The sequence below is a fragment of the Gobio gobio genome, assembly GCF_949357685.1.
Source record: "Gobio gobio genome assembly, chromosome: 6".
Lineage (NCBI taxonomy): Eukaryota > Metazoa > Chordata > Actinopteri > Cypriniformes > Gobionidae > Gobio > Gobio gobio.
The window spans coordinates 55,411,323-55,483,411 of record NC_137102.1 but is presented as its reverse complement, the minus strand read 5'-3'; the positions used below and the strand labels follow the sequence as shown (position 1 = coordinate 55,483,411).

The 72,089-nt window shown below is 38.4% G+C and overlaps 4 protein-coding genes across 4 annotated transcripts; 1 reads left to right on the top strand and 3 right to left on the bottom strand.

Moving 5' to 3' along the window:
* Nucleotides 1-15,101: 15,101 nt before the first annotated feature.
* On the bottom strand, nt 15,102-37,711 carry LOC307128595 (aurora kinase A-like; the record flags this gene model as incomplete). The annotated part of the gene is made up of 12 exons (XM_079820509.1): nt 15,102-15,193; nt 15,278-15,451; nt 15,568-15,940; nt 16,021-16,071; nt 16,167-16,249; nt 16,857-17,135; nt 18,677-18,724; nt 35,371-35,523; nt 35,749-35,940; nt 36,543-36,659; nt 36,934-37,051; nt 37,658-37,711. The coding sequence occupies 12 exons, from the start codon at nt 37,709-37,711 to the stop codon at nt 15,102-15,104; spliced, it is 1,734 nt and encodes a 577-aa protein (XP_079676635.1).
* On the bottom strand, nt 37,401-41,146 carry LOC307128594 (uncharacterized protein; the record flags this gene model as incomplete). Its single annotated transcript, XM_079820508.1, has 9 exons — nt 37,401-37,444; nt 37,658-37,992; nt 38,152-38,245; nt 38,333-38,511; nt 38,601-38,833; nt 39,198-39,296; nt 39,392-39,451; nt 40,228-40,297; nt 41,045-41,146. The coding sequence occupies 8 exons, from the start codon at nt 41,144-41,146 to the stop codon at nt 37,717-37,719; spliced, it is 1,113 nt and encodes a 370-aa protein (XP_079676634.1). The 3' UTR covers nt 37,401-37,444; nt 37,658-37,716.
* Nucleotides 41,147-44,088: 2,942 nt separating this feature from the next.
* Nucleotides 44,089-47,270, top strand: LOC307128593 (serine/threonine-protein kinase pim-3-like; the record flags this gene model as incomplete). Its single annotated transcript, XM_079820507.1, has 7 exons — nt 44,089-44,119; nt 45,239-45,517; nt 46,123-46,205; nt 46,301-46,351; nt 46,432-46,804; nt 46,921-47,094; nt 47,179-47,270. The coding sequence occupies 7 exons, from the start codon at nt 44,089-44,091 to the stop codon at nt 47,268-47,270; spliced, it is 1,083 nt and encodes a 360-aa protein (XP_079676633.1).
* A 12,545-nt stretch (nt 47,271-59,815) lies between these two features.
* On the bottom strand, nt 59,816-67,121 carry LOC307128592 (uncharacterized protein; the record flags this gene model as incomplete). Its single annotated transcript, XM_079820506.1, has 9 exons — nt 66,987-67,121; nt 66,806-66,899; nt 66,312-66,646; nt 66,060-66,098; nt 65,981-66,009; nt 65,813-65,904; nt 65,588-65,705; nt 65,197-65,313; nt 59,816-59,892 (listed from the first exon to the last, which is right to left on the bottom strand). Exons 3-9 carry the CDS (start codon nt 66,338-66,340, stop codon nt 59,816-59,818), a joined length of 501 nt encoding a protein of 166 aa, XP_079676632.1. The 5' UTR covers nt 66,341-66,646; nt 66,806-66,899; nt 66,987-67,121.
* Nucleotides 67,122-72,089: the final 4,968 nt, after the last annotated feature.

Below are 72,089 nucleotides of genomic sequence, written 5' to 3'. Positions count from 1 at the left end.
CAATGGCTTTGTAGAAGATGTGAAACTATGGATGACTGAAACCGGGAAATCACTTTCTGATATTCAGGAACCCAGGATTGTGGAAGTGGATGCAACAACTCAAGGGATTCGTCCATCTGGTATTTCCCCCTCTGTTGAAGTTGTGTCTACAACACATGATACTCAGCTCTCTAATGCACATCTACATGTTGGAATGGATTCTGGGGATGAAATTCAACCAATGGATAGTGTTTCAAATATAAGCAGCAAAAGATCTACTAGAGTGACATCTCATGGATCTCGATTCAGTCGATCTTCCATTTCTTCCACTCGTCTGAAGGCTGAGGCAGATGTGGCTGCTTTATTGGCCTCTCAACAAATGCTGCAAAAGAAACACGAATTAGAGGAACAGGAGGAACAATTGAGGCGGAAGAGGGAAAAACTCAACTTGGAAACCAAATTAGCAGAATCAATGGCCAGGGTAAAGGTGTATCAAGATGTTCATTCAGAATCTCATATCTCTGTTAATAGAATTGTATCTAAGCATCTTCGCTCTGATGTGGAACCATTTGTTCCTTCGGCTAGTGTGCCAGTGGCATCAGATTTCTTGCCTGCAACTTGTACATCACAAATCGATAACGCACAAGGGATTTCAAGTTATTCTCAACCCCAGTCAGTACAACAACAACCATCAACAAGATCCAAAATGAAACCTCTACAGTCTGCATTGCCATCATTTGATAATCAGAATGGATATGCTCCTGGATCAAGTTTTCAAAATGATGTGAGCCACCCAAGCATGCTTCAGCTCATTGGTAAGCAAAATGATATTGCTACTTTATTGGTTAAGCAGCATAAATTGTCTTCACTTCCACCCAGAGAAATTTCGCACTTTGATGGAGATCCATTGCGCTTTCATGAGTTCATGCGCTCATTTGAGGAGGTGGTGGAAAAGAAAGCAGACAGCCCAGGGGATTGTCTGCACTTCCTGGAGCAATATACACGAGGACAGCCGAAAGAGCTTGTTAGAAGTTGCCAGCACATGAACCCTTCACAAGGTTACCCAAGGGCTAAGGCTTTGCTTAAGGAGAACTTTGGCAATGAGGTAAAAATATCTGCTTCATATATGGAAAAGGCTCTTTCTTGGAAAGTTATAAAATCTGAAGATGCTAAGGCTTTACAAGAGTATGGTCTTTTCCTAAGGAGCTGTTGTAACGCTATGCAAAACATTCACTATATGCATGAGCTGAACCTCACTACTAACATGCAAGTTATCCTCTCAAAGCTTCCTTATAAACTTAAAGACAAATGGAGAGTCGTTGCATATGAGTTAAAAGAACGACGCCATAATCAGTCCACCTTTCCTGATATTGTGGACTTCATTGAGAGACAAGTAAAAATTCTCTCCGATCCTGTGTTTGGAAATATTCAGGATGCATCACCTGTTGGAGGTAGGAAGATGAATACCAGAATAATTCCGCCAAAAGCCAGAAGCAGCTTTGCTACTACTATCACTGCTATGCCGGAAATAAAAGAACACATTAAGATATCAACCAACCGAATCTGCCTCTTCTGTGGTGGTGAGCACCAGCTGGATGTTTGTAATCAACTTACCAGAAAAAGTCATAGAGAAAAGATGAATTTCTTGATGACGAGAGGAATTTGCTTTGGTTGCCTGCATACAGGACACATCAGCAGGGACTGTAAAAGGAGAAGTATATGTAGCATATGTGGTCTTAAACACCCAAGTCTTCTTCACATTTATCTTCATGAGAAGGAAGACACTTCAAACAAGAAGAAAGTCGAATTCAAGCCAGCCGTAGACAGTGCCATGGTCTCTCTGCAGACCAGTGGTCTTACTGGGGCTGGTACAGACACCTGTGCTTTATCTATCGTTCCAGTGTGCGTCAAATCGAAGAATGGAAACAGTGTGGTGATGACGTACGCTTTTCTTGATTCAGGAAGTTCTGCTTCTTTCTGTACGGAAAGTTTGATGAACAAACTCAACCTCCCTGGGAAGCGAGTTAATATTCTTCTCAGAACGATGAGTCAAGACAAATCCGTTGCTAGTTACGTTCTGAAAGACCTGGAGGTTTCTGGGTTGAATCAAGAATATTACTGTGCGTTGCCGGAAGTTTACACACAAAAGACCATGCCTGTGACCACAGCAAACATTGCCTCACAGAAAGATCTTGAATGTTGGCCTCATTTGAGTCATATCTGCTTACCTGCGATTAATGCAGGTATTGAGCTTTTGATTGGAGCTAATGTTCCAGTAGCATTGGAGCCTTGGGAGATTATACGTAGTCAGGGTAACGGCCCGTTTGCTATAAGAACTATGTTTGGATGGACCGTTAATGGACCACTGAAAGGTGTGGGCTTGAATAGAGAGGATGCTGCTGCCCAACTTCCTGTGACTGTAAATAGGATTACAGTAATGAAGTTGGAAGAGTTGTGGAAGCAGCAGTTTAAGGCTGATTTTCCGGAGACTGTTCACGAAGAGTTGACAGGAATGTCGAAGGAGGATACGCAGTTTCTGGATTTTGTGTCCCATTCAGCAAGACTGAAAAATGGTCATTATTACATCGGTCTACCATTCAGAAATGCTGAAGTGGTCATGCCAATGAACAGGAGAATTGCAGAACAACGAGCTTTAACTCTTCAAAAAAGGTTTAAAGCAAATTCTTCCTTTCACGCAGATTACACCACCTTTATGGAGGACGTCATCCATAAGGGTTATGCAGAAAAGGTACCTGTGGCCGAACTGAAGAGATGTGATGGACGTTTGTGGTATATACCCCATCATGGTGTATACCATGCCAAAAAACACAGGATCAGGGTTGTGTTCGATTGTGGAGCCTCTTATCAGGGTACATCACTGAATAGTAAGCTTCTGCAAGGTCCCGACTTAACCAGTGCATTGGTGAGCGTGCTTGTACGATTTAGACTGGAATCTGTTGCCCTGATGGCTGACATTGAATCCATGTTCCATCAAATACGAGTTCACCCAGAAGACTGCGATCTCTTGAGATTCCTGTGGTGGCCTGAAGGTAATGTGAATGGTAATCCAGAGGAATATAGAATGGTGGTTCATTTATTTGGAGCTACATCATCACCGAGTTGCTCAAGTTTTGCATTGAGGAAATGTGCAATGGATCAAAAGGATCTATTTGACTCCAAGACACTGGATGTTGTTTTTAATAACTTCTATGTGGATGACTGCCTTGTATCCGTACCTTCTGAATTAGATGCTGTGAAATTGTACAAGGATCTCACTATTATGTGTGCCAAAGGAGGATTTCATCTAACAAAATGGATGAGTAATAGCCGTGCTGTATTGGGCGCTATACCGGAAAAGGACAGAGAGAAGAAGGTAAAGGATCTGGACTTGGATTATGACACTTTGCCACTTGAAAGGGCATTGGGAGTGCAATGGTGTGCTGAATCAGACGCCTTTAATTTCAAAGTGGTTGTCAAAGATAGACCTCTTACCAGGAGAGGAATTCTCTCAGTGGTCAGCTCCATCTACGACCCTCTGGGGTTCTTATCACCTGTAATTTTGTCGGCCAAGAGGATACTGCAAGATCTGTGCAGAGAGGGAATAGGATGGGACAATGTTATTCCTCCAGTGTATGTTCAACGTTGGATGAACTGGCTGGATGATCTGCATCGCTTGGAGAGTTTTAAGGTCAGAAGATGTTTGAAGCCCGATGGATTTGGAGAAGTTACATCTGCTGAAATGCACCACTTTTCAGATGCAAGCGAGCAAGGATATGGTGTGGTATCCTATCTGCTGCTTCGTAATGACCAACAACTATCCTATTCTACTCTTCTGGTAAGTAAGGCAAGAGTTACACCCTTAAGACCCATTACAATCCCTCGCCTGGAACTTACAGCTGCCACGCTTGCTAGTCGTATCGACCAGATATGGACAAAGGAACTCAAGATGCCCTTTCAGGATTCTGTTTTTTGGACGGATAGCACTTCAGTACTCAAATATCTTCGGAATAAGACCTCAAGATTCAAGTGCTTTGTGGCTAATAGAGTATCCGAAATTTTGAAGGTTTCTGATGTAGCACAGTGGAGATACGTTAATTCGTCAAGCAATCCAGCAGATCTGGCGTCAAGAGGAGCAAAAGTGGATTCTTTCTTGAAGAGCGAGATGTGGATTTCTGGTCCCCCATTTCTCGTTCGACCAAAAGAAGAGTGGCCAATGGATCCCACCGATAGGGATGTAATACCATCTCATGATCCTGAGATCAAAAGGAGTGCTTTGGTAAACACGGTAGAAGTCAAAGAAGAATCTGACTCCATATCATGCCTCCTCAATTACTTCTCCTCTTGGATTCGACTAAAGAAAGCCGTAGCATGGATCCTTCGTCTAAGAAAAATCTTGATGGACCTTAGCAAAGAAAGGAAACGACTACAGACTGCTCTTGTTTTCTTTAGTGCAGATCCATATCAACAAGGGACGACTATTATTAAGGAAATGCAGAAGTTCAAATCTACTGTGTGTAAGGACTTGCTTTCTTTGGGAGAACTAGAAAATGCTGAAATGGAAATCATCCAACTTTCACAAAGGAAGAGATTTCCTGAGGAACTGATCAGTCTACGAAAGGATGGAGTAGTCAAGCGAAACAGTCCTCTCTATAGTCTTAATCCAATACTTCAGTCTGATATCATCAGGGTTGGAGGACGCCTTGATAAAGCATTGATTCCTGAAGACTCTAAGCACCCAATCATATTGGCTAAAGACTTGCACATCTCTAGTTTGATTCTGCGTCAAATTCATGAAGAAGTGGGACATGGTGGGCGGAACTACATGTTGGCTACCCTTCGACAGCGATATTGGATCCCTGGAGCGAGCGTGGCCATAAGAAGAGTTTTGTCAAAATGTGTCGTTTGCAGAAGGTTCAATGGAATTGCAGGTCATCAACAGATGGCCGATCTGCCTCTAGATCGAGTTTCACCGGACAAACCACCCTTTACTCATGTCGGAGTGGATTGTTTCGGCCCTTTTGAGGTAAAACGAGGAAGAACCATCTTAAAGCGCTACGGAGTCATCTTCACCTGCTTGGCCATTAGAGCTGTTCATATTGAAATGATTGCATCCCTGGACACAGACTCATTCATTCATGCACTGAGACGTTTTATCGCTCGACGAGGACAAGTGGCCGAAATTCGTTCAGATAACGGAACGAACTTTGTCGGGGCTGAGCGTGAGTTACAAGAGGCGATCCAAAATTGGAACCACAGTCAGATCAATACTGTTCTTCTTCAAAAGAATATAAAATGGACTTTCAATCCTCCTACCGGCTCACACCATGGAGGAATTTGGGAAAGGCTCATCAGATCAATAAAGAAGATACTGAATTCTATTCTTCGAGGGCAAAGTTTGGATGAAGAAGGTCTTCATACATTTTTGTGTGAAGCAGAATCCATACTTAACAACCGACCCATAACCAGATCATCATTTGATCCTAATGATTTGGAGGCGTTAACACCGAATCATCTTCTCCTTCTGAAAACAAAGCTTACCTTACCACCTGGATTGTTTGAGAAGGAAGATTTGTTTGCCTGTCGACGATGGCGTCAAATTCAATATCTGGCTAACTTATTTTGGAAAAGATGGATTGGTGAATATCTACCCCTACTACAGGAACGCCAAAAGTGGATGGTAAAGACACGCAATCTTCAGCTGGGAGATGTCGTACTGGTAGTGGACGATAACGCACCTAGAAGTTCCTGGATCATGGGCAAGATTATTCACACTATAAAGGACAAAAAGGGATTCACACGGCAAGTGAAAATCAAGACCATGAGTACCTGCTTGACCAGACCAATTACTAAATTATGTCGTATTCTTGAAGCCGAGGAATCTAAAGACTAACTATGACTGACATTTGAGAGCTCTCAACTGACCCTTTGACTTGACTTTTGACTTTTACTTGATTGTATTATTGACAATTGACTTTACCGACTTAGACTAGACTTGAACATTAACTTTTACTCCGCTACAAGAATGAACTAAAGGAACGTTTGAGTTTTTTGGACATTCTCACACACACACACATTTTTTTTATTTTTTAAGTGTTTTGTAAAAAAAAAAAAAGGAAAAAAAAAATAACAAGGGTAACAATAATGAATTATGTAATGTGCAAGTTTATATTATCTGTATTTTGACTGTGTTGGTGATTATTACCGTGTTTTTGTGTGTAATAATCAGGGGCTGGAATGTAAGTGCAGAAAATGTTTGTCTTTTATTTTGTATTTTGAGTAGGTGTTTCCGGGTAGTTGGTCACGTGTGTAGGTGGGTATTTACCTGAGAGTGTTTGATGCATTTGATTCAGACCGTGTAGAGAGGGGGTGGGCAGGGAGGAATGCTCACTTTTGTTGACCGTTTGTAACGTTTACTATTAACTGCCTCATGCCAATAAAACGTTCCTGTTACATGTTTTAAAAGGCATGTAAACGCGTCACGAATCTTTCCTGCTGCTTAGCCTCTCAGCGGCTGTAGGTGGCCGCTTCAAATAGAACAGCTCTAAGTGTAACCTTTCATTAGAGCCCAAAAGTATGTCTGTACATAAAAGCATTCAAGAATAGCAGCATTGTATGTGTCAATGGTTACAAAGGGTCATTTGGAGTCTCCAAGTTGCTTTTTTTGGAAAGCGCCTAGACATGAACTTAGATAAGCATGTGCAAAACACTTATTTTCTAAAGGTATAGTTATCAAATAAGAAGTTGGACTTGGTAAGGCTTCATGCTGTGATCCCATTGTGTTTTCCAGCTAATAGCTCCCAGCTATAGTCATATGCAGGCATCTTTTTACAACATTTTTTTTTAGCGGAATTACATATTTTCTTTTTTCAGTGTTTTAAAAGTTCTATTACTCAATACCAGTATGACTTGCAGTGATTCTGACTGTTTAGGAACAAACCTTAGATTGTCACCTTTTAAAAGAGACCAAAAATATGCATATACTCCAAATGTTTCAAGAACAGCATGCAATTTACTTTGGGTATGGTTTTTTTAGGCGTTTTTGGTAAATTTTGCAGGAATGATAAGAGGTAAAATAATAGCATAAATACTGCTCGGTTTCTCACAGAAACTGATCGTTTCGCTAGATAAGACCCTTATTCATCGTCTGGTATCGTTTAAAGCCCTTTGAAGCTGCACTGAAACTGTCATTTGGACCTTGAACCGTTTGTAGCCCATTGAAGTCCATTATACTGTATGGAGAAAAACCCTGGACTGTTTTCATCCAAAACCTTAATTTCTTTTCGACTGCAGAAAGAAAGACATGGACATCTTGGATGTCATGGGGGTGAGTAAATTATCAGCAAAAGTTTATTTAAAAGTGAACTAATCCTTTAAGTATTTTGATGATGAGGGTTTAAGACGTGCTTTTTTGGGGCGGTAAATAGGCCTAATGGCGCAAACATGTAGATCACAAGCTGATTGACGAGCGCAAACCTTAGTAAATTTAACTTTGCGTGATTCATTGAAATACTCTCCTCCACTAAATTTTGTGTCTGAAAGGGAAACTCCTACAAAAGCATATGCAATAAGGTCAGTCGCAACAATAACTGTGTCCACGCTTTTTCAACACTAATTTTTCACTGCATGTCTTTAGTAAATCCTGAAAGTGGGTTTGCGCTGGCGCAAGCTGTTAGTAAATCTGGCCCTAGAATGTTTCAGAAAAAAAGTTTCATGAAGGATGTATAAATAACATTTTGAGGATGTTCTCAATGTTCTATTAACATCACTGGAGAACTTGCCAGAACGTTCTGAGAACATTCCCTGTTCACTGCCCTTATATGGACAAGCACAAGCAGAACATTTTTTATTTCTCCTTTTGTGGCCCAAAAAAAGAAAGAAAGGCATGTGGCATTAGAACAAAACCAGGGTAAATAGTAAATAATCACTGAATTTTCATTTTGGGATGAACTATGCCTTTAAATCATTTCTTCTACTGCATAATTTAAACACCATGTTAACGTTTTTACGTTATGAAACATATGTTTGTTCTGTTTTGATGGAGGGATGAGTTTGGAAACAGAGGGTGCTCCACACCTGGTCTGGGCTCCCCCGTCTGCCTCTCCTCCTCCTCGGCCTGCAGGACATCGGTCACCAGGTCAGAGACTGAGGTGTAGCGTGAGCCGGTGAGCAGGTAGCGCGACTGCACCAGGCTCTCCACTAGTGAGCGCTGGAAGCCCATCTGCAGCACCGCCTGCACCACAGGAGACAACATGGCTGCCGCCACTGAGCTCTGCCCACCCAACACCTCTGCCAGCAGGAACACAAAAATGCCAAAGGTGTCTTTAAGGGTGTAGTAATTTGTCTAATGTAAAATGTAATTTTCTTGGTCCTCACAAGTAGAACTTAGTATAAGCAGAGCTTGGGTGTACAATAAATTATTAGGGGCTTTCGCACGCGAGGAACCTTTTCATAGTTCCTACAGAACTATTGGCGGAAGTACTAGGAATGATTTTAGGTCTAGGAACACCTTTTGGGGGAACTAAATTAGCTCCTGCTTTAGAGTAGAGTCTAACCCAACACAATAGTGGTGCAGGTATGACTTCACTTTGTAGGCCAAAACGTGGAAACGGGTTAGCATTTTAGCACTTCCAGTTCCCTCGTCCCGAAGTCAGTGTTTTTTTTTAATGGGATTTTGGTAAAATGACTGAAATAAGGACTGTGGTGAACATGAGCTCAAGACACTTTCATGTTTTATTCTATGACATCAAATACATAAGTATTACTCCACTCAGGGTTTTTTGAAGCTGTTACGTGTCTTGTAAAAGGCGGTTGCTAACATATAGCTAAATGGGACTACAGAGGCTGTCTGGGACCTTTTTGCGATAATCCAAAAGCCTATGGGAAAATCCTATTGGGTTTTTCACGAGGGAACCAGTGTGATGCTAACTGCCAGCTGGCCTACAAAGTGACGTCATACCTGCACCACTCTATAGGAACTACCCGCCATTTTTAAAAAGCTGTGGAAACACAGATTATAGCCTATTACTCCACGAACTAACTCTACTAACATGGAAAACAGTGATAGATGGAAGATGCTCAACCTTTACGCTAAAGAGAAAATCCAACGCAATTTGAGCGGACCAAGAAAAACATGATTAGGTATTTCTGCTCAGCTGGCGACATTGGACATCAACCACACGGCAAACGCTAATACTTTCTTTGTATAATAGTTCAATGTAATAATGTATTAGACAGGACTGTTAAACAGATCGTAAACCAATGAAGACTGAGGAAGCAAGATCTGTGTGCTCAGGCTCTGGCGTTCTCAACGCCATCAAAATAAAAGTCACAACAACAAGAACGGCTTACGTCACTTCAGAGTTCCTCCTGGCGGCGCGAATGCAACCAGGAAAATGTTCCTAGAACCACCTGATGGCTAGTTCCTATAACTGAGTTCCTACCCGGTACGAAAGCCCCTATTCACACTCTTAGAAGAAAAGGAAGATTTAGGCAAAGAATCAGTTCAGGTATGTTTGTTTGCCAGCAGCGTACAGTGATTTAAAGCTTCAAAAATCACAAAATACTAAACGTTAGAGTAACACTAATCATCATCATCATTGTTAGTTGAATAAAAGGAACAGTTGGTGAGGACAGAGAAGAAGAGAAGGGCATTTGCCTGGGTGAAAAGAAAATTGTGAGAGCTGGAACAATAACAGCAACTCCTGAGGAACAAAAAATGTATAGCAGCATAAAACACAACCTGATATTATCCTGCTTATTACACGGCTCTTTGCCCCAAAAATAAATACAGAAAATGTTGATTTGAGTTGAAGTTATTTTACTCCAGAGAGACAGAGCATGAGCACAGCTATGTAGGAAACATGGATTTCCAGGACAAGCAGTAAGTTATACTGTGTCATGGACAATGGTTATTATTCAGAAATATCTGACTGCTGAATGTTGTGAGTGACCAATCAGAACCAAGTATTCCAGAAAGCCGTGTAATAAACACACATAAGAGTCTGTTTATCCATAGAACACAAGCACAACTCACAGCAATGGAGACATTTTACAGGACATTAGGATTGCAGAGAATCCATAAAGGCAGGGGTTTTCAAACCGGGACCTGTTGAGACCCAAGCGGCCGCAGGGGGAGCTAAGGCTCATTGGAAAATTTAAAGTCCCCATGAAATAAAATGTTTTTTGTTTAAAAGTTTTTTGGCTTTTAGTATATGTTAGTCCTACTTTTATCTATATGATAGTCTGCTCCAAAACAATGACAAAATTCACATTTGAAAGATAAGCATTTCAATTCAGCTTTTCTGCCCAATCAAATGCTCTCTCTATGTATTTTAACAGAAATAAGAAATAAAAAACAAATATGTTGTAGCATGAGGTTTCGGTTTGACCTGTGTACACGACAACAATGTAAAAATGGAAGCGTTTTTCCTATGCACTTTCCGCGTACAGACAACAACGTTGTCAAAACAATCCTTTTTCACACAGATCTGCGAAAACTATTAAAACCGCTGTATTATTAGGGATGGCAGACGCGAAACAGACGTTTCGGGGCTTTGCCGAGATCCCGAAGCGCAGATGTTTCGAAACACTGCTCCGAACTGTGATTCGAAACACCCATGTCACGTGACTATGGGTAAATGAAGCTTCAAAGTGTTTCATCAGGGGCACGTTCAAAGCTCAAACCGGTGCGCAACGTTTTGCTACGGTTTCCGGTTGAACGTCATGTTTCCTGGAAACGGTGTGCAACGGTGTGCAACGGGTTTGAGATGCGTTTGATCTCGTTTGGTGGGTGTGTCAAAAATGTCAGCCCAATCAGCGGCAAAATGTATATAAACCACGCAGTTTTAAAGAGACAGCTCACACAATGGAAGTAAAGTTGTTTAATGTGTCCGCTGGTATTAGAAGACATGATTGTCGTAAGAGTTTAATATATATATATATATATATATATATATATATATATATATATATATATATATATATATATATATATATATATATATATATATATATATATATATATCATGATGATGTATTTATTTATATCTTTAGCTTAATTGCAAGGCAAGTTTATTTATATACCAAATTTCATATATGGCAATTGCTTGACATAAAGTGAGAAAGAAAATACAAGCTATTAAAAAATTAAGAACTAGAAATAAAATGATTTAAGTTAGAATTGATTACCAGGAGATGAAAAAGGTTCATTAAATGGGATTGGGATGTTGTCTTTTATTCTGGACGGCAAGGGCAGTGATTGCATGTATTTTGCAGTATTAAACACGTATTTATATCGATTTCATCAGGCTCCGAAAATTCCACAAAAAGAACACAAAGAATGGCCTTCTCGGCTGCCATAGTTACAACTCTTGCGTCAACAGAACAGGGTGTTCAACGCAGCACCGTTACCGTTTAAAAAACGTTTTGCAACGTTTTGTCGGGGCTGAACGCAGCCCAGGTGGCGCCTTCCGAAACTGCGTTGATTAAAGGGGGCGGGAACAAGCCACACAGTCACACATCTGTAAACCTAATTTACCACAGTTTAAAAGTGAAGTAAATACATCTTCACCTCGTGGGTTTTTTTTGAGAGGAGAGTGATTTTGTGATAGCAGTGAGATTTATAGTGCGCTTTGGTTAGTTATATTTAGGCTAGATTTAAATTAGATATATTGACTGATAGGTATAGACAGTGACATATAGTATATATATAGTGACACATTCATATAGGCTAAGTTAGATAGTGACAAATAGATAGCACAGCATAAGTTAGATATATAGAATTATATAGATATAGATTCATAGGTGATATATAGATAGATATATTAATAGAATATATAAAAATGGAGGCTGCACGCAAGAGATGCCGTACATCTGTGGTGTGGGAGCATTTCCATTTGGAAGCACCAAATAAAGTGAGATGTGTGTATTGTGATAGGCAGCTAGCCTTCTGCAACAATACATCATCCATGTATTTACATCCAAAAATATTTGTGCATGCCAGCAACAAGTGTCCCTTGTGAGAGGATTTTTTCAAAGGCTGGAGAAATTATATGTAAAAAAGAAGTCAGCTGAGTCCTTCAACAGCAGAGCAATTCATATTTTTGAATAAAAATGTTTTGTGACAAATGTGACACATTGTGGCTTTATTTATTTTATTAATGTTCATTTTGTATAACAAACAAAATATATATAGTTCTTTACAATGACGAGGCTACAGGTTACAAAACCAAGATCATGTAATTGTCAGACAGATATTAAAAACAATTTTTTTTACATGGATCATTGTCAAGGTATTTCAGATCAACACATGGAAATGACCACTAGATGGCGCCGTAGAGACGGGTGTCAGATTGATTCGAAGCTTCGAAACAATATGACACATTTGCTTCAATGCTTCACGAAGCCTCGGTCTGCCCATCACTATGTATTATTCATGTCAGTCGATGTCACTTCGCAAAGAAACACTACGCGCATATAGACACACACATACAAAGCTTAATGCTACATCACTGAAGTGACCCTTTAAATACACAAGGACTAATGACTAAACAAGACACACCTGTGAACAATCAAGACAATGAACCAATGACAACATGACACAAGAGAAGCACATGATAAGATCACATGAGGGCAAGAGGATCACATGACTAACAGGAACCATGACTGTGATCAACTTCAGAATAAAAGACATGAAACATGAACAGGAAACAAAACCAAACACACGTGACACATTCTGCTACATTAAATATGCCTTTTATTGACTGTAAGGTATAAAATACAAAATTTGTATATTTATGAGAGCAGTTAATGTAAAGGGACTGTTGTAATGGTAATATAAAAATAAGATTAATAGAATGAATATATTTAGATCAGTAAATGTGTGTGTGTTTAGTCCGTGCTTTTGTTTTTCTGTGTTACGGTGGGCAAGTTTTTGAAAGTGTTTATATTTGAACCGTTTTGCATTTAATGTTCAGCACTGACTATAGACACACTCACTATATGTGTTAGGCTTTTATTTACACATTGTTTTAATCCTTGTCATGGTTTTTATAAATAATTTAAAAAATACAATAGATATATAAATATAAATATTAATTAGTTGATCCTGGGTCTCTTGTTTTGCAGGAAGGGTTTAATTCAACTTAAGCTCTGGGTTTAATTTCTTGTATTTTCTATTTCTTAATTTTATTTCTGTTCCTTGTCCTTGTAATAATAAATAAACCTTATTATGCTAGTTTACACTCTGCAGTTCAATGACTTTCACACACACCCTCTACCTCATCGTACAATATGTTAGTTATTGTTCTGAGCATAATAAATGTATTTAGTTTATAGATGCTTCTGTGTGTCTGTCTCCGCCTACTGGACTGTTTGTATTTTTACTGTCCTAGTTTCAAAAAGAGAAAAACAAGCACATTATGCTAGTTAACACTGCCTCAGACTGTTCTGGGCTGGATTTCTCGTCGTTCTTAAGTTATACCTTAAGGTGCACCTTAACGTTAATACGTGTTTCCTGAAACGATCTTAGTTAAGGATACCTTCTGTAAGTCCTACTTTCGTAAGGTTGGTCTGAATCACTCTTAGCTATACCTTATCATTATTGACAGTTCATTCCACTGGTGGCCACCACTGTGCAAAAAGCTTCTTTACATGTCAGTCCATATGAATATAATTCTGAAGTTGTAATATACTGTACACCCAGTGTTCAATTAGGCTAATTTAATTGTTTGTTTTTATGCAAGGATTAAAATTGTCATTACACTAATGGTTGTTAGCTTTTTAATTATATTATCCAAAGGTTCATCAGCTGGCAAACCATTATGGAGTCTATTTAAAGGGAATGATTGTGGAGGGGAGTTTGGTCAAACTATGGCAGCGATACAGCGAATATTTGTGCTAAATCAAAGACGGCGCCGTCCGCGGAGCCATTTCTATGTGCACTATTTCATCCGTGAAAACTTTAGTCCCCTGGCTACCCTGTCCAAAGCTGCAATTCAAAATTAATTTTGCCTGCCACGACAGCAAATTCAGCAGCTTTTAGATCTTGTTGGTCCGACTTTTTCAAGACAAACTCAACGGAGCAGCCCCGAAATTCAGCTGCCGCCACTCTTCTCTTTCTTTCTTTTTTCTCCGCTATAGCTGTTGATTATGTTTTGCGTGTTGCGCCTTTATTGAGTAGGTCATCCAATAACCGAAATTAGTGATTTACACCAATAATGTTATGCGGGCAATCAACTCTGCTTGTGATGAAGACTATGGTAAAATATATTATGATAATATAAATGGCATACTGCCCGTTAGTGGGTTGATGCATGATACCTTTGGGCATAAGAGGTTGCAGGTTCGCACAATCATTTCAAAATTATATAAATTATCCACGGTTTTGAATTTAGTTTGCAATTTGGATTATATTTATAAGATCTCACGAGTCCTGATAAATGCAATTTCAACAATTTCTGAAGTGCTTCTATTATAAAGAACACCGCTGTCTCACATAACGCAGTTAAACAGCCCCTGCATAGAGTGATTCATCTATTTTTGAGTCATTGATAAACTAATTCAGCACCTGCTGACGCCGCACTTAAGAAGGTAAACCTTAAGCAACCTCCTAAGATATAGTTCGGGGCACGCCTAGAAATGGGATACCTTTAGTTAAGTTATACCTTTAGAGTCTTCGTAGCGCGCTAAGAGACAACGTTATCGGGAAATGCAGCCCTGCGCTCTGTCCCAGTGTTTTTTCCCCTTTGGTCTATTGAGGTACAAACTACGTGTTTTGCTACTCTGGAATAGCAGATCTCTGGCCCATTGGGCTCTGGTTTCAGCTGGCGCTGCGTGTTCAGCTCCTCCAGCGTCTACACAGCTTCACAGAGCGCAGCAGACACTGATCTATATTTATGACAAATACAGTGTGTCTATATTTGTGTAGATCAGTGGGAGCAGAGGATGTAAACTGTAGTTGATGGTCCACTTCTGTAGGTGATCAGGAAGCTCTCTGCAGTTCCGGTGTCACTCCTGCTCACCCTAAACACATAATCAAAACCGTTTATCTACACTATCCTAACAATACAATCCAAGCCATGAATGCTGTGATTCAGATAAGTGTAATGTCACTGGTCACCTGTTCACTGCAACCAGGGATGGACCTCAATGTCGTCTAAAGTGGGACGGTCTGCCGCCGCGTACCTGAGACACCAGCTGATCAACTGATGGCACTCTGTTACACACAACACAGTCTTCAGAAACACAAACCAACAAACTCATCCTGGGTTTCTACCTCTGAATGTTTGCTATCTCTTGCCTGTAGACAGCTCTCTAGGGAAGATCAGTCTGCTTCTAAAGGAGATTCTGTCTGCGGCTATGAAGGGGAAGCACAGGATGTTATAGAGCGTCACCCCCACAGACCAAACAGTAGCCGGTCCTGCATGATAGCGGCGCTGATTAAACCACTCAGGAGGGGCGTATTCGAGAGTACCTGAGAGACACAAGAAGACCAGAAACATCCACTGAATAAACTCCGGTCCAAACTAATTCTCTCACCAAAAGTTCACAAACATCCACAGAGCGTTTCCTCCTGTAACACAAACCCACCTGCAAAAGACGTGTAGGCCGAGTCCTTCATCAGCGCTCCACAACCGAAGTCCAGCAGCTTGATGTGGTGTGAAGCTGTGGAGATGAGCAGGTTCTCTGGCTTGACGTCCCGGTGCAGGACTCCGCGGCTCTCGCAGTGCTTCAGAGCGGAGATCAGCTGCACCAGCACTTTCTTGGCCAAGCTCTCATCCAGACAGCCGTTCTCCTCGCAGAAACTCTGCAGATCTTGGCAGGGAACTGGCCGTTCCAGGATCAGGCTGTAGCGGGTGTCACGCTCAAACCACTCCACGAGCTGCAGGACGTTGGGGCAGGCGGGAGCCGAATTGACCCGGGCCATCAATGCCACCTCCAGAGGCAGCAGACCCTGACCTTCCTGCAGGGACAAATGCTCCATTATATCCAGCGCTGAGCGAAACGGAGGAAACAGAACAACAGATTCACGCTGGAACTTACATCTTTCAGCATCTTTAGGGCCCTGTCCTTAGAGACGTACTTGATGGCCACCTGTAGACGATAAGCCACAGTAAATCACACCTGAATTTACTGATATCAACATTTATAAAGGCTGTCTGAACAAATGAGGGAAGAAAATGTCTTACTGGCAGTCCGTCAGACCTGCGTATCCCAGCATACACGGCGCCGAATCCGCCCTTTCCCAGCAAACGGCCCTTCGCATATGCTTCTGCAAAACATACGATCAAAGAAACGTCTTAAGAGAAAACATGTTGCAGTCTCTAAAGCTGTACAAAGACATAACTTTAATGCAGTCCTTACATCAAACAGCTGAGGAATATTTTTTAATGACAAATCATTTAATAATTGAGCCATAACTTTTTAATATAAGTCTATTCTGACCTTTGCGAGAACGTTTCGCAGGTGTTTTAAATGAAGTGGATGGACTTCCATCATCTGGTTCCTCCCGGCTCCCGCTCTGCCCCTTCCTCTTCCTGTCAGCCGGACCTGTGGACACAGACACAGCCAAATCAGAAGGCAGGGGGGCAAAATATCCTGGTAGTTCCTGGCCCAGTGTCGGGGTGGGGTCTGGCAGCGGCTCGTGATCGTGGTCTTCCGAACTGATGATCCAAACCTCCTGACTGGAAGCAGCTCTGCTGGATCTGCAGCGGCCTGGAGCTGGAATATTTAAAGTATTAGAAACTGTGTTTTAATATTATGAATAATTAATGTCAGTGGTTACAACAAATTGTTACTTTATTTTTTCAACTTTCTATGTTAATGACAAATAATTGATTAACTGAGCCATACATTTTTTAATATAAGTCTATTCTGACCTTTGCGAGAGCGTTTCGCAGGTGTTTTAAATGAAGTGGATGGACTTCCATCGTCTGGTTCCTCCCGGCTCCCGCTCTGCCACTTCCTCTTCCTGTCAGCCGGACCTGTGGACACAGACACAGCCAAATCAGAAGGCAGGGGGGCAAAATATCCTACTAGTTCCTGGCTCAGTGTCGGGTGTAGCAGCGGATCCTCGTGGTCATCCGAACTGAGGATCCAAACCTCCTGACCAGCCGACTGACTGGAAGCAGCTCTGCTGGATCTGCAGCGGCCTGGAGCTGGAATATTTCACATCAAATAATTAGTCATATTTTAATAATAATCAATTACAAATTGTTCTTTGAGTAACTCAAGTTTATTTCATATGCAAGGAATCAAATACATGTGATCACTTAGCCCGGGAAATTTAGGGATCACATGTGGTTACCTCGCACAAGTTTCTTCACATTAATTTAGTCAATTATTGTACAACATCACACCAAAGAGTACAGAAGCCCAAGAGGCGAAACTCAATAGAACGCTCCATAGCAACCGTTGCCCCATGACGGCCGCCATTATGGACTGAAAACTGAAGGAAAACGCCGAAAAATAATGGAAGTCAATGGCACTGAACCAACTTAACATAACAAAAACTTAACATAACATAATTTTTTCTGGCCGTCATATCTAAATATGAAAACAATTTCAAATACATTAATGAGGATGACCGACGTTAAATGACAGAAAATGTTACGTCTATGTGCTGGTTATGAATGGCCTAATTATCCTTAGGAAAATAGTATTTTGGGACAAAATATTACTATAGTACTATAAGACTACTATAGAAATACTATAGCGGCTCTAGGATATTAGAGGCATTACAGAACATTACATACTTCTGTGATGTTCTGTAATACCTCTATAATAATTTAAAGCTGCTATAGAAGTACTTCTATAGTATGTCCCAAATTACTACAGTATTCCTATAAGATTACTATAATATTTTGTCCCAAAATACTATAAGATTCCTGTAGTACTTTTTCGTAAGGGTATGCCCCACCGATTCGGCTTCATTAGCCTACCACTTACGGTTTGCAAAGATACAATTATAAAATTACTGCAAACCTTTTATCTATCAATATTTATGTTCTATTATGCATTTTCCTTGTTTTATGAATAACAGAAATTCATGAAATCATATATAGGCAGACACACAGTAATAAGATATTTATTCAAATGTTGATTTTGATAATAGTGAACATCACCATATATATGATTTGGAAAAATAAATTAAGTCATAAAATAATAAATGAACATTTCTAAAGAAATTTCTTTTCCATAGAATATCCCAAAAATATTAACAACTTGTTTTTCAACATCTTCAGTGAAAGTGCACACAGTGAACGTTTCAATGGCAAGAACAAAAACAAAATCAATCTGTGAATGTCCTATTACAGGCGGAAAGGTACAAAAAAGATGTGCAATCTAGCAAGTGCACACATGAACTATAAACAAGACTAAAATGGAAGTGGTGTCATAAGATCTCAGTAATTAATTAGAGACCACCATCTATTGTGTGTGCATTTGTGTATAATTTTTGCAATTTATTGCAGAACACTGCTTGCGTTTTGACAAAACTTATATTCATCTTCACAGTTGTGACTGGCGCGCTAACGATTTCAGCAGCTTTCAGTCAATAATGGCGGCCGCGCCTCAGCAGCGCCATCTACAGACTGTTACCCATAACACAACAGAGTTTCGCCTCTTGGGCTTCTCTACTCTTCGATTATACCATAACCCAAACCAATCAACAAATACAGAAACAAAAATAAACACTCACCTCTTCTTTCACCCATGAGAGCCATCGACATCGACATCGTCCTCCAACCTGTAATAGAAACAATACAAAATACAATACAAAAAAAGAGAATATAATACAACCTTCTTCAGAAATACCCCTCCCCCCCAAAAATAATCAAATCAAATAAAAAAACGAAATAAAACTCCAAACTCCGTCGAAAATTACAATAAAATAAAATTGTAATCAGAAATAATATGAACTCTTTCAAAAAATAAAAGTCGATGGAAAGAAAATATCTTCCGATCTCCTTCTAGAATAAAAGCCTCCTCAAAACTCTTTCAAACAGCCTCAAAATCTCGAGATTTGCACAGGAAACAATCTGCAACCGTGTCGGTGTCTCGCCTCCGCTCAACCAACAAACAGCGACGGATTCTACTGTTTATATTTAAAGTTCATATTCACAGGATGCGTCGCTATAGCAACTCATATGAGCACGCTCATATGCACGCACGCAAAAACACAAATAACGTCGCGTGCGTGAGTGCAGTTACGCTCTCGGTTTTGTACTTGTTTTATAATTCCTGGAATTTATCATTTTCAAAGCCTTAATTGTTCATCATAAGAAAACCGAGTACAATTAATGAATTCACAGTTGCAAATGACACCCCTTCAATTCAAAATATAGACATTTGATTTAAATGTAGCCTATTTCTTTGATTGGGACTCTATTTAATTTACCTAAAATTTAGAAATGTATGTAGGCTATTTAAAATAGCGGGGCAAACTACATACTTGTTTGCCGTCCATTGAAGTCAAACTTTGAAGTTTTATTTTATTCATAAAGTTTAGGCCTATTTTATTTCGATGTATGATTTTGTTTTATTACCATACATTATTCCTAACCGTAATATTTAAGTCCGAATCGTCACATGACATCGCAGATACATTTAACTCTTAATAAACTTAAATGATATGTGTTCATAAACACTGAGAGATGGTGCTTATGATCATTATACATCATGAACGTCATCACCCGTTCCTTCATTAGTAAAATCATATAATGGGCTTTTTCGTTTTGTTTTGGGCTCGTTTATTAATTTTAATTTCTTCACCCCTCGACCAAAATGTCACTGATGTGTGAGAGCAATTCCAAAATAAATGTAAATCTAGAGTTTATAATAAGATGATGTCCGATTTATTCTCCCTTGAGCATTTTTGGACGCATTTTGGACAGAAGCAGTGACTATGGGTTAGACTGGAAGTGCCTTGCGAGGTTTTGCTCCATTAACGTTTATGAGCTATAATGATGAAGATTTTGGACACGAAGCATTCACGGATTATAATAATAATATTTACGTTAACTGTTGTGTGCATACATATTGTAACTGTTCAATAAATGTGTTGACATTGGATGTGCACTCGCTCACGCGACCTCATGTGTGTTTTTGCATATCAGTGACTTTAATCTGATAACCAACAAAATGAGATAAATTACTGTTAAATTAATTCATAGGTTTTATCCAGATAAGTGCTCTCTCAAAAGACTTAAAATGACATTAATACCCTCAGTTCTTTCTGTTTAGAGAAACTTTAATCTACTTTACATTTATTTTGGAATTGCTCTCACACATCAGTGACATTTTGGTTTGATATTTGTGATTTTATCAAAGATTGATCCTAATATTAATTAATTCATAAAAATGTAATTTTTGGTTTTGATTAAGGTGAAAAATTATATTTATTTTGTCAATCTTATTTTCCTGTTAGCCAAATACCACATTAATAAATGTAATTTTTTTTTAAAGATTTAAACTTGAGATGTATTTTGTATCCATTGAGTTTTCTAAAAGCGTAAAAGCTACGAGAACAGTGTCTGTGTTTAAGGACTTGGAACTTAATCTTGACTGAAAGACTGAAGGACATTTGTGTATTATTCCTTTAGCGTGGTATGACAATGATGAAAATTGATGTTATTATTCACGGCAGTTCGTGACATAGTCACGAAATTTAATCTATTGATTCGTGTTCATTGACACGAATTTCCCCATTTTTTCGTGTCACTCAGCACGACTTTCAATCTAATGTATTTCAACGGGACGTATTTTTCGTGCCTGCACCATGTCTTTCTTCCGAGAGCACACTATTTTTTTTTTTACAATTGTTATTCATTTTGTAAACTTTAAGGGCTACATTACTCAACATTTAATCAGGAGATTTTAATCCTTGTTGTATTGCTTTATATTCGGTAGGCTACTCAACACGAATTGGTTCGTGTCCTCTAGCACGAATTTTCTTCTTTTTTTCGTGTCACTCAGCACGACTTTCAATCTAATGTATTTCAAAGGGACGTATTTTCCGTGCCTGCACGTCTTTCTTTGCAACACGGTCTCACCCCTATTCGTCACTTGACAACGGAGAGGGTCGTCCGATAGATTTGAGTGCAAATCCCTCATCTTTGAATTTTGAACTTTGATTATTTTTCTAACACTAACTCTTTTTCCTCTCTTTTTTATTTAATTTTATACATTAAAATTACATAATTTCAGGACGGTATATTTTCTATATGCTTAAAACATTCATCATTATATTTGATAATTTTCGATCACATATTGTGGTAATTTCCCCCTCACGTCCATAAGCCGACGTTGAGGGTAGCTAGCTGAAACCCTTTTCTCATTCGGTAATATCACGATTTTTCCTCTCTTTTTAATATAATTTCGGAATACATTAAAACGACATAATTGCAGGACTGCACATCTGCTGTAGGCTTAAAACATGCCTTAATTTATTGTGGGATATTTTATAATTGTCGATGGTATTTCAATTTGCAATAGTGAGCCTACTTTGTTGTTTTTTTGCGCCAAAAAACGAAAAGAAATAAATAATAGCCTACTTTTATATAACTTTCATCTCAATACTGATTATGAAGTTGTAATAAATTAATTATATAGCCTACTGAAAAAATGTTTATTACTTTATATGGACATATCCTTTGGCAAAGAGATGGATGCATTCTGGGAAGTGATATGTGTTTAAATGTAACGGCTACATACTCGTTTTTCCTTCACTTGGACATTTATGCTGACCCCTTTAAAATTGAGCACGGATATAAAATATTAAGACTGTACTTTTTAATTATGATTGATATTTTGGCGCAATTTTGTGCAACACGTCACTGTGTGCGACCATCGCAGAAACCATTGCCCAGCGCGATTCCACCACGGTAAGTCGCTTACAACAGTCTAATAAGCAAGATGAATTCATGAGCATTATTTACACGTCCAAAATTAATACAATTACGAGTTTATAAAAAAACATGTTCTAGGCCTAGATATAGGTTCTAGATATATATGTAGGCCTATATATATTAATACAAATTAATTAAAAAAAATGTTACGTGACTTTTAACAGTAGCACAGGAAATAAGAACGTGATCTGTATTTATTTATCCTAAGCATTTATAAGAAAATGGGAATCACTCACTATTAGGGTACACTTTAAATCTTATATCAACATAACACTACATAATTAATTTAATTTATTAATTTGATTCTCCCTGCAGATCCTGTCAAACATCTGTCAAACATATCTGAAACTGCTTTTTAAAACCCAAAGGCACTTTTAAGAGCCATCTCTTCATTATTTTCTATATCTTACATCCTCTCTGTTCTCACTATCTATATTTCTGTCCATCTCTTCAATCTTTATCTATCTCACGGTCTTTATCTATTGCTCTTTCTTTCCTCCCTGTCTGTCTTTTGTCTACTTGTCTGTCTTACCCATCTTTTGTCAGCCTGTCTGTCTGTATCTGACTGTCTGTCTGTCTGTCTGTCTGTCTTTTGTTATAATGCCAGGGGGGTCTACAAAAAAGATCTGCCCCTTTTGTCAGGGGATAATATTTTGCGCTCAAAAAATCTGCTCGCATTGTAAAAAGGAGCAGCCTCTGAAGCAGCGCCTCAAGAAGAAGCTTCAGAGGTTTGATGAGAAGCGAGAGGAATGGGTGGCTGGTCGTAAGAAAAACACAACACTGCATCCATCAAGGATGAAGCCAATATCATGGTACGTACAATTTCATACATGACAGTAAACTGTCCAGATCATCTAGGAAGTACATTCAGTGGTACCATTTGTTATTGAGCATGCCAGTCGCAAGGTCAGAAAAGCATTATTTTTTGCCAATATAGATACATTTGAATTTTTTTTTTTCCAATGATATTTTGTCCTCCCTGTGTCATCAGAATCTATTTAAAAGTATAATTTAACTATCAACTTTGAAGGCACACGTAATTGTGATTTGTAGTTTTTATTTTAGTGGTGGTAATACAACCATAAAGTTATCACATCTTCACCGTAATACATCACACACCTAAATTATCTACCAGAGCAAAATTTGAACACACAGCAAATATAATTGAAACTCAGGAATTCTTAAGTTCATAACAAATACAGGCATGCATTATGACGGAATTACAGATGCAATTTAATAATCAAACTTTCTTATCGAGTGGATGAGAAATAACACATGAACTGCATTCATATTGTACTACTCAAAGCACTTTAAAATGTGAATGCGTCAACTGTAAATATGTGCAGCATTCACCCATTTGGTCAAGTAATCACTAAGGTTCTGCCTTTATTTTTAATAAATCTTTAGATTGTCATTGTCCAGTTGCACAATGGTTACATAATCTTATCAATGTAGATGCCAAACCCGAGCTACTAATGTTACGAAAATAAATATTTATATAAAGTTATATAAAGGGTACCCTCATGGTGTCAGGTTCATCTTTTTACTGTTTTTCTATATAGAGTTGTTTTTTGCTTCTATTGTATGAGCCTTTCCTGTTTGCACATAAAGCTAAACTCACCATTAGGTTCAAAATCCTGAATGGCAGTAACCTGGATGCTGTCATTAATAATGTTATATATTTTTTAATTAATTAATATTCTTAGTTATTTTTTATGTTGTTTTTCTATTACTTTAAACAGCAAACACACAATTTTGTCATTGCAGCTTGAGAAACTCCATGCCATTGGCTACAAACCTGTTCTGCTACTAGGAAAGGAGAACAAAAATATGCGAAATATTAACGCCTCGCTGTACACTATCCACCTTTGCCCAGGACTACCTACAGAAGATAGGTTCATTTTATGAATACCTTTGTGAAGGTGAGATGCATGCACTGTATCTTAAAGTCACAGTTCACAACTTGTGTTGAGAATGCAAAATATTTTATTAATGTTTAAATCTTAAAGGAATGGCTCACCTCTAAAACTTAAATTCAGTCATTCTTTTTTTCTGCTGCTGAATGCTTGTATGATCATAGTCTACTCTATGTGACGTCTCTACCAACACATTTAATGTAGACGCAAATGGGTAGAAAAACAAAAATTCACACTTGGTAATTGATTATGGGAATTGAAGTAAACTGTTTTAAAACAACTGCAACTGCAGATGTAGACATGTAGATTCTAAGTGTATTGAGCCCTGTTTGTATTAATAGCATGCAGCACACTGGTCTACAATGGGATTTGGCACCCAGAGTTAAGTGCATTCAAGCATATGTGTGGTATGTTTTTGTAGGAGCCATATTTCATTTCTGTTTTCAGCCCACATACAATAATATTTTTAATGTTTAGGCACACTGAGTGACCACAGCATTTTTTGTAGTGACATACTAATTGAACACATTACATTTGCAAAGACCCGTTTTGGTCACTGGGTCAATGAATCAAATGATGATGAATCTATATATACTCATTGAAACAATATCGAGGACAGTGCTAAAATGTAGATCATTAACGGAAATTACACAGAGAAAAAGAAAACCATCAAATTTTTGCTGGATACACCACAAACTTACACTGCTACTAACTTTGAGGCATAAAGCCCAAAGTTTTTTAGCACACACAGTCTAGTCTTAACTGAATAGTTTGACCCAGACTGTAAACAAACATTATACTTGTCATTTTTTCAAATGATATTATGAGCACTCTGGGTTTTATTTTCCTGACTTAAAGATATATTGTATTGGTTATCGTCATAGAAAATCAATCAAATATATTACAGATATCTAATACATCCAGTAGACTCTCAATAGTTCTCCTGCAATCAAAAGTGCCTTCAAATCTGGTTGGGGAGAATTTGGTATATATTATTCAAACACATTTACCTAACAGTTAAAACAGGTACAGATCAAGCTTATGGTTAACCTCTATGTTTTAAATAAGCAAAACACAACACTTGTTAACTTGCACAGGATGGACCCAGGATTCCAGTGGCAATGAGGATCATCTGATTACTCTGCAGCTCACACCCTGCGAGGCGAGCCCCACAGAGGGGCAAGTGGAGCAGCCAGAATCCACGGAGGGGCAAGTGGAGCAGCCAGAATCCACGGAGGGGCAAGTGGAGCAGGCGGAATCCACGGAGGGGCAAGTGGAGCAGCCAGAATCCACAGAGGGGCAAGTGGAGCAGGCGGAATCCACGGAGGGGCAAGTGGAGCAGGCGGAATCCACGGAGGGGCAAGTGGAGCAGGCGGAATCCACGGAGGGGCAAGTGGAGCAGGCGGAATCCACGGAGGGGCAAGTGGAGCAGGCGGAATCCACGGAGGGGCAAGTGGAGCAGGCGGAATCCACGGAGGGGCAAGTGGAGCAGGCGGAATCCACGGAGGGGCAAGTGGAGCAGGCGGAATCCACGGAGGGGCAAGTGGAGCAGGCGGAATCCACGGAGGGGCAAGTGGAGCAGGCGGAATCCACGGAGGGGCAAGTGGAGCAGGCGGAATCCACGGAGGGGCAAGGTAATAAGAACAAATTTAAAGAGTTACAGTTTATATTTGTAAAGGCCAAAAGTGTTTGACCCATGGGTTACCTTAACTTTACTTGACTTCCAGTGTTTTTCCCCCATAGAGCTTGATGCAGGTTAGGGCTCTTTTCAATTAAATGAACTCAAACACACCATGCTATAACTTTTTTGCTGCTAGATAAAGTAAAACTCACTAGGTGATGATACACAGGGCAACTTTTTGAGCAATTTTGCTGGGCAATCTTGCTGAGCGATTGTTCCATGGGCACTTTCACATTGAAAATGGGCAACACATTTCTATCTGGATAATTTAGATGGGTTGTGGGCCCTGTGTCTCATCTGGTTGCCCGTTGACGGCAACATTGCTCAAAAAGTTGCCCTGTGTATCATCACCTACAGGGTTCTCATTTTCAATGGATAATCAACAAAGTTGATCTGATATTACATAATTAGATAGATGATAGGTCTATCTGATTCTGTGCTAGGGCTGTTGGAAGAAATTTTGTGAGTCTAATATAAATCTAAAAGTAAAATAAGTACTACTAATCAAATGCTGAAATTACTAGGCCAAATTTTATTATTAAAGATATTAGGATTATTCAAATATTCCAAATAATTGGCAATGTCAGTCTCCCATGAACACTTAACTTAACCATTCTCCCACCCCTTGCGTTCCCTGAACAAGTCAGCGCAGGATCGGCGCTTGTTGAAACAAATTAGGATAATCACAAACAGGATGGACATAAATGAGAAAATGAAACACGTAGAGTTAATGGAGCAACCTTAATTCAATCGCAATAAGAATGCATGTACTTTACACCTATTAATACATGTACTGCCACACTTGAGCGATGTTGTGATCTTCAAGAATTTTAAATAATAAGTTAAAGATTTATTTGGTATATGAGTAATTTTCTTTCTCCAAACCCGCAGCTGTCTTCACAGGGTCAGCAAGGGGCACAGTCGCAAGTCGGAAAAAAAAGAAGTCAGGTATGTAAATAATGTTTGTCCGTCCTTCGGATGAGATGTTAAATTGAGGTCCCGACTCTCTGTGGTCATTAAAAATCCCAGGGTGTCCTTCGAAAAAGTAGGGTGCGGTGGGGTGTAGGGGTGTAACCCCAGCATCCTGGCCAAATTTGCCCATTGGCCCCTGTCCATCATGGCCTCCTAATCACCCCCATATACTGATTGGCTTCATCACTGTCTCCTCTTCACCAGTAAGCTGGTGTATGGTGGGCGTTCTGGCGCAATATGTCTGCCGTCACATCATCCAGGTGGATGCTGCACATTGTTGGGGGTTGAGGAGATCCCCCCCTTCAATGTAAAGCGCTTTGAGTACCCAGAAAAGCGCTATATAAATGTAATGAATTATTATTATTATTATTATTAGGATAATTATTGGTGGTTCTGATAACTGTTACCATAGCTTGGTAACTATGAAACTCATTAGTCAAGCAGATTCTCTAATAAGTAAATTAATTACTTAAATAGAATTTAAAGGGGACCTATTATGCTAATTTCCAGTTCTATATTTTTATTCTGATACTCCACTAGAGTAGCTTTGCATGATCCTAAAAAAGTCCTTATTTATCTTAAACTGGTCCTTTATGCAGACCCTGTCTGAAACAGGTCCTTTTAGATGGAGTATTCTAAAAGCCTACAATGATTACTATTTTCCAATGAGCCTGCATGTGATGTAAAATCTGGAGCCAAATTAAACAGCGTGTTTGCACACACATTAACTGAGAGGATGGTCTTTTCTCATATTTCAGGGGTGTCTAGACACACCAGGGACACATATTTATGTTGAAAAGACATTACAAAGTGCATTTTGTCTAATTATTGTAAATGTGTTTTGTTTTGTTTTGTTTTCTGAGTGGAAATATGACTGGACTGTAATCTTATATCCCACAGGGGGACCAAGGCATATGCCTGAAAGGAAAAGGCCACAAAAGAGTAAGTGCATGTAAATGCAATGATTCATACTTTGCTAAACATTGCAACTTAACCCCTGTTAATTCGCTTTAGTTCAATTGCTTATTTTTTTTAACTACTACAACAGACAATTTCCGGTAGTCACAATTTTATTTATTTAAAGGGTTAGTTCACCCAAAAATGAAAATTCTGTCATTAATTACTCACCCTTATGTCGTTGGACACCCGTAAGACCTCCGTTCATATTCGGAACACAAATGAAGATATTTTTGTTGAAAGCTGATGGCTGAGAAAGGCTTCAGATAGGCCTCCATTGGCATTCAGTACATTTACACTCCCAAGACCCATAAAAGGCACTTAAAACGTCGTTACAAAGTCCATCTCACAACAGTGACTCTATAATAATTTTACGATGCGACGACAATAGTTTTTGTGCGCAAAAAAAATCAAAATAACACCTTTATCCAACTTGTTATTGTCTTCCGTGTGTGCCTCCACGACGCATGTGCGAGAATATGACGTAGCGCCAGCGTTCGGGAATCAATGAAATGCACACTTAAGCCCCATTTTGAGAACTACGCCGAGACCTAAAGCACGATCAATGTAGAATTCAACAGCTTAGACACGCGCGTCTTCCTCAGCTTGTCAACAAATCGCTTCTGGGTCATGTGTCCGAGCGCCGGATCTGCGTCATATTCTCGCACATGCGTCGTGGAGGCACACACGGAAGACAAGAACAAGTTGGATAAAGGTGTTATTTTGATTTTTTTTTGCGCACAAAAACTATTGTCGTCGCATCGTAAAATTATTGTAGAGCCACTGTGGTGAGATGGACTTTGTAACGACGTTTTAAGTGCCTTTTATGCGTCTTGGGAGTGTAAATGTACTGAATGCCAATGGAGGCCTATCTGAAGCCTTTCTCAGCCATCAGCTTTCAACAAAAATATCTTCATTTGTGTTCCGAATGTGAACGGAGGTCTTACGGGTGTCGAACGACATGAGGGTGAGTAATTAATGACAGAATTTTCATTTTTGGGTGAACTAACCTTTTAATGAATTATTTAGCAAACGCTTTTATCCAAAGTGACTTACAAATAAATACAATATTTACAATACATGCAGTCAAATCAACAACAGGGCAACAATACTGTATGTAAATGTCATGACCAGTCCATCTAGTCCAGCGTAGCACACGTAACCATGATTATTCATAATAGATAGCCTATAGAATAGGAATTAGTGTTATTGAGATTATTACAATTGACAAGCTATAAAATCCAACAGGCTTAATTTGTCAAATTTGACCAAAATGCATTGCCAAGTAGTAGAAGTAGCAGCAGTGTTCTTAGTTGTGAGCTGTGGCTTAGCAGTAGTATGGTTATTCAAGCAAGCATACCACATTGGAACCGAGAGTAATTTGGTTCCATGATACATGTTTTGATTAGTGATAAACATCACTTGTCATCCTTGCAAGTCTGGTCACTACTTAAGTATTCATAGTTGTGTTTATTTTGTTTCTAATCTAACTATCTAAAAAATATTTGAAATGTGTTTTTGATGTTCACAGATTGCTCCTACCACACTCGCCTAGAGGCTTTCCCTATCAGGAGGGTATTAAGAGAAAGAGTGAGAAAGGTTAGACAGTCATAAAGAAACTGCAGAGTGTAGGCAGTATGCAGAGTGTAATATAAGATTTAGAAACTTCCGTGTGTTTTGGCAAATACATATATTATACATGCCATAATTGTTAGGTAGATACTTTTTATGTATTTAGTCTTTTTGAATTACAGTTTATGAAGGAGTGTCTTCTGAAAATCAGTGAAACTCAATGCCTATAATCAGACATAATAGCCTTATGCTAAGAATGGATTTTATTTTTTGTCTTTTCTTACATTAGGGCAAAGCAGAAATGCTGGTTGACTGGGAGCCCTGTCCAGTATGGTATGTATTATTCTGTTCTTCTGCTTTATGAATTAATGCATTCATTATTTATTTAATTAAACTTTTTTTTTTTTTGCTAACATTTTTTTATTAATCTGTTCTGTTTCAGCTTAAACAAGCCTTTTAAACAAGTGTAAAGCACACATCATTACCGAACATGTCTTTTATAAGTATAAGTTTCATTTTCCATCTATGAAGGACCACCACCATTAATGCATGCATGAAGGTGGTGGTCCTTCATAGACGGAAAATGAAACTTATACTTATAAAAGACATGTTCGGTAATATTTTACGTTTATTGGAAACCCCAACCAGTAACATAAAAAAAATCCCTTCTGTTTTTAGTGGTGAGCAGTGGGCCCATTCCTGGCAGCCAAAGGATTCACTCCAAAATAATGAAAATAAATAAAATGTATGTTTTGAACCCCATTTTGGTTTCAGCCTATTTATTAAATTGTTTCTGTGCTGCATTTGAAGTCATATCTCATCTTTCTGTAGTAATGAAAAGGGGAACATCTCCAAGAATATGACCTGGAGTTTAATCTCGAAAGGGAATGTACTAGAAATGTACTTAATCCAACTGAATTTTCTTTTTCAGATGTTATTCAAAAGCATGTTTCATATTTCATGATCATAAATTGCTCTGTTATTTTTTTTACAGTTGACGTGTAATTTGATTTCATGTTCTGTTTTCTGTGCTTTTCAAGTTCACTTAACCTCACAGTCCACTGTTAAGAAATACAACCTTATGGCTTGTTTGACAGGAAGCTAAAATATGAAGTTCAAAAAAATAAGACTGTCCTTCTTTATACTCTCACATTATATCATATCTTTTACATTGTCTCTCTCACTCTCTTCTACTCCAAACTCATCAGCTGACTGGGTGTTTTATGTCTTAAACCAAATGTATTTTCATCTCAACCCTCTTGAGGCAATCGTGTCATACAGTAGGTCCCTCCACTGTGGTCATCAGGAGAAGAGCTCCACATTCATCTAGATCTCAGCATTGCTACTCACCCCTTCACCACCACCAGTGTCTCCATGTAGGGGATATCCCTTTTCATATCATGCATTTCTCTTAAAAGAATGAAGTCTTGATGTGGTCCAATTGCCTATGAAACTATATAGTTTCAATTTGTTATGCACCTTGTCAATAAATTTGTTTGATCATTCTTTAAGCCTCTAGTGAGTAATTAAGCAATAAATAAGCATTTGGAATATTTTCACTTATATTTTTGTGAAAGAACACAAATACACTACAATAACACTTGCAAAAGATGATAATTTTTGTTTTTACTTTTCCATACATAAATTTAATTCAAAACAATATGAGGATGAAGTGGTTGAGACAAAAGGAACAGACTACATTGAGCATATTTATATGTGAAACTTGTGGATTCTTTTTTAATTAAAATTTAGATTTTCGAATTATCCATATATAATTTAATCAGGGCTCTCAAGTTTTTATAAAAAAATTGGAGTGTGGTTACATTTGTTAAGGTGGATGATTCTGGATATATACTGGATGATTCAACAAGGTGCTGAAAGCATTCTTTAGAAATGTTGGCCCATATTGATAGGATAGCATCTTGCAGTTGATGGAGATTTGTGGGATGCACATCCAGGGCACGAAGCTCCCGTTCCACCACATCCCAAAGATGCTCTATTGGGTTGAGATCTGGTGACTGTGGGGGCCATTTTAGTACAGTGAACTCATTGTCATGTTCAAGAAACCAATTTGAAATGATTCAAGCTTTGTGACATGGTGCATTATCCTGCTGGAAGTAGCCATCAGAGGATGGGTACATGGTGGTCATAAAGGGATGGACATGGTCAGAAACAATGCTCAGGTAGGCCGTGGCATTTAAACGTTGCCCAATTGGCACTAAGGGGCCTAAAGTGTGCCAAGAAAACACCCCCACACCATTACACCACCACCACCAGCCTGCACAGTGGTAACAAGGCATGATGGATCCATGTTCTCATTCTGTTTACGCCAAATTCTGACTCTACCATCTGAATGTCTCAACAGAAATCGAGACTCATCAGACCAGGCAACATTTTTCCAGTTTTACCCGGTGGGGTCTTCAGACCAGGCATCAGACCAGGCAACATTTTTCCAGTTTTACCCGGTGGGGTCTTCTGCTGTTGTAGCCCATCCGCCTCAAGGTTACGGTGTTGTGGCTTCACAAATGCTTTGCTGCATACCTCGGTTGTAACAAGTGGTTATTTCAGTCAAAGTTGCTCTTCTATCAGCTTGAATCAGTCGGCCCATTCTCCTCTGACCTCTAGCATCAACAAGGCATTTTCGCCCACAGGACTGCCGCATACTGGATGTTTTTCCCTTTTCACACCATTCTTTGTAAACCCTAGAAATGGTTGTGCGTGAAAATCCCAGTAACTGAGCAGATTGTGAAATACTCAGACCGGCCCGTCTGGCACCAACAACCATGCCACACTCAAAATTGCTTAAATCACCTTTCTTTCCCATTCTGACATTCAGTTTGGAGTTCAGGAGATTGTCTTGACCAGGACCACACCCCTAAATGCATTGAAGCAACTGCCATGTGATTGGTTGATTAGATAATTGCATTAATGAGAAATTGAACAGGTGTTCCTAATAATCCTTTAGGTGAGAGTATAGTAAAGCTACAATTTTATAACCCTAAAACCAACCCTACTCTGGAAACTGGAAGAACTTCAAGTATGGACGCTGATTTGTACGCTTGGTAACAAGTTCAATGGCACGTCTCTACAGGGGGGAGCATGCCTATGTTCCCACAGCCCTGTGTTACCACAGCCCTATGTTCCCAGAGCCCTAAGTGCCCACAGCTCTTCGTTCCCACAGAGGGTTAGGGTTACCCTAACCCTAACCCTAACCCTAACTAGCTGTAGCATAACATGTAGCTGTAACATAGAGCTGTGGGAATAGAGGGATAACCCCAACTAGGGAGCTGGCACAAATCTCATCTGAGACTGCTTGTCTCTTTTCCCTTTCCCTTTCTCCTCCCCCTCTCATCTTATCCGTTTCATCGATCTGTTGAAGGTTATGATTGCTGTGTGATCAGTTTTGACTCTTTGTGTAGTGCTTTCTAAATTACAACATTGTGTAGGCAATGATAAATGGATAATGTGTGTAAAGTTTTTTTTCAGTGAAAGTTTAACAAATCTGACTCATGTGTCAAAACTGGGGCGTAGTGTTTATAGTTTGGGGGAAAGGGTGTGCTTTTTGATAAACAGTGTTGTGTTTTTGAAATTTGAGTTCAAATCCATAGTTATAGTGTTTCAGCAATCGAGAAAACTGTAACATATACACCTAACAGATACACATTACTTATTATGATAGATCTTGTTTAATTACAAACAAGGTTGATTGTTTGAAAATAAGTAAAAAGACATGCATTAAAGTAATTAATAATGCAGTTTTATGTTAAACAGAGTTTAAACTGTTAAACAGTTTATCTGTAAACAAGATTCCACAGTGTGATGTTTTTTATCAACTATAAAAACATAAAATATTGTTTTTCAATAAAGTATGAAAAAGTAAAAACAAAATATTCATCTTTGGAAATACTTTATTTCTTGTCTTTCACAACAATACCAGTGAAAATACACCAAATGCATATTTGTCAAACAAGCCATAAGGCTATATTTTAAAACATTGGACTGTGAGGTTAAGTTCACTTGCAAAAAGCTCCAGCAGAACAAAGTCATCTGTCAACTGTAATAATATACAATATAAATTATAATCGTAAAATAAAAAACGGTGTATTTTTCTGTTACACACTATAATGCATCTTTGCAGTGATATAAAGTTACACAACAGTTATATACACTCAATCAAGTAGTGATCCATAGGCAGCCTCCTCTGGGGAAAAACAAAATATCATAGACTGACACAGACACTGCTGCTGCACCACAGAATAAGTGAATATTGAGAAATGCAATAAAGAATGAGTTTTTACATTAAGGCCTAAATGTGATGATAGAGGAATTGTCATCATGTGCTTACAAGATTTCATGGCAATCTGCCCAATTAGACAATATTCAATTTTACATTCTGGTCTAATGATTGTGCTACAGGGAATGTCATAAGGTCAACATGACATGATTCATTGCTGAGCAAATTACAGAAATCGGTTCATAACATTTGTTGTATGCAAGTCAAAAGTTTGGCCTAACGTTGGTGCAAAAGAAAAGGTCACAGGGTCACCACAATTAATGGGAGTCTCTCTTAAAAGAGTATACACTACCCTAATATCATTTGAGCCCAGTAATTACATCTGGTAATATCATACATGCAAAGTTGACATTTTTGGATAAGATTGGTGCACCTATACTGAGAGGTTTGTGCATTTTCAATGAACTGCAATGTGCTTACTAAATTGCTTGTAAAATCTAAAGATACAGTTTGAATTTTCAACAAGATTTTGATGTGGTTAATCAATAAGCATAATAATAATACACAGATTTAGGGCAAGTCCATTTCCTTCAACATAGTCCTTCCTGCAGCTTCCATCTGGGGAAATACAGAAAAACAAAAAAGCAAGAATTAGGATCAGAGGGTGATTTTCAGCTGTTTTAGAATAAGTAAGGTGTGTAAAGCATTAATAAAATACACAAATAAATTAATAAGAATATCAGTAAAGGTCTTTGCACACATGCGAAAAACCTAGAAAATCGAACCTGTTTCAAATTTTTTTTATGATGGACGAAAGCTTCGTAGGCAGTGTGCAAGCGTGATTGACATAACGTGAGGTCGTATTTATTTTTTAACGTGCAGAAATTTCGGACTCAGTGTGCAATGGCCTTAACAGGGGATTATTCCAAAAAACAAACAAACAAACATACATAATAATATATAAATTACCTAAATTGTGTTTTCCTCTTCATCCTCACTGGTGTCTGGACTACTGAGGCCACTTTGATCTTCCTCTTCAACATGTAGAAGGACAGAGGCCTCAGGACCTAAGGCAGTCTTGTACTGTTGGTACAAGAACATCCGCTAGCTGCCCGCCCCATAAGCAAGCCGTCAAAAAAACGCGTCTCTGTAGGCAGCCTAGGCTCTGAGATCTGCACACAAAAACAATTGCGCTTACCACCACTCAAAACCAAAATAAATAGTGTTCCAACCAATCACCGACAGGGGTGGGTATTGTGAGGTTTTCGCATGCAGCCGTCATAGGCAGCCATGCACGAGTGCAAAACCTCACAACACCCGCTGTGATTGGTTGGAACATTATTTATTTTGGTTTTGAGTGGTTGGTGAACCCAATTGTTTTTGTGTGCAGATCTCAGAGCCTAGGCTGCCTACAGAGACGCGTTTTTTTGACGGCTTGCTTATGGGGCGGGCAGCTAGCGGATCATTAGGAAAGATTAGATGAATGTGATCATTTATGTTTGGGCCTGAAATCACTGATACAACCTTTAAGATTGTTTCAAAAGGCCAAATAACTTAAATGGAGTAAAAAGATATCACCAATTCAAATCTACATAGCAGGATGATTGCCATTTTTATGTGTATCGCTGACATGGGACCAGGCTAGCTTCTGTATAAAACAACTTAAAGCAACATGGCTCACTGAGGTGACTTTATGGAGGGAGGCCCAAAGCAGCATATATATGTCTGATAGCTGTTTTAAGTTAACAGTTTTCTTCTTCACTACAGTTTTGCTGAAGTAACACATTTTGTTACTTGCTGACCAGCAAGGTTTTCTATGTTGACTGGGGGAGATAATAATAAGATTAATCTTGATGTTATGCTAACCCCATGTAACACATCAGGACAAAAATTCTTTTGTTCATTTCCGCTTTCCAGTAACAGACATAGTACAACAAATCTGCACATCTTTCAAGCAAATGTGAATCTTTATAGCCTTACTGACTTGTTACCATAGCTACAGTAACAACTTTAATCCCCATTTTATGTATATCCCAAAGGACTACGGCAAAGAGAGCCATAACCGTTCTACTCCATCCAAGTTCTGTGACTGACGTGTTTTGTTGTATGTTTTTTTAAAACACATTATATGGACAGGGTTTTAATTAAACTTACCCTCCTCAGCCAACTTGTTCTTGAGAACCATTGCCAGGCTCTGCAACCACGTGCAGTGTTGTGCCATCTCCAAAACCAAAACTCTTGTTTCCTCATGTAGTCGCCTTGTTAACATCACTTGGTCGTGCACTCGTTTCTTGATTGAAATGTTTGCTAAGAATCAATAACAGTTATAGTTGTATACATGAGACAATCTTGGATAATCACTACAAACATTGACTTTTTTTATCAAATTGATACATAAGAAAACTGAAAATACACCATTAAACTAAATTAATATTACAACACTCAATATGTAACATGCATGCCTTAGTTCAGTATACTCTATAAAGCAGAACTGTAAATAAATTCCTGGGAAGCATCTAAAAACAGACATACCACTGCCATGAACCTCCCACGGCCATATTTGAGACACAGTGCTATCTCCAGTAAGGGAATGCTCCACCACAGCTACATCAATGGTTGTTGCAGAGTCTAGTACAAGATCATTGTATTTCTGTATCTCCTGAAGAAGGAGTTTTTTGTCTTCTGCCAGCTTCCTTCGAAGGCGATGGCGAAACTTGCTGCTGTCTAGAAAGACATTAAGTACAGAGGCAGAGGTTTTTGACAGAACTCTTCAACAAGAAAAAAATTATAGCACCAAAAATTTTAAAAGCAAAGCTGCAGTTATTGAAGTATGTGAAAATTATAATGTAGACTGACATGGGAAACAAATTGTCCAGTGTGTAACATTTTGGGGGGAATCTATTTGCAGGAATAACCAACACACACACACTTTTCATGATTGCCTGAAAATAATAATTGTGCATTAATTAATTTAGAATGGGCAGTTTTTTATCTAAATACGTTCCCTTTCCACGGAGGCCGCTATGTTGCACCTCCATGTTCCTACAGTAGCCCACAACGGACACACAAACACTGGGTTTAGATTGTACCTCTCACATTTTCTCGTCGGCTACCGTAGCTTGGAAAGATAGAGGTGAGGGAAGCTGGTTGCAATCGTCAAACCTCACTGATAGATACGACTAAATCCTACCGACTGGTCATTTAAAGAACAGAATTCAATGATTGAGCTGAACTGTGCAACTACATTATTAGCTAATTCCATGTTGGTGGAGTAGGATGCATACAGTAGCCTGAATTTATCAACCTATTATATTATATAGTTATACCATTCTGACGGTAGAGGGTTCGCTTCCGGTGCCTCACACTAAGGTAGAGCCCCTCAATTGATTGCTGCATTCCTCTGTGTGTTGTGCCTTGACTGGCACGAGATGTATCAGGTGTCTCTGTAGAAGATTTAGTGAAAGCAAATTCACTGTTAAAACAACACAGAACCGTTTCTCTGTTTGAATTTTATGTAAAACCTTTTAATCCAACTTATTTAAACTTTGTATGTGCACTTCCTGCAGGGAACTGGAATATACTAATAAACCTGAGAAAAATGTGGCATCACATTAGATGATGATCCACCTACTATTTTCTGCTGCTCTTTAATATCAAACATACAATTTAGATTGTAGAAAGGGATGTTTGTTGTTTCTTTTATCTGGTCATGCTTACCACCAGCTGCCCATTCCTTTACATCAGATAGCCACTGTGTCACCACTTCATCTGTGCAATCTAGCTCTGTTTTTAGGTCAGCTAGCCTTGCAGTCTCATCATTGAGTCTCTGACAAGTCTGATGAACAGTGTTATACAATAATCAGGATTAAAACTTTGTATGATTAACAACAGGCCAAGTAAACACAACAAAAGGACACACAAAACAATTAATATGAGACTTACCTTCACATATCTCGTGGAAAGTGCCTGATGTAAAGAGAGATTTTTTTTCTCATTCCACCCTATTGCATGCAGTGTAAGCATGTCCACCCGTGCTGTTGAAAGCAAATAATGAGGTTATGATGATCAATCTAAAAAAAAGTATACACGAATATTGCAAACTCTGATCACCTGCTTTGGACATATATTTGGTCGTCAGGGCACAACGTGAGAGGTAGCTGTTCACTTGCTCCACCTCCTCACCAGCGGTTGTCCCTGCTCCTTCCTGGTTCCTGCCACTCCAATTAATCTGTTAGTAAAGGGTGGAAGAAATTCAATGTAATTTTATTTATATAGCCCAATATCACAAACCAAAATTTGCATCAAAGGGCATTACATTCCATGCAAGAAATGGTTATGCAAAAAGACAAGATAATATAGTGTAGCTTAACTTATATTTCATATTATTAATGTGCTTGTAAATATTACAAATGTACATATGATGCCAAAATATTATACACACCTCACACTTAGTAGCATGGGCTCGAGCATGCATTACACTGAGAAAGGGTTTCATAGTGGTCAGTTCCTGAAGAGCAGGAAGGACACTAGCAACTTTCTCCAGTATTTGCATGCCACGTCCATTGCGAAGAATTGTGCCTTGGCTGACATGAGCTCCCTTTGAAGGTACAGAGGGTAGGCAAATATCTCCCCCCTGTACATATTAAGGGCTTTCAAAAGGAACCCATGGCGACACACAGCAACCTCCATCCCCTCTTCATCCAATTTTGAAGCCCTCCTTGAAGTTTCCCTCGCTGCTGTCCACTGGGAGTCCCCACATGTGCCTCTTCCCTGTGTCTATGACACACAAAACAAACACGACAAATCAAATTTCAATACAATGGCGTCATTCAATATATGGCATTTATTCTCTCAATTTGATTTTGTAATTGGTAGTCAACAGTAATTGAAGTGGGGGTTACGTTTATTATTGTAACAACTATTTTGTCAACTTGCATTTTTCACTGCTTTCTGTATGGTGTCGACAAATCTAGACACCGCACTGTCTTCAGCCACAAAGAGCCCCTCAAAAAAGCCAGGATCATCAGAGCTGAGGAAGAAAGAAAAATAGAAACTCCATTCATGAAATATATGAAGTAAGAAAATAAATCAATAAAAAGACTGGAAGAAAGATCACCTTCCGTTTCGGCGAAAGCGATATAGCTTTCTGTTTCCATCTGCTGAAACAGCCAACATTTCCGGCGTGCAGGCTGGGCAAGTGAAAGGAGCACTACAGCAGAGCTGGTCTTCCTCAAATGATGCATACGAAAGCTCTAAGAAGCTTTGCTGCAGTGCATCGCCGTTGATAGGTCCAGACTGGACAATATATAGAATTAAATTATATTTTGATATTGTCTGCTTATGGATTTTTTTTTATATAAAATGGTAATAACATTTACACTTACTCTTCCTCCACACTTAGTGCGATGTTCCAGCAGCTTTGCGAAGGCTTGTCTGGAGAATCCCGGAGAAATGATCTTGAGTTCCTGAAGGGAGCTCAAGAGGTCCAATGTATAAAGTGTGGAATTGGTGACGGAGGCTGGCCAATATCCACTTCTTAGGAGGTCTTTAAAGTCAGGGGTCCACTGCTGCTGGCATGTTTGACATTCATACAGTGGCTGATGCAAGTCAAAACGCCCTTGGAACAAAAAAATTTTTTTTTAAATATAATACACATTTACCACATACTTAATTTTACAACACTTAGTTCATTATGCACATTGTGAATGGTTGAGAGACATTGCACAAGTTCCTATAATCCCACATTTATATTTTCTAATTCACTAAATTCCACACTGCTGTGTTGATTGGACATCATGCTGGAAAGATGCTAATAATTTTTTTCTTTGCGGAGGACAAAAAAAAACAAACAAACATCTGTCTTTGTTTCAGTTAATAACAATACCATGTGCTATTCCATATGTTCTGTCACTTCTGCAATTATAAGCACAATGCCACAGCACACTATATATATATATATATATATATATTTTTTTTTTTACCATTGATGGTAATTAAAATCACTGGTTTGCCTGGTAACACAGTAAAGTTTGTGCCTCCACAGGAGCAGTCTGGCACCTTCACAGTTGGCAAAATGCAAGCTGGCAAAAAGAAGAAAAACCAATTATTTAGATTATCTATAACTGTCTGCTAACACACATTGAACAGCAAAATTAAAGCTTTCGTGAGAACGTACCTTGCTCATGGGTGCAATATCCATCTTCCCCTTTAATGATGCATGTGGTCGGAGGAATGGCTTCAAAAAAAACACGAATCACGCATTCCCTGTTGTGGAGTGGCTGTTTTTTGTGATGCAATACATCAAAGTCCCCACAGAACCACTCCTCAGGAAGACACTCTCTGCACCTAAGGAGAAAATAAAACAATATTATAATATAATAAATTATTACAGGTTAATAACTCATATAAAGTACTGTACACTCTATTTAAGCTATTTCACTTTTACTAGGTTTGATTTTATTGTATAGGATTGCATAGTGGCTCAGTGTTTAGCACTGTCACCTCACAGCAAGAAGGTCCTAGATTTACTTTTCTCATTAATGTGTTTTTCATCTGGGTATCTAAGTCTTCTCCCATCCCAAAAGACATGCATCTTAGCCTATAAAGCAGGGCACTCAGCAAACCTACCCTGGGTAATTGAAGTTTGGTATTAATGAAAACCAACCTAATAACAGCAGGCTCGTTGCAAAGGCAACACAGGGGATGACCAACAGCCTCTTTTGAAATAAGGCATTTTAGGTGGTATGGTCTTGCTTCTTTCCAGCGCTCAGAGGCTTTCTGCTGCCGAAAAGACCATGATGATGCAGAGCTACTTTGAGGCTGAGCAGCAGAAGAACATGACGCCAAAATATCAGAGAGCCTCTCCATATTTTTTTCTGTAAAGAAAATCCAAAAATAAAGCGGTAAGGGATCATTTACTGTAGATAAGGAACAATTAAAAGTCAACTGATCAGTATTAGAATGAACACTTTTTTTATACTGTACATGCATAAATTCATCACTGTGAATTACCAAATTCCTCTTGAGGATTTAGTTTTGTTGAGGTTGCAGCAAGTGGAGCAATCAACCGTGGGGTGTGTGGCTGTAAAACAGTAATAGAAGAATAAGAACAAGTTAGGCTATCACACTCTATTCTTGTTCTTCTTTTCAAACTATATACTAAACAATTTATGAAATCAGACATATGTTTGTTAAGTACTTGGTAGTGTCTTCTACAATAATGTCACTGAAAGGTTTATCTACTTTTTAATGTCTTTTTAGATATTTGAATATTTTAAACTCTCAATAAACAATTACATTGTTCTAATTTGAGTTGGTCCAACATTGTCATAGTAAATTCCTACAAATGTCAAATAATCCAGATATAACCTGTAGCGGAGGCTTGGCGTCGCCCTCGGCTTACCACGTCCTACAGAGTCCCTTTTAGAGGTGTGTGGAGGGTCTCGTACACGTTTCCTCTCATCAGCTGCTCTCTGTGTATTGGAGTGAATATTTCTTGTACGACTGATGTTGATAAAAGTATGGTAACCAAAAGGCAGGTAACTTGTGAAGGGAAAACACAACATAGTGTGTTAGTAAGGTGTTGAACAGCTTAAATGAGCCTTGGAATAGATTCTCCAAGTCTCTGTAACTCAGAGGAATGGAACTGCATATACTATTATTATTATTATATTCCCTTATTAACACGTCACAGAGCATGGCAGGATGCATCATGCAATATACCTGTATTAAATCTTCTGCACTCATCATTCTTACATATTCCTCATCATGTTTTACTTTAATTTGTTATGTTTGTTATAAAATGATTGAGGTGTACAAAAACTCTAACCTTGGCTTCAGCTAGAATGTGTTCATGTTTCAGCTCCAGAGCCATGCGTCTCCCCTCTTGGTAGTGGGGATCCTTTGAATCAAGTTTATGCTTGGTGGCCATTGCAATGCAGTCAGATACAGACAGACAGACAGACAGACAGTCAGAGTGAGATACAGACAGACAGATACAGACAGACAGTCAGAGTGAGATACAGACAGACAGTCAGATACAGACAGACAGACAGACAGATACAGACAGACAGTCAGAGTGAGATACAGACAGACAGTCAGATACAGACAGACAGTCAGATACAGACAGACAGACAGACAGACAGTCATATACAGACAGACAGTCAGAGTGAGATACAGACAGACAGACAGACACAGTCAGATACAAACAGACAGGCTGACAAAAGATGGGTAAGACAGACAAGTAGACAAAGACAGACAGGGAGGAAAGAAAGAGCAATAGATAAAGACCGTGAGATAGACAAAGATTGAAGAGATGGACAGAAATATAGATAGTGAGAACAGAGAGGATGTAAGATATAGAAAATAATGAAGAGATGGCTCTTAAAAGTGCCTTTGGGTTTTAAAAAGCAGGTTCAGATATGTTCGACAGGTGATATGTTTGACAGGATCTGCAGGGAGAACAACAGAAAATGTTAATTATGTAGTGTTATGTTGATATAAGATTTAAAAAGTGTACCCTAATAGTGAGTGATTCCCATTTTCTTATAAATGCTTAGGATAAATAAATACAGATCACGTTCTTATTTCCTGTGCTACTGTTAAAAGTCACGTAACATTTTTTTTTATTAATTTTTATTAATATATATAGGCCTACATATATATCTAGAACCTATATCTAGGCCTAGAACATGTTTTTTTTATAAACTCGTAATTGTATTAATTTTGGACGTGTAAATAATGCTTATGAATTCATATTGCTTATTAGACTGTTGTAAGCGACTTACCGTGGTGCAGAGCCATTGAGAGAGAGCCATTCAGAGCCATTCTCTCTCTATGGCTCTGCCGTGGTGGAATCGCGCTGGGCAATGGTTTCTGCGATGGTCGCACACAGTGACGTGTTGCACAAAATTGCGCCAAAATATCAATCATAATTAAAAAGTACAGTCTTAATATTTTATATCCGTGCTCAATTTTAAAGGGGTCAGCATAAATGTCCAAGTGAAGGAAACACGAGTATGTAGCCATTACATTTAAACACATATCACTTCCCAGAATGCATCCATCTCTTTGCCAAAGGATATGTCCATATAAAGTAATATAAACATTTCTGCAGTAGGCTATATAATTCATTTTTTACAACTTCATAATCAGTATTGAGATGAAAGTTATATAAAAGTAGGCTATTCTTTTTGTCTTTTCTTTTTTGGCGCAAAGAAAAGCAAAGTAGGCTCACTATTGCAAATTGAAATACCATCGACAATTATAAAATATCCCACAATAAATTAAGGCATGTTTTAAGCCTACTGCAGATATGCAGTCCTGCAATTATGTCGTTTTAATGTATTCCGAAATTATATTGAAAAGAGAGGAAAAATCGTGATATTACCGAATGAGAAAAGGGTTTCAGCTAGCTACCCTCAACGTCGGCTTATGGACGTGAGGGGAAAATTACCACAATATGTGATCGAAAATTATCAAATATAATGATGAATGTTTTAAGCATATAGAAAATATACCGTCCTGAAATTATGTAATTATAATGTATACAATTAAATAAAAAAGAGAGGAAAAAGAGTTAGTGTTAGAAAAATAATCAAAGTTCAAAATTCAAAGATGAGGGATTTGCACTCAAATCTATCGGACGACCCTCTCCGTTGTCAAGTGACGAATAGGGGTGAGACCGTGTTACAAAGAAAAACGTGGTGCAGGCACGGAAAATACGTCCCTTTGAAATACATTAGATTGAAAGTCGTGCTGCATTTAATAATTATTAAAAAAATAAATAAATGAGTGATTTTAAATTTAGTCCTGTGAATTAAACCGGTTAGTAGTCGAGGGGTGAAGAAATTAAAATTAATAAACGAGCCCAAAACAAAACGAAAAAGCCCATTATATGATTTTACTAATGAAGGAACGGGTGATGACCTTCATGATGTATAATGATCATAAGCACCATCTCTCAGTGTTTATGAACACATATCATTTAAGTTTATTAAGAGTTAAATGTATCTGCGATGTCATGTGACGATTCGGACTTAAATATTACGGTTAGGAATAATGTATGGTAATAAAACAAAATCATACATCGAAATAAAATAGGCCTAAACTTTATGAATAAAATAAAACTTCAAAGCTTGACTTCAATGGACGGCAAACAAGTATGTAGTTTGCCCCGCTATTTTAAATACATACATTTCTAAATTTTAGGTAAATTAAACAGAGTCCCAATCAAAGAAATAGGCTACATTTAAATCAAATGTCTATATTTTGAATTGAAGGGGTGTCATTTGCAACTGTGAATTCATTAATTGTACTCAGTTTTCTTATGATGAACAATTAAGGCTTTGAAAATGATAAATTCCAGGAATTATAAAACAAGTACAAAACCGAGAGCGTAACTGCACTCACGCACGCGACGTTATTTGTGTTTTTGCGTGCGTGCATATGAGCGTGCTCATATGAGTTGCTATAGCGACGCGTCCTGTGAATATGAACTTTAAATATAAACAGTAGAATCCGTCGCTGTTTGTTGGTTGAGCGGAGGCGAGACACCGACACGGTTGCAGATTGTTTCCTGTGCAAATCTCGAGATTTTGAGGCTGTTTGAAAGAGTTTTGAGGAGGCTTTTATTCTAGAAGGAGATCGGAAGATATTTTCTTTCCATCGACTTTTATTTTCTGAAAGAGTTCATATTATTTCTGATTACAATTTTATTTTATTGTAATTTTCGACGGAGTTTGAAGTTTTATTTCGTTTTTTTATTTGATTTGATTATTTTTTGGGGGAGGGGTATTTCTGAAGAAGGTTGTATTATATTCTCTTTTTTTTTGTATTGTATTTTGTATTGTTTCTATTACAGGTTGGAGGACGATGTCGATGGCTCTCATGGGTGAAAGAAGAGGTGAGTTTATTTTTGTTTCTGTATTTGTTGATTGGTATGGGTTATGGTATGATCGAAGAGTAGAGAAGCCCAAGAGGCGAAACTCTGTTGTGTTATGGGTAACAGTCTGTAGATGGCGCTGCTGAGGCGCGGCCGCCATTATTGACTGAAAGCTGCTGAAATCGTTAGCGCGCCAGTCACAACTGTGAAGATGAATATAAGTTTTGTCAAAACGCAAGCAGTGTTCTGCAATAAATTGCAAAAATTATACACAAATGCACACACAATAGATGGTGGTGTCTGATTAATTACTGAGATCTTATGACACCACTTCCATTTTAGTCCTGTTTATAGTTCATGTGTGCACTTGCTAGATTGCACATCTTTTTTGTACCTTTCCGCCTGTAATAGGACATTCACAGATTGATTTTGTTTTTGTTCTTGCCATTGAAACGTTCACTGTGTGCACTTTCACTGAAGATGTTGAAAAACCAGTTGTTAATATTTTTGGGATATTCTATGGAAAAGAAATTTCTTTAGAAATGTTCATTTATTATTTTGTGAATTAATTTATTTTTCCAAATCATATATATGGTGATGTTCACTATTATCAAAATCAACATTTGAATAAATATCTTATTATTGTGTGTCTGCCTATATATGATTTCATGCATTTCTGTTATTCATAAAACAAGGAAAATGCATAATAGAACATAAATATTGATAGATTAAAGGTTTGCAGTAATTTTATAATTGTATCTTTGCAAACCATAATTGGTAGGCTAATGAAGCCGAATCGGTGGGGCATACCCTTACGAAAAAGTACTATAGGAATCTTAAAGTATTTTGGGACAAAATATAGTAATCTTATAGGAATACTGTAGTAATTTGGGACATACTATAGAAGTACGATAAGACTACTATAGCAGCTTTAAAATATTATAGAGGTATTACAGAACATCACAGAAGTATGTGAAGAAACTTGTGCGAGGTAACCACATGTGATCCCTAAATTTCCCGGGCTAAGTGATCACATGCATTTGATTCCTCGCATATGAAATAAACTTGAGTTACTCTAAGAACAATTTGTAATTGATTATTATTAAAATATGACTAATTATTTGATGTGAAATATTCCAGCTCCAGGCCGCTGCAGATCCAGCAGAGCTGCTTCCAGTCAGTCGGCTGGTCAGTCGGTTTGGATCATCAGTTCGGATGACCACGAGGATCCGCTGCTACACCCGACACTGAGCCAGGAACTACCAGGATATTTTGCCCCCCTGCCTTCTGATTTGGCTGTGTCTGTGTCCACAGGTCCGGCTGACAGGAAGAGGAAGGGGCAGAGCGGGAGCCGGGAGGAACCAGACGATGGAAGTCCATCCACTTCATTTAAAACACCTGCGAAACGCTCTCGCAAAGGTCAGAATAGACTTATATTAAAAAATGTATGGCTCAGTTAATCAATTATTTGTCATTAACATAGAAAGTTGAAAAAATAAAGTAACAATTTGTTGTAACCACTGATATTAATTATTCATAATATTAAAAAACAGTTTCTAATGTTTGAAATATTCCAGCTCCAGGCCGCTGCAGATCCAGCAGAGCTGCTTCCAGTCAGGAGGTTTGGATCATCAGTTCGGAAGACCACGAGGAGCCGCTGCCAGACCCCACCCCGACACTGGGCCAGGAACTACCAGGATATTTTGCCCCCCTGCCTTCTGATTTGGCTGTGTCTGTGTCCACAGGTCCGGCTGACAGGAAGAGGAAGGGGCAGAGCGGGAGCCGGGAGGAACCAGACGATGGAAGTCCATCCACTTCATTTAAAACACCTGCGAAACGTTCTCGCAAAGGTCAGAATAGACTTATATTAAAAAGTTATGGCTCAATTATTAAATGATTTGTCATTAAAAAATATTCCTCAGCTGTTTGATGTAAGGACTGCATTAAAGTTATGTCTTTTGTACAGCTTTAGAGACTGCAACATGTTTTCTCTTAAGACGTTTCTTTGATCGTATGTTTTGCAGAAGCATATACGAAGGGCCGTTTGCTGGGAAAGGGCGGATTCGGCGCCGTGTATGCTGGGATCCGCAGGTCTGACGGACTGCCAGTAAGACATTTTCTTCCCTCCTTTGTTCAGACAGCCTTTATAAATGTTGATATCAGTAAATTCAGGTGTGATTTACTGTGGCTTATCGTCTACAGGTGGCCATCAAGTACGTCTCTAAGGACAGGGCCCTAAAGATGCTGAAAGATGTAAGTTCCAGCGTGAATCTGTTGTTCTGTTTCCTCCGTTTCGCTCAGCGCTGGATATAATGGAGCATTTGTCCCTGCAGGAAGGTCAGGGTCTGCTGCCTCTGGAGGTGGCATTGATGGCCCGGGTCAATTCGGCTCCCGCCTGCCCCAACGTCCTGCAGCTGGTGGAGTGGTTTGAGCGTGACACCCGCTACAGCCTGATCCTGGAACGGCCAGTTCCCTGCCAAGATCTGCAGAGTTTCTGCGAGGAGAACGGCTGTCTGGATGAGAGCTTGGCCAAGAAAGTGCTGGTGCAGCTGATCTCCGCTCTGAAGCACTGCGAGAGCCGCGGAGTCCTGCACCGGGACGTCAAGCCAGAGAACCTGCTCATCTCCACAGCTTCACACCACATCAAGCTGCTGGACTTCGGTTGTGGAGCGCTGATGAAGGACTCGGCCTACACGTCTTTTGCAGGTGGGTTTGCGTTACAGGAGGAAACGCTCTGTGGATGTTTGTGAACTTTTGGTGAGAGAATTAGTTTGGACCGGAGTTTATTCAGTGGATGTTTCTGGTCTTCTTGTGTCTCTCAGGTACTCTCGAATACGCCCCTCCTGAGTGGTTTAATCAGCGCCGCTATCATGCAGGACCGGCTACTGTTTGGTCTGTGGGGGTGACGCTCTATAACATCCTGTGCTTCCCCTTCATAGCCGCAGACAGGATCTCCTTTAGAAGCAGACTGATCTTCCCTAGAGAGCTGTCTACAGGCAAGAGATAGCAAACATTCAGAGGTAGAAACCCAGGATGAGTTTGTTGGTTTGTGTTTCTGAAGACTGTGTTGTGTGTAACAGAGTGCCATCAGTTGATCAGCTGGTGTCTCAGGGACGCGGCGGCAGACCGTCCCACTTTAGACGACATTGAGGTCCATCCCTGGTTGCAGTGAACAGGTGACCAGTGACATTACACTTATCTGAATCACAGCATTCATGGCTTGGATTGTATTGTTAGGATAGTGTAGATAAACGGTTTTGATTATGTGTTTAGGGTGAGCAGGAGTGACACCGGAACTGCAGAGAGCTTCCTGATCACCTACAGAAGTGGACCATCAACTACAGTTTACATCCTCTGCTCCCACTGATCTACACAAATATAGACACACTGTATTTGTCATAAATATAGATCAGTGTCTGCTGCGCTCTGTGAAGCTGTGTAGACGCTGGAGGAGCTGAACACGCAGCGCCAGCTGAAACCAGAGCCCAATGGGCCAGAGATCTGCTATTCCAGAGTAGCAAAACACGTAGTTTGTACCTCAATAGACCAAAGGGGAAAAAACACTGGGACAGAGCGCAGGGCTGCATTTCCCGATAACGTTGTCTCTTAGCGCGCTACGAAGACTCTAAAGGTATAACTTAACTAAAGGTATCCCATTTCTAGGCGTGCCCCGAACTATATCTTAGGAGGTTGCTTAAGGTTTACCTTCTTAAGTGCGGCGTCAGCAGGTGCTGAATTAGTTTATCAATGACTCAAAAATAGATGAATCACTCTATGCAGGGGCTGTTTAACTGCGTTATGTGAGACAGCGGTGTTCTTTATAATAGAAGCACTTCAGAAATTGTTGAAATTGCATTTATCAGGACTCGTGAGATCTTATAAATATAATCCAAATTGCAAACTAAATTAAAAATAAAAACCGTGGATAATTTATATAATTTTGAAATGATTGTGCGAACCTGCAACCTCTCATGCCCAAAGGTATCATGCATCAACCCACTAACGGGCAGTATGCCATTTATATTATCATAATATATTTTACCATAGTCTTCATTTACTCCACAAGCAGAGTTGATTGCCCGCATAACATTATTGGTGTAAATCACTAATTTCGGTTATTGGATGACCTACTCAATAAAGGCGCCACACGCGAAACATAATCAACAGCTATAGCGGAAAAAAAAGAAAGAAAGAGAAGAGTGGCGGCAGCTGAATTTCGGGGCTACTCCGTTGAGTTTGTCTTGAAAAAGTCGGACCAACAAGATCTAAAAGCTGCTGAATTTGCTGTCGTGGCAGGCAAAATGAATTTTGAATTGCAGCTTTGGACAGGGTAGCCAGGGGACTAAAGTTTTCACGGATGAAATAGTGCACATAGAAATGGCTCCGCGGCCAGCGCCGTCTTTGATTTAGCACAAATATTCGCTGTATCGCTGCCATAGTTTGACCAAACTCCCCTCCACAATCATTCCCTTTAAATAGACTCCATAATGGTTTGCCAGCTGATGAACCTTTGGATAATATAATTAAAAAGCTAACAACCATTAGTGTAATGACAATTTTAATCCTAATTTAATTTAAAAAAAAAATTAAATTAGCCTAATTGAACACTGGGTGTACAGTATATTACAACTTCAGAATTATATTCATATGGACTGACATGTAAAGAAGCTTTTTGCTCAGTGGTGGCCACCAGTGGAATGAACTGTCAATAATGATAAGGTATAGCTAAGAGTGATCCAGACCAACCTTACGAAAGTAGGACTTACAGAAGGTATTCTTAACTAAGATCGTTTCAGGAAACACGTATTAACGTTAAGGTGCACCTTAAGGTATAACTTAAGAACGACGAGAAATCCAGCCCAGAACAGTCTGAGGCAGTGTTAACAAGCATAATGTGCTTGTTTTTCTCTTTTTGAAACTAGGACAGTAAAAATACAAACAGTCCAGTAGGCGGAGACAGACACACAGAAGCATCTATAAACTAAATACATTTATTATGCTCAGAACAATAACTAACATATTGTACGATGAGGTAGAGGGTGTGTGTGAAAGTCATTGAACTGCAGAGTGTAAACTAGCATAATGAGGTTTATTTATTATTACAAGGACAAGGAACAGAAATAAAATTAAGAAATAGAAAATACAAGAAATTAAACCCAGAGCTTAAATTAAATTAAACCCTTCCTGCAAAACAAGAGACCCAGGATCAACTAATTAATATTTATATTTAAATATCTATTGTATTTTTTTAATTATTTATAAAAATCATGACAAGGATTAAAACAATGTGTAAATAAAAGCCTAACACATATAGTGAATGTGTCTATAGTCAGTGCTGAACATTAAATGCAAAACGGTTCAAATATAAACACTTTCTAAAACTTGCCCACCGTAACACAGAAAAACAAAAGCACGGACTAAACACATACACATTTACTGATCTAAAAATAGTCATTCTATTAATCTTATTTTTATATTACCATTACAACAGTCCCTTTACATTAACTGCTCTCATAAATATACAAATTTTGTATTTTATACCTTACAGTCAATAAAAGGCATATTTAATGTAGCAGAATGTGTCACGTGTGTTTGGTTTTGTTTCCTGTTCATGTTTCATGTCTTTTATTCTGAAGTTGATCACAGTCATGGTTCCTGTTAGTCATGTGATCCTCTTGCCCTCATGTGATCTTATCATGTGCTTCTCTTGTGTCATGTTGTCATTGGTTCATTGTCTTGATTGTTCACAGGTGTGTCTTGTTTAGTCATTAGTCCTTGTGTATTTAAAGGGTCACTTCAGTGATTTAGCATTAAGCTTTGTATCAGTAGAAACCCCATAGTAGATTTGAATTATGGTTCTTTCCCCCCCCCTCATATCCCCCTGAGACGAGAGAATTATGCATTTTATTTCTGGAAAAAATCCTCCAATGACGCGTAATCTGAGGATTTTTTGGCCAGAGGCTGGAGACTACAGCCAGTAGATGTTTTCAACCCGCCCACAGTGGGGAGATCTCACTCACTCACTTCCAGGCCCGGATTGGCTAATCGGTAGCACCGGGAAAATTCCCGGTGGGCCGGTCTGTTTTTTTGGCCACAAGGGCCGTTGTTGTCATGGCACTGGGTTGAAATATGGATGCTGTCCCTATAGCTGCCTGCACTCACAGCAGCCCCACTTTTTTATTTATTATTTTACCGCAGTCCCACTCTTTTTTATTTAATATTATCACGCAGAGTGCAGCCTGCAGGTTAATGATGACGTGATTATCTTTTCACTCCCTGGCCCCGCCCCCGACACAGCACCTTGCAAATTGCTCAAAATAAAAAAAGTCCGATTTTGGATAATAGGAAGCGCAAAGGCGGCGCTGAAAAGGCCAGGATAAAAAAGAAGAAAGCTTTGGAAACTGACGCGGCCAAATGTTCTAAGCTGAGCACATTTTAAATAAATGAAGACGACGAGGCCGGTAATAAGCTAACGTTAAGGTAGTTAGGAGCAGTGCGAGATGCTAGCGACCGTGCAAAACAACGTTGTCTGCAAACCACGTTCATGTATCAAACTTTTTCTTGTAGCTCTTCAGCAGCAGCCGCCTCTAGTCCGGTTTGCTGCTAACAGTGAAGAGCAAGGCCCAGTAACGTTACTAAGCACCAGTCATGAGCCCAACACACCAGATTGTCATTCAGAAGAACTAGTAATAGTAACGAAGCGCCCTAGTCAATGAAAAATGCCCTGAGATAATTAATGATACCTGATGATTCAGCAATACATTCATGAAACTGACTTGACTTGATTTAAAAGCTTTGTAAAAAGGGGATATTTGTGATGAGAAATAAATGTAACAAATTTAAGTTAGTGTCAGAAAGAGAGCCAGGACCCAGTTGTGAAGAGACTTATGCTCTCACTGTGAAATACACAGGTAAGCTGCTATTGTACCATAGTGTGTGAATAAGCAAACATTATCACTGAAAAAATGCTTTTCTTACTTAGTATCTTACTTGTTTCCAGTTCAAATATATAAATTATTCTTAATTCAAGATACATTTACTAGACAAGTGAAATGGCATAAGAAATGATGTCTTGTTTTCTGAAGAAAAAAAACACCCTAAAATTATTATTTTGCTTAAAACAAGCTAAATCTAAAACAATTATTTTTTAGATAAGTGCAATACTTGTTTAATTCTTTAACTAATGTTCTCATATTTGTGAAAAATATTTGAAGTTGTAAAGCAGCTGTTTCCTTGAAAAAGATGCTACTGTCATTAGAAAGTGCAATACATTTTATTTTAATCTTTATTTTTTATATAATTATTTTTGTTAAAATTTTTTTTCTTTTTTTCAATGTTTGGATATGAATACTAATTCTTAAAGAAAATAGATTCTGATACTGTCCTGTTATTTACTGTTCTAATAAATCTTCAACTGTGAAGCAAAACTTAGGCTACTGTTTTTGCACTGAATTGGAAATGATGATGTTTTTCAAAACTACAAAGAATTACAAGGCTGTAGAGAACAGTGCGCCTATTGCAGACTTATATTCCGAGGTTTTAATTACATTATTTTAATATAGTCAGTCGTGAACTAAAGTGGGCCGGTCTAAGGCATGAAACTCCAGGGCTGAAAATGAGTCGCAATCCGGCCCTGCTCACTTCAGACGCTTGTAAGTCAGCGTTTGGGCATGAAGGCACCTCACCAAACTGATTTCGGACAGACTTCTTAGGCAGTGTAACCGTTTAATGATCTACAGCAAAATAGAGAGAGCTTTGGTGAGAACTAAACACATATTTAATTACTACATTAGTCATTTCTCGCTAGAAATGACATCAGAAGTAGAAAATGTTGGTAAAAAACTTACATTTACACACAAACTGACCAGCAAACGCAACTTTGGGGCGGCGTCTTTTTTCCCAGCTCAACTGTCACAGAATGGAACGCACAGGATTGTGGGAAATCAAAGGCAGCGAAGGATACACATATGCTGCCTTCAAAAATCGATCAGATGAAGGGATCTCAGGAGACAGGAAGTGAAGCGAACATTAGATTCGGACGTGCCTTGGTGCCTTCCTGCCTTGAAATGTGTCCTCCGAAGGCAGCATTTTCCAGGTTTCGGACGCAGCCCTCATGTTTGCCATGTTCCCAATTGTCTAGCTTTGTTATATGTACCCATGGTGGTGAGGTCATGTGTCAAGTCTGTGTTTGTGTCAATTCCTTGTTTGTTTTGTTCACTTATAATTAAACTGCACTTGGGTTCTCACTTCAACTTGCCTCCAGTGGATCCTTCATTACACAGAATGTCCATCAGTTTGACGCACATGCGCACATCGGCCCTCATTCAGTGAAGTCTAAAACATATTGTCATGTTCAAAAAAGCCTAACAGCTAAAACCGCACCAAACTAGCACTTCTAGTCTGGACCAGACTGTGTTGATCTAGAAGCTGATCAGAAGGGATCCTCACATGATTCATTTATAATGATTTACAAGAAGAATATAATGATTGACAAAAGGTATGCGATTTTCTCTTAGACCGTTTGATAATAAATACATTAAAATAGCTATTAGATTGTGTAGCAACTCATAATGTTGCACAAGCCCCCATGCCCCAAAGTAATTCTTTAAAACTCAGCTCAAATCTCACATTGGGCCAATTTTTGTCTTTGCCGACCTCTTGTGGAAAAATAAATATATATATATATATAACATGATATTTCATATGGCCTTATAGCAGTTCTCGAGTTTATCACTTCAGTATGCATTCAGATCCACATGTAGACATTATAAAATCATTTTGGGTGAATAATTTTTTAGGTTTTTCTATATAAGCTGAAGCATTCCTCGCATTCCATTCATTCCTCAGGGGGTCAAATTGACCCGTGAGGAAAGGATTTTTTACTTATTTAAATTTCAACCACAAAACTCCTCGAATCCAGTCATTATGTTTGTGTGTATTCGTGGGTTCAAGTGTGACAAAAGTCCCAAGGTCTTGGACCACTCAATTTTATTTATATATATATATATATATATATATATATATATATATATATATATATATATATATATATATATATATATATATATATATATATATATATATATATATATATATATATATATATATATATATATATATATATATATTAATAAACTTACTTAGGCCAAACCAGCCTAACTAGCTCAAATTTATGACCTTGGTGATTATAAAACCCTTCCTATGGCCCTGCCCCTGCGCGACTTAAATAACAAGCATTGTGTGTGATGATTTCTTAAATAAATCTGTTTTATTCTGCTTTTCCTAAGTACAATAATGGACTGGAGTACGAGTTCAGCGGCTACGCCCAAGCCACAGCGCAGAACGGAATTCTCTGCGGCTCTGGAATGTCATTTAGAATGTGACATCACAGTAGCTCGGTATAAAGAATCTTACTTTGCTCAATCTGCACCACTTGCTGTTCGTTGATGATCGATTTACTGCTTCTCGTGTCTTTCACTCGATTCCTGCTTAAACCACAACAACTTGCTTGCATTTTAACTACATTGATTTATTGCGCACTGGATTTTGCACCATTTTTATCTGTACACAACGTAAATTCAGCTGCGATAAATAACAAACGTTGACCTCGCTTCACACTGCGGGTTCGCCTAGTAAAGGCATCAAAATGCTGTTTACTTTGCTAGGATTGTACGCCTTTTTCCAGCGTGAATGGAAAGTCCACAACACCCACTCACAGAGTGATGATGGTAAGTGAGATGTTCATGTTATGAGAATATGTAACTGCTTATTGGAGTCTGCACTGGCTCTACGCTTATTTTTGCTTTACGGTTTTTTGGAGGAAAGTAAAAAATGTAGAAGCACAGTAATTTTATTAATACTGTAATATGTATGTCATTATCATCTTTAGATGAGCCTTCATATCAGGATATCCCCAGCGACCCCGAAGTCAGCGATGACTGGAGTGAAGACGATACGGACTCGAGTAACGACGAAGCCTATTACAACTTCCTTACTCCTTCTCAGTTGAGCCTGGATGAACAGAACGCATAAACGCATTAACATAACCCAACACACACACACACACACACACACACACACACACACACACACACACACACACACACACACACACACACACACACACACACACACACACACACACACACACACACACACACACACACACACACACACACACACACACACACACACACACACACACACACACACACACACACTTTAATCAGCTGTTTAATGGTTTATACTTCAAATTTACTTTAAAACATGCTTTGTTTAAGGGTAGTTGAAAAATAACACAGATTTCATTTAAATGTGTGTATGTATGGGTGAAGTTGTATATTTGACACTGATTTCTGTTTTTTTTTTTTTTATGCCTACAGTTTTCTTAAATAGTCCTGTAGTGATGAATTTAAAGAATAATATGATGAATGTTATGAATGAATGAATATTTAAAGGCACAAATATTCAATTTAGTAACTCAATTAATCAGACAAATCTTGTTGAAATAGTTTTAGGTACAGTAGCTGCTGTCACTGCTTGACATTTCATGTCAACACCTCTTATTTTTCTTTTAAAGGGGTGGTAAAACACATTCTTTTGAAGGCTTGACTGTGTTTGTGGGGTGCACTGTAACATGTGTTCATGCTTCGTTTTAAAAAAAATTGCCTTATTTTTCATATATTTGACCTTTATTCTACACTGCTCTGTCCCTCCTTGTAAAACGGTCTGATGCTTTCCGGGTTGTATGAAGCCAGTCCCTCAAAAATACGCAGTGGGCTCAGATTGGTTAGCTGGCCCAGTGTGTTGTGATTCGCTAACCGCAGTGCACGTCGGAAACGTCACGCCCCTTACCGGAGGCTGTGCTTTGGTCAGTGTTAGAAACAACGGCGTCAATAAAACCATATGAGCCTGAATCAGATCCAGAACATTTGAGTGAAGATGATCGAGCAGAACCTGTTCAGTCCTCAGGAGTAAAGACTGCGGATCTATAATGATCGCTACTGAATGGCACTTTAACTTTTGTATTTTTAGAATGATTACAGCCAAATATCTGTCGCAAGAACTAACCCAAAACAAACACTAAGCACTGGCTTTAACTAGTAAGTTAGCCAAATCACACACAGAACCATGTTTAGCATGCCTGTAGATTACAATACATAAAAGCTCTAATCAAAGAATCATGTACACTAATGCCAAGTTTGCTGTTGAGATTTTAACGTTAGTGTTTGTAATGTTAGGTGTTCGTCGGATAACGTTAAGTATGAATGAGCATTTAACAAACTGGTTTGCAGAACAGCATTGTCATCCTGTAACAACCTATTACAGGAAAACACATCGATGAAAAATAAATCAGACTTACAGGTTGTGGCCCGTGAACAGCTTCTGTTTGTAAATCCAGCTTTCAGGACAAGCCGTTGTGCATATCCTGTATTGAACTCGCGAAGTTTGTGGAAGTTTGTGTTGTCCTCCGTGAAATGTGCAGCGCGCGCGTCGTGCATCCACGCACCGGCAGTGTTTTTTTCACGCAGCTGACGTTGTGCAAATCCGGCATTGAAATCGCGAAGACGGTGGATGTTTTCCTCTGTTAGATGTAGGATTATTTAGCTGCAGGAGCCCCGCGCGCGCCTGATTCCCCGCTGACTCAAACACACGTGCATATAACATGCTGTGTGTTAAACGCTCTGCAACGCACCCCCGTCCCTATGAAGGCTGAACAGAGCAAGTACCCCAGACCTGCAATCCGGATGAAAATAACAGCGTTTCCTCGGCATCGCGGCAACAACACTCCAGCCTAACTAACTTATACCACAACAGCGCCGCGATACAAAATGGCCTCACCCCCCCTTATTTAATATTCTCGGAGGAGGGGTTTATGTAAATATTGAGCCTGGTGATGTCAGCAAGCCCTGGAGGAATGTGTGTAGTCCCTACTGGCCGTTTGCTGTAGTTCTTAGAAACTGATTTCTTTAAAAGCAAATATCTCCCTTTGCTTTAAACTTTGAACGTTGTAACTTTGCAGATGTTGTTTATGCTCAAGCAGCAACATTACACGTTAGCTAAAGTTAGAATAGTGAAATCGTGGTTTACCACCCCTTTAACAGACATCAATTACGAAATCGGCTTTCAACTCGGCCAAAGAGGCTTTGGAGATGGTGGTCCAGTGGGTTAAACCACTGAACTGATATACAGATGCTGGTTTGATCCCAGCGGAGAAACAAGCAAATTGAACTGGAGAAAGTCAGTCTTTTTTTTTAAAGTTATATTTACTTTATATTTTTTATATATATATTTTTAAATGTTGCCTCTTTTTGTTTGTGTGTGTGTATATATATATATATATATATATATATATATATATATATATATATATATATATATATATATATATATATATATATATATATATATATATATGTTGTTTGTGTAATGTATTTAAACAATTACCGGATTTCTTTTATTGTTTCAAATTGCAGACGTATAATGAGGAGGGGGAAAAAAGCAAACCAGCATCCCATACTTGACCAGCAAACCAGCATCCCATTTATTAAAAATAAATCCCATTTATATTAAAAATATATCCCATTTTATAAGTTTTAATATATTTTTTATTATTTATTTAATATATATATTACATATACAATTTTAATATATATACATTTTTTTTTGTAAAGATGCATGAATTTAAAGTATATTTAAGATATTTTAAGAGACTTATTGACCTTTCCTTGTGTGATAGTATAAAGACTCACTTGTTAATAAATTAATTATGGAAAATAATGCAGGACATGTCACAGTACAGGCTGTTTTTTCACAAATTATTTCTACCCCTTTCTTTAGGGGTGAACACGAGGAACTACAGCTCCTTCTCCTTCATGGTAAGTTCTTATACTGTACCTCATGCTTATTCATAATGATCTGCAGGGGCTGTTTAATGTTTTTGGTATGTTGTTTATATATAGTTAAGCTCGAAGTCAAAAATACACCAAGATTTTTTGCATAGGTATATCTTTTTCAGAGAAGGACAAAAGTTAGAAATTAAAAAAAAATAGTGCTAAATGGGTATGTATTCAATTAAATATAGATGAATCCTTGATTAAAGCTATGAAAGTCATTTAAACAGGAACAGTGAGTAACTGTGCTTCTTAAGTAAATGTATCTTAATTAAAAATGTTTAGGTATTTGTATACTGAAAAACAAGACAAAAATAATAATTAAGCAAATATTTTTTTTCCTTTTTCTGTAAATGTATAAAAAGAGCCTTTTGAAAAATGCACAATATTTCTTAAAGTGCCCCTATTATGATATTTTAAAGGCTCCTGATGAACATAGGTGAGTCGGCTACATATTTATTTATGGGTATCCACGACGTCTCCGGCGTGATGACTCCGATCTTTCGAATATTCCTATTTTATAATTTTTTAAACGACATGTCATCCTCAATAAACCAGTCTCTGGCGTGATGACTCTGATCTTTTGAATATTCTGATCTGATATGACCTCTGACCTGTAAAGTTGCCAGAATAATAATCATACACTGTTTGTTAATTGGCCAGCGGAGAACTGGCACCCCGACTGAGCCTGGTTTCTCCCAAGGTTTATTTTTCTCCATTAGGTCACCTGATGGAGTTTTGGTTCCTTGCCACTGTTGCCTTTGGCTTGGCTTGCTCAGTTGGGGACACTAAATTTATAAAAAAGTTACACAGTCCTTAAGTGCGGCGTTTTCTATAATACTCTACCCTACAATACAATAAACTACCTAAATACAAGTCATTGGACAACATTACTTAGGCTGCATATAAAGAACCAAAATGCATGTGCCATGGATAAATAGAATTAAAAAAATTAACATTTCTAATATTACAGTAATAGTAAACATTAGGGATGCCACAATTCTCAATATAATATTGAACCGTTCGGTACGGCATTCACGTTCAATATGAGCTTGTGAATTGCGTTTTTTTATTTCTCTCCGAAATGGCTCTGTTTGAGCGTGCCTGTGAGTCTACGCACTGATATGAGCAAATATCCAATCACTATACTCTAAAGTTAGAGGTGTTTAGCCACGCTTGCAATGCTGTTCACACTTTAACAGAGCGGGGAAGTGAGGAACTTGTGTCTGTATATTAGATGCGTACAGGTCTTAAATTGACAGCAGTGCAGTAGTGAACACGCTCTTAAAGGGATAGTTCACCTCTAACTGTCATTATTTCCTCACTCTAATATTGTTCCAAACCTGTATTGAACCGTGGACTAACTGCGCTGAAGAAAATTAACACTGGTAAACTGAAGAGCTTGTTCTTCCCAACAACACGCTGAAACATGGCAACTAAGCCCAAAGAATTCACAACATTTTATTACAATAGTGTATGTGGCGAGGTTGGCGAGGGACATGGGAGGAGCGAGCGAGACCGGTGGGTGATTGAGAATGAGCACCACCTGCGAGTCACACCGGTCTCGAGTTCTCTCATGAGGGAGCCCGGAGACATACAAGTGGAGGACGAGAGAGGGCCAGGCCTGGAATTTTATGTTGTGTAAACGGGTTTCCTTTTTTGGCTATGCCTTTTTCACCGAACTATAGAGCGCTTGGCGAACGCCGGCGACTCCTCCGCTCCCTCCAGGACGGCAGCCACCCCACCTCGACCCAGGGGCACAGCAGCGAGCTCTCCGTCCCACCGGATCTCTCTTCACTCGTTCCAGCACCACTGCCTCGTAAATACCTTAATATTACGATAATACGATTTATATCTGCTTGAACTAATCAGAATGTGTAAGCCGTAGACGCGCTCTTCTCACAAAAATGCACTGAAACAACTACCGTTTATTACAATACTGTTCTCATTATAATTATAGTTGACCTCCTCTTTGTTAATAAAATATCATCAATAGTCATCATTGTCGTCATCACTGTGGTTTTTTTCACTGTGTCAATGTATTAAAAGCATCACTCTTTCATTATTATAGTAGGCTAATTGTGACTTTGACAGTGATTTATTTCTTGTGTTTGTAATTTCTTGTTGTTTAGACAGTTTTCACACTTACACTGCAGATCTATATCATTTTGGTAACACTTTACAATAAGGTCTCATTTGTTAACAATTGCATTAACTAACAATTAGTGATATATTTTTACAGCATTTATTAACCTCAATTGTTCATGTTAGTTCACAGTGCATTATCTAATGTTGACAGATACGACTTTTGATCACACAAATGTATAAGTAAATGTTGAGATTAACTAATGTTAATGAATTGAATATTATTTTATAGTTACCATCATTTTTTTATTAGTCACTTGAATTGTTGCATTTGCAAAATATAAACTTGGAATTACAATAAGATATTTTTTTTTTTTTATCACTAGTTTTCAGGTGTAATTTTGAGAAAGTCAGTTTGAGATTTGAATGCAAAATATCAAACATCTTGTACAAATAAACTGATAGGACACAATTGCAACAGCACAAACATGTGAATTTGTTAGTGTGTAATGCAATTGGCTTCAATGAAACATTTATTTATTTGATGTTAAAGTGTGTTGTTGTATATGTTGCTTTACTCAGATATATTTTTCAGCAATGCCACATCTCGCAGCTTTAGATGAAAAATAACATTCACACTGTGTGAATATGTGTGTGTGTGTGTGTGTGTGATTTTGTGACTTGACATCAAGAAGGTCCAATAAACAGCACTTCGAGAAGGATTACTTGTGGAAAGATCTCAGAAGAGCTCCATGCTGCTGTGTCTGCTGCCCTGAGGGAATGGGAACAAGAGATATTCCTCTCCTCCACCTCCATCTACAGATCAGAGAAAGAAAATGATAATAATAATTAAGAGTGCAATCAAGAAGAAATTTACATGTGTGCAATTTGTGACCTTGGAGAATGTAAGAGGTTTTCAGTCCCATAACCAAAACTTGATATTTGACAGTCGAAAGATCTGGTTATGAATTCATCCATTCATCCGCCACTTACAATACACACTATTTTAAGAGACTTTCCCCTGGTTTCACAGACAAATCTTAAGCCTAGTCCCAGACTAAAATGCATGTTTGAGCTGTTTTAACTGGGAAAAAAAGCCGTCTGTGAAACCAGGAGAGAGTCATTAATCCCCAAGAGCATAACAGCCCTTAATCCCGCCTTCGTGGACAAATTTGGGCACGAAGGTCTCAGGTGTGATCCCCCTTAAAAAAAAAAAAAAAAAAATGTTATATCACCACCTACGATAAAATAAATTCTATTAATTTGTGCCTTTTTTATGATTTTTGGGGTATTAATGAATTGATTTACCTCTACAAGTACCATATTTTTTTAAATGTAAAATATGCTTATTTTTATGTTATATTTAATATTTCTTTAACTTCAGTAAAAAAACATATCAGCAAGTCCAGAGAGCCAAAACCTAAAAATGTGGTGACTTTGGTGACATATGATGGTATTAATTATTTTTTAAAGCTACAATATCAATAGCCAGTAGATGGCAATAGAACTCAATGGCTGCATATGGGCTGAACTCTGTAAACCAATGTTTTACAACCTTTTTTTATTTTTTATTGCTTACATAGTTATTGGCTCATTTAATTCCTTTGTTTGTGTATATGTGAGTGACTGTTTTTTATTTGACAAAAAAAACCTTCTGTTATAGGCTCATTCAATGGCTTTCAATGCTATGCTTTTGTGGATATGTGTGTGTGTGTGTGTGTGTGTGTTTTTGCCACTTTGAGAATGTTGTATAGGCTCACTCCTTCATTTGTGTGTATGTATGATCTGCATTGTGTTGGATTTATTGATTTTTATTGGACAAATAAATAAAAAAATGCTCTGAATTAAAGTTTTTTCCATTCATTCCTATGGGTGACCATTTTTGTCCATGAAGGGGGGATTAAGGAGGTTTTTTTTTCTTCAAGCACTTAACATTGTATAATCGAGTCAATTTGTTTTGTGTGTGTTCAGGTGGCAAACTTAGAAAAAGTAGCCAAATCTTGTACCGCTCAGATTAAGGAAAGTATTTAAAAAAAAATTTTAACAATTATTTTGCCCACATTTGTCCCCAAAAGGAACACAACACTCTTTTTTTGTTAAATAGGCTAATTTTCCAGCTCCCCTAGGATTAAAAAGTTGAGTTTTACTGTTTTCGGATCCATTCAGCCGATCTCCGGGTCTGGCGGTAGCACTTTTAGCATAGCTTAGCTTAGCATAGATCATTGAATCTGATTAGACCGTTAGCATCTCGCTCAAAAAATGACCAAAGAGTTTTGATATTTTTCCCATTTAAAACTTGACTCTTCTGTAGTTACATCGTGTACTAAGGCTGACGGAAAATAAAAAGTTATTATAGGCCGATATGGCTCGGAACTATACTCTCATTCCTGCGTAATAATCAAGGAACTTTGTGTCGTACCATGAGTGCGCAATGATATTACACAGTACCTGAAAATAAGCTAACTTCAACATAACCAACGTGACAACCTAATCTTCAGTGTATTCCGGTTCAAATACGGTTCAGGATCTGCACCAAAGTAAACATCTTCTGAATCGTCTCTCACAAATGTCTCCATTATTACAAGGCACGTTCCTTGTGCACCGCGTAACTCAAATAGGACACACATTATGGCGAATGGTTTTAAAGACATGCAATACGTAACATCCGAGACGTCCAAATACGTGACATCATCGCGCTACAGTCTGCAGTGAGGGGCATCTCCGGTAATCCACTGCTATTCCTGCAGTTCCCGGATCTGAAGTGTTGAATTTTCTGTCGAATTTGAGCCACTGAATTTGTGGAAGTGAATTTGTAAAGCAAAATAAAATGGACCGGAAATTGGCTGTCGAATATTATAGGTTGTATTTTTAAAGCTGCAGTCTGTAACTGTTTGCGCTCTAGCGGTTAAAGAGCACCTATTATGGCATTTAAAATGTTCCAAATATTGTTTTAGAAGTCCCCAACCACAGTTTTGCATGCATGCAATGACAAAAAAAGACTTTAGTTTTCTTATAATATGCATTTATTTTTACCTGTTTTGACAGCGATTCTCAAATGATTCCTTTAGTGATTCACTTTTCAAAACTCGCCTTTACGTGACGCTAATCTGCGGTGATTGGTCCGATGACCCAGTCAGTTGTGATTTGTATAGTCTGTGCAGATATTTTCGGAAACGGAACGCCCATCAAAGTCTTATAGTGACAGTAATTTGTTAATATGTGTCAGGAGTTATGAATATGAAAACCATGTCTGTACCGTTTGATTGTAATATGAGCCTCAGCCGATCTCATTCATAAAAAAACTCCTCCATTCTCCTCACGAAGACTCGCGACAAATCAACATCCCTCAGGGTTTTTAGTTCAAAAGTGTGCAGATGAGGAGAAATATTGATAGATTATCATCTGTCTGTGTCAAATTTCTAAACAGAGGAGTATTTTTTATTCAATACTTCCTCAAAATGCGCAGATGTAGCCTAATTGAGCGACTGAGTCTCTTATGTGTTGTTTTCAATTCTGGCAGCCGGAGGGCGCTCTGTGCACATGTAGTCCATATATGGTACAGACAGACGAAGAAGAACCATGTGCCATAATAGAAGTCCATAATAAAAGCTTCCTGAGATCGCGAAACATGCAGACATTTGAAGACTAATAAACACTCAATCGCGACGATGTATGGTTTGTCTTCAAGCCACTTAGTCTTCAAATGCTCATCCTTGGGCAGATGAAAAAAGTTTGCTTTTGCGTCGCACTTCAGAACACAGCGTCTCGTCGCCATGATGTTTTCTAGTTTTCACTGGCGTCTTGGAGCGCAATAAGTATCGTATTCAAATAACTTGACAAGTTGACGTCATCTAGTCAGAGAAAAAGCTTCGGCCTTCTAACGATTCTTAAAAATGACTCAGATTTGACTCCTACTTTTGAAAGAAAATAACTATATATACGGTGCACTGTCATATTTCAAACTTTGCAGGATGTTTTTGTTCACTTAGATCTATGTTACACACTACATGAAAGGTCAATTTCAAAATTCCATGATAGGTGCTCTTTAATAAACAGAACAGCATGTGTCTTGCGGAAGAACATTGCAGTCGGAGCTACTTCTCTGTTTATGTCTATAAATGTCTATCTCTATGGCGAGTCACGCAGAGACTGTGCTCCTCCACAGCGGTTCCTACCAGACCAGTCTGAAATAATCCCAATATAAACACTTATTATAAGTTTACCATAATGATTCAGGGTAAGACAAAAACACAGTTTGGAATAGATTCATTTTGTACATTCTCATTATATAATTTTTGTAAATCTTGAACACAAAAAAGTTACGGACAGCAGCTTTAAACAGAATCAATATTTTGAAGTGAAATCTGAGGTGAATTTGGATTATTGAATTTTTAATAATGAAAATGTGCGTGAAATGTTTTCAATTGAAATATTCACATCTTAAATATACAACCATGTTGACTATCAGCCCATAAAAATGCAAGCATGGTTAATGCAGTGCATATGCAAATAAAATGCCCACTGCTGTGATACTTTAGTTTAAACGCCCACTGCTGTGATTGGCTGCTGTGATACTTTAGTGTAAACGCCCACTGCTGTGATTGGCTGCTGTGACTTTCATTTAAACGCCCACTGCTGTGATACTTTAGTGTAAACGCCCACTGCTGTGATACTTTAGTGTAAACGCCCACTGCTGTGATAATTTAGTGTAAACGCCCACTGCTGTGATTGGCTGCTGTGATACTTTAGTGTAAACGCCCACTGCTGTGATTGGCTGCTGTGATACTTTAGTGTAAACGCCCACTGCTGTGATTGGCTGCTGTGATACTTTAGTTTAAACGCCCACTGCTGTGATTGGCTGCTGTGATACTTTAGTGTAAACGCCCACTGCTGTGATTGGCTGCTGTGATACTTTAGTGTAAACGCCCACTGCTGTGATTGGCTGCTGTGATACTTTAGTGTAAACGCCCACTGCTGTGATTGGCTGCTGTGATACTTTAGTGTAAACGCCCACTGCTGTGATTGGCTGCTGTGATACTTTAGTTTAAACGCCCACTGCTGTGATTGGCTGCTGTGATACTTTAGTGTAAACGCCCACTGCTGTGATTGGCTGCTGTGACTTTCATTTAAACGCCCACTGCTGTGATACTTTAGTGTAAACGCCCACTGCTGTGATAATTTAGTGTAAACGCCCACTGCTGTGATAATTTAGTGTAAACGCCCACTGCTGTGATTGGCTGCTGTGATACTTTAGTGTAAACGCCCACTGCTGTGATTGCATGGTTAACTAATTGTGAAAAGTGTTTATAGTGTTATAGAATGAATGCTTTCATTATAACCAACAGTGCAAAAAAAGATTTGTTGACCAATTACAGTCACAATTTAATCACAGTTTAAATAACAGATCATTTTCATCCTAGAAACAATGTGACCATTTAGTCCGGTGTTCCTCAAACTCGGTCCTGGAGGGCCGCTGTCCTGCAGAGTTTAGCTCCAACCCTGAGCAAATGTTGCAGGCCCCGGCGCCCATTAAGTACAGAGGCAGAGGTTTTTGACAGAACTCTTCAACAAGAAAAAAATTACAGCACCAAAAATTTTAAAAGCAAAGCTGCAGTTATTGAAGTATGTGAAAATTATAATGTAGACTGACATGGGAAACAAATTGTCCAGTGTGTAACATTTTGGGGGGAATCTATTTGCAGGAATAACCAACACACACACACTTTTCATGATTGCCTGAAAATAATAATTGTGCATTAATTAATTTAGAATGGGCAGTTTTTTATCTAAATACGTTCCCTTTCCACGGAGGCCGCTATGTTGCACCTCCATGTTCCTACAGTAGCCCACAACGGACACACAAACACTGGGTTTAGATTGTACCTCTCACATTTTCTCGTCGGCTACCGTAGCTTGGAAAGATAGAGGTGAGGGAAGCTGGTTGCAATCGTCAAACCTCACTGATAGATACGACTAAATCCTACAGACTGGTCATTTAAAGAACAGAATTCAATGATTGAGCTGAACTGTGCTACTACATTATTAGCTAATTCCATGTTGGTGGAGTAGGATGCATACAGTAGCCTGAATTTATCAACCTATTATATTATATAGTTATACCATTCTGACGGTAGAGGGTTCGCTTCCGGTGCCTCACACTAAGGTAGAGCCCCTCAATTGATTGCTGCATTCCTCTGTGTGTTGTGCCTTGACTGGCACGAGATGTATCAGGTGTCTCTGTAGAAGATTTAGTGAAAGCAAATTCACTGTTAAAACAACACAGAACCGTTTCTCTGTTTGAATTTTATGTAAAACCTTTTAATCCAACTTATTTAAACTTTGTATGTGCACTTCCTGCAGGAAACTGGAATATACTAATAAACCTGAGAAAAATGTGGCATCACATTAGATGATGATCCGCCTACTATTTTCTGCTGCTCTTTAATATCAAACATAAAATTTCGATTGTAGAAAGGGATGTTTGTTGTTTCTTTTATCTGGTCATGCTTACCACCAGCTGCCCATTCCTTTACATCAGATAGCCACTGTGTCACCACTTCATCTGTGCAATCTAGCTCTGTTTTTAGGTCAGCTAGCCTTGCAGTCTCATCATTGAGTCTCTGACAAGTCTGATGAACAGTGTTATACAATAATCAGGATTAAAACTTTGTATGATTAACAACAGGCCAAGTAAACACAACAAAAGGACACACAAAACAATTAATATGAGACTTACCTTCACATATCTCGTGGAAAGTGCCTGATGTAAAGAGAGATTTTTTTTCTCATTCCACCCTATTGCATGCAATGTAAGCATGTCCACCCGTGCTGTTGAAAGCAAATAATGAGGTTATGATGATCAATCTAAAAAAAAGTATACACGAATATTGCAAACTCTGATCACCTGCTTTGGACATATATTTGGTCGTCAGGGCACAACGTGAGAGGTAGCTGTTCACTTGCTCCACCTCCTCACCAGCGGTTGTCCCTGCTCCTTCCTGGTTCCTGCCACTCCAATTAATCTGTTAGTAAAGGGTGGAAGAAATTCAATTTAATTTTATTTATATAGCCCAATATCACAAACCAAAATTTGCATCAAAGGGCATTACATTCCATGCAAGAAATGGTTATGCAAAAAGACAAGATAATATAGTGTAGCTTAACTTATATTTCATATTATTAATGTGCTTGTAAATATTACAAATGTACATATGATGCCAAAATATTATACACACCTCACACTTAGTAGCATGGGCTCGAGCATGCATTACACTGAGAAAGGGTTTCATAGTGGTCAGTTCCTGAAGAGCAGGAAGGACACTAGCAACTTTCTCCAGTATTTGCATGCCACGTCCATTGCGAAGAATTGTGCCTTGGCTGACATGAGCTCCCTTTGAAGGTACAGAGGGTAGGCAAATATCTCCCCCCTGTACATATTAAGGGCTTTCAAAAGGAACCCATGGCGACACACAGCAACCTCCATCCCCTCTTCATCCAATTTTGAAGCCCTCCTTGAAGTTTCCCTCGCTGCTGTCCACTGGGAGTCCCCACATGTGCCTCTTCCCTGTGTCTATGACACACAAAACAAACACGACAAATCAAATTTCAATACAATGGCGTCATTCAATATATGGCATTTATTCTCTCAATTTGATTTTGTAATTGGTAGTCAACAGTAATTGAAGTGGGGGTTACGTTTATTATTGTAACAACTATTTTGTCAACTTGCATTTTTCACTGCTTTCTGTATGGTGTCGACAAATCTAGACACCGCACTGTCTTCAGCCACAAAGAGCCCCTCAAAAAAGCCAGGATCATCAGAGCTGAGGAAGAAAGAAAAATAGAAACTCCATTCATGAAATATATGAAGTAAGAAAATAAATCAATAAAAAGACTGGAAGAAAGATCACCTTCCGTTTCGGCGAAAGCGATATAGCTTTCTGTTTCCATCTGCTGAAACAGCCAACATTTCCGGCGTGCAGGCTGGGCAAGTGAAAGGAGCACTACAGCAGAGCTGGTCTTCCTCAAATGATGCATACGAAAGCTCTAAGAAGCTTTGCTGCAGTGCATCGCCGTTGATAGGTCCAGACTGGACAATATATAGAATGAAATTATATTTTGATATTGTCTGCTTATGGATTTTTTTTAAATATAAAATGGTAATAACATTTACACTTACTCTTCCTCCACACTTAGTGCATTCATACAGTGGCTGATGTAAGTCAAAACGCCCTTGGAACAAAACAAAAAAAATTTAAATATAATACACATTTACCACATACTTAATTTTACAACACTTAGTTCATTATGCACATTGTGAATGGTTGAGAGACATTGCACAAGTTCCTATAATCCCACATTTATATTTTCTAATTCACTAAATTCCACACTGCTGTGTTGATTGGACATCATGCTGGAAAGATGCTAATAATTTTTTTCTTTGCGGAGGACAAAAAAAAACAAACAAACATCTGTCTTTGTTTCAGTTAATAACAATACCATGTGCTATTCCATATGTTCTGTCACTTCTGCAATTATAAGCACAATGCCACAGCACACTATATATATATATATTTTTTTTTTTTTTTTTTTACCATTGATGGTAATTAAAATCACTGGTTTGCCTGGTAACACAGTAAAGTTTGTGCCTCCACAGGAGCAGTCTGGCACCTTCACAGTTGGCAAAATGCAAGCTGGCAAAAAGAAGGAAAACCAATTATTTAGATTATCTATAACTGTCTGCTAACACACATTGAACAGCAAAATTAAAGCTTTCGTGAGAACGTACCTTGCTCATGGGTGCAATATCCATCTTCCCCTTTAATGATGCATGTGGTCGGAGGAATGGCTTCAAAAAAACCACGAATCACGCATTCCCTGTTGTGGAGTGGCTGTTTTTTGTGATGCAATACATCAAAGTCCCCACAGAACCACTCCTCAGGAAGACACTCTCTGCACCTAAGGAGAAAATAAAACAATATTATAATATAATACATTATTACAGGTTAATAACTCATATAAAGTACTGTACACTCTATTTAAGCTATTTCACTTTTACTAGGTTTGATTTTATTGTATAGGATTGCATAGTGGCTCAGTGTTTAGCACTGTCACCTCACAGCAAGAAGGTCCTAGATTTACTTTTCTCATTAATGTGTTTTTCATCTGGGTATCTAAGTCTTCTCCCATCCCAAAAGACATGCATCCTAGCCTATAAAGCAGGGCACTCAGCAAACCTACCCTGGGTAATTGAAGTTTGGTATTAATGAAAGCCAACCTAATAACAGCAGGCTCGTTGCAAAGGCAACACAGGGGATGACCAACAGTCTCTTTTGAAATAAGGCATTTTAGGTGGTATGGTCTTGCTTCTTTCCAGCGCTCAGAGGCTTTCTGCTGCCGAAAAGACCATGATGATGCAGAGCTACTTTGAGGCTGAGCAGCAGAAGAACATGACGCCAAAATATCAGAGAGCCTCTCCATATTTTTTTCTGTAAAGAAAATCCAAAAATAAAGCGGTAAGGGATCATTTACTGTAGATAAGGAACAATTAAAAGTCAACTGATCAGTATTAGAATGAACACTTTTTTTATACTGTACATGCATAAATTCATCACTGTGAATTACCAAATTCCTCTTGAGGATTTAGTTTTGTTGAGGTTGCAGCAAGTGGAGCAATCAACCGTGGGGTGTGTGGCTGTAAAACAGTAATAGAAGAATAAGAACAAGTTAGGCTATCACACTCTATTCTTGTTCTTCTTTTCAAACTATATACTAAACAATTTATGAAATCAGACATATGTTTGTTAAGTACTTGGTAGTGTCTTCTACAATAATGTCACTGAAAGGTTTATCTACTTTTTAATGTCTTTTTAGATATTTGAATATTTTAAACTCTCAATAAACAATTACATTGTTCTAATTTGAGTTGGTCCAACATTGTCATAGTAAATTCCTACAAATGTCAAATAATCCAGATATAACCTGTAGCGGAGGCTTGGCGTCGCCCTCGGCTTACCACGTCCTACAGAGTCCCTTTTAGAGGTGTGTGGAGGGTCTCGTACACGTTTCCTCTCATCAGCTGCTCTCTGTGTATTGGAGTGAATATTTCTTGTACGACTGATGTTGATAAAAGTATGGTAACCAAAAGGCAGGTAACTTGTGAAGGGAAAACACAACATAGTGTGTTAGTAAGGTGTTGAACAGCTTAAATGAGCCTTGGAATAGATTCTCCAAGTCTCTGTAACTCAGAGGAATGGAACTGCATATACTATTATTATTATTATATTCCCTTATTAACACGTCACAGAGCATGGCAGGATGCATCATGCAATATACCTGTATTAAATCTTCTGCACTCATCATTCTTACATATTCCTCATCATGTTTTACTTTAATTTGTTATGTTTGTTATAAAATGATTGAGGTGTACAAAAACTCTAACCTTGGCTTCAGCTAGAATGTGTTCATGTTTCAGCTCCAGAGCCATGCGTCTCCCCTCTTGGTAGTGGGGATCCTTTGAATCAAGTTTATGCTTGGTGGCCATTGCAATGCAGTCAGATACAGACAGACAGACAGACAGACAGTCAGAGTGAGATACAGACAGACAGATACAGACAGACAGTCAGAGTGAGATACAGACAGACAGTCAGATACAGACAGACAGACAGACAGATACAGACAGACAGTCAGAGTGAGATACAGACAGACAGTCAGATACAGACAGACAGTCAGATACAGACAGACAGACAGACAGACAGTCATATACAGACAGACAGTCAGAGTGAGATACAGACAGACAGACAGACACAGTCAGATACAAACAGACAGGCTGACAAAAGATGGGTAAGACAGACAAGTAGACAAAGACAGACAGGGAGGAAAGAAAGAGCAATAGATAAAGACCGTGAGATAGACAAAGATTGAAGAGATGGACAGAAATATAGATAGTGAGAACAGAGAGGATGTAAGATATAGAAAATAATGAAGAGATGGCTCTTAAAAGTGCCTTTGGGTTTTAAAAAGCAGGTTCAGATATGTTCGACAGGTGATATGTTTGACAGGATCTGCAGGGAGAACAACAGAAAATGTTAATTATGTAGTGTTATGTTGATATAAGATTTAAAAAGTGTACCCTAATAGTGAGTGATTCCCATTTTCTTATAAATGCTTAGGATAAATAAATACAGATCACGTTCTTATTTCCTGTGCTACTGTTAAAAGTCACGTAACATTTTTTTTTATTAATTTTTATTAATATATATAGGCCTACATATATATCTAGAACCTATATCTAGGCCTAGAACATGTTTTTTTTATAAACTCGTAATTGTATTAATTTTGGACGTGTAAATAATGCTTATGAATTCATATTGCTTATTAGACTGTTGTAAGCGACTTACCGTGGTGCAGAGCCATTGAGAGAGAGCCATTCAGAGCCATTCTCTCTCTATGGCTCTGCCGTGGTGGAATCGCGCTGGGCAATGGTTTCTGCGATGGTCGCACACAGTGACGTGTTGCACAAAATTGCGCCAAAATATCAATCATAATTAAAAAGTACAGTCTTAATATTTTATATCCGTGCTCAATTTTAAAGGGGTCAGCATAAATGTCCAAGTGAAGGAAACACGAGTATGTAGCCATTACATTTAAACACATATCACTTCCCAGAATGCATCCATCTCTTTGCCAAAGGATATGTCCATATAAAGTAATATAAACATTTCTGCAGTAGGCTATATAATTCATTTTTTACAACTTCATAATCAGTATTGAGATGAAAGTTATATAAAAGTAGGCTATTCTTTTTGTCTTTTCTTTTTTGGCGCAAAGAAAAGCAAAGTAGGCTCACTATTGCAAATTGAAATACCATCGACAATTATAAAATATCCCACAATAAATTAAGGCATGTTTTAAGCCTACTGCAGATATGCAGTCCTGCAATTATGTCGTTTTAATGTATTCCGAAATTATATTGAAAAGAGAGGAAAAATCGTGATATTACCGAATGAGAAAAGGGTTTCAGCTAGCTACCCTCAACGTCGGCTTATGGACGTGAGGGGAAAATTACCACAATATGTGATCGAAAATTATCAAATATAATGATGAATGTTTTAAGCATATAGAAAATATACCGTCCTGAAATTATGTAATTATAATGTATACAATTAAATAAAAAAGAGAGGAAAAAGAGTTAGTGTTAGAAAAATAATCAAAGTTCAAAATTCAAAGATGAGGGATTTGCACTCAAATCTATCGGACGACCCTCTCCGTTGTCAAGTGACGAATAGGGGTGAGACCGTGTTACAAAGAAAAACGTGGTGCAGGCACGGAAAATACGTCCCTTTGAAATACATTAGATTGAAAGTCGTGCTGCATTTAATAATTATTAAAAAAATAAATAAATGAGTGATTTTAAATTTAGTCCTGTGAATTAAACCGGTTAGTAGTCGAGGGGTGAAGAAATTAAAATTAATAAACGAGCCCAAAACAAAACGAAAAAGCCCATTATATGATTTTACTAATGAAGGAACGGGTGATGACCTTCATGATGTATAATGATCATAAGCACCATCTCTCAGTGTTTATGAACACATATCATTTAAGTTTATTAAGAGTTAAATGTATCTGCGATGTCATGTGACGATTCGGACTTAAATATTACGGTTAGGAATAATGTATGGTAATAAAACAAAATCATACATCGAAATAAAATAGGCCTAAACTTTATGAATAAAATAAAACTTCAAAGCTTGACTTCAATGGACGGCAAACAAGTATGTAGTTTGCCCCGCTATTTTAAATACATACATTTCTAAATTTTAGGTAAATTAAACAGAGTCCCAATCAAAGAAATAGGCTACATTTAAATCAAATGTCTATATTTTGAATTGAAGGGGTGTCATTTGCAACTGTGAATTCATTAATTGTACTCAGTTTTCTTATGATGAACAATTAAGGCTTTGAAAATGATAAATTCCAGGAATTATAAAACAAGTACAAAACCGAGAGCGTAA